At 38.9% G+C, this 72,089-nt stretch overlaps 1 protein-coding gene across 1 annotated transcript; it reads right to left on the minus strand.

Annotated features, from left to right (window-relative positions):
* Window positions 1-3,995: 3,995 nt before the first annotated feature.
* LOC131230411 (syntaxin-71) lies at window positions 3,996-33,195 on the minus strand. The gene is made up of 9 exons (XM_058226322.1): window positions 32,947-33,195; window positions 31,588-31,713; window positions 23,684-23,849; window positions 23,486-23,574; window positions 20,100-20,168; window positions 19,986-20,030; window positions 19,770-19,832; window positions 19,575-19,651; window positions 3,996-4,232 (listed from the first exon to the last, which is right to left on the minus strand). The coding sequence occupies exons 1-9, from the start codon at window positions 33,100-33,102 to the stop codon at window positions 4,217-4,219; spliced, it is 807 nt and encodes a 268-aa protein (XP_058082305.1). The 5' UTR covers window positions 33,103-33,195; the 3' UTR covers window positions 3,996-4,216.
* Window positions 33,196-72,089: the final 38,894 nt, after the last annotated feature.

Raw genomic sequence — 72,089 nt, forward strand, 5'->3', positions numbered from 1 at the left:
ACTTCTCTGGGCTTGGCAATGGCGAAAAAGAAGGACGAAGTGTACATGAGAAGTTATGATATGATGCAGAGATTAGAGAAGAGGTCAAGAAGCTACATGGTTGAAGATTGAAGACAAGGTGGAAATTGTTGTCAGAAAAGATGTCTTCACATCTTTTGAGTGGCTCGACCGGTCGAGGGCCTGGCTCAACGGGTCGAGGCTAACTTGACTCGAAGTCCAGCAAGCATATTTTTTTAAGTGTCCGCACTGCTCGACTAGTCGAGGGTCAGGCTCGACTGGTCGAGGGTGCCCTTCGACCAGTCGAAGCCCTGTCTCAACTAGTCGAGGGTTACGTAGATTATGCGCAGATTTTACGCGGACTGCATAAATTTGAAGCGGTTTCAAAGAAGTGCGTAAGTGGAGTTTCATAAACTATAAATAGGAGTCTCTAGGGTTATTATAGGGCATTCTAAAGCTTTCTAAAAGTTTTCTAAGGGTTCCTAAAAGGATTTTTAGAGTTTCTAAATGGTGTAGCAAGGGTGAGATTCGAGGTTGTTCGAATCGGATAAGTCTTTTCTCTTTGTAATTTCTATTTTCATAGTGGAATTCTGTCGCTTTGGGCCGTGGTTTTTTCCTGCAAGGGTTTTCCACGTTAAATCTGTGTGTTCTCTTATGTATGCTCGGTGCTCTTGGATTGCCATCCTAGATCTATATCTGTGTGATTTTGCAACACAAAGACCCAATACATATATATTCATCTATGATATGACTCTTATCCATTTGATACGAGTAACTCATATGCCACATTCACAAAGAGAGCCAAGTTCATGGTGCCTAGCATGTGGAATCCAATCCGTTCATAATTTCCACCAAATCATCTTAGCACTTGAGACAAAAATCAGTTCGATTGAAAACTAATGCGGGCCCACCACAGGGAAAAATGGGAATGAGATAATTACAATTGAGACGTTCTTAGAGCGGATGAATTTTTGTATAATGGTGATTTTTGTTTTGTTTTTTTTTTTCCCTTCATTCCAGTGGGATTTACCTCATGAACAGACTAGATAGCATATGAACATAATGCTAAGCCCAGGAAAGTTTAAATACTAGGTGACTCCAATCCTCCTGTTTCCCATGTTGTGGCCCACTCGAGCTTAATATATGACTGATTTTGGGCTTAAGTGCTAACAGGAGTCCTCAAAAATGACGAATGAAATGGATGTTACACCCAGATGGGCCCACAGACCATATAGTCGTTGGGCTCTCAAACGGTAGCTACTTTATACATCCAGACATATTACGATATGATGAGTGGGGCTTTTGTCAATCTGGGTTCTTTTGAAGAGATTTGCTTGAATACATCCTCATGTGGAGGCCTGACTATTCGCTGACATGGCCTTAGGACTTCATATGGATGAGAGGTCGAACCCGTCCACTGTTGCACTCACTACCCTGTTGAACTGAGGCCCAAAAAATAGAGCAATTCAAAACTCAGGTGGGGTATACCATGGGGAGTAATTGAGATGGGAAGTGTAACCATTAAAGTCATGCAATTCGTGTATGGGATGGGATCCACCATGGTGTGTTTATGCCATCCAATCCACTCACCTCACGTGACACACCACCATAAATAGATTCCCCAACAATTAATACATTCTAAGACTCATGTGGACCACATCATGTGAATTAAGTTTTTAGGCATGATTTCACACCATTCATGTTCAATATCAGCCTAGTTGTATCTCCAATATCGGCGTAATTAGGATAATCACTTTTAACATTGGCCTAAACAGACCGTCGATCTTCATCGTCGGTCCATTTTGACCGATCATCTTCAATGTTGGTGGACTGAATACTGTTGATCTTTGACATCTACCTAATATAATCATTGGTCATCTATATTGGCCTAATAGAATCTTCTATCTTCAATATAAGTCTAATTCAATGGACTTAGACAAACTTCAATGCAGTTAAATGGACTACGACAATCATTGAAACACTGGGGGATACTACCTGTTGGACTGATAGATTGTAGAAGCTTTAGATATGGCCGTCCATGGAGTGGCCCATTGGATAAACAGTCATGATCTCATAGATCAATGGTTCTACGAGAGTGCTAAAGAAACATTGTATGCAAACTTACACATTTTCTCAACAATATGTCTGGCAATTGTGTGAAGTATCCTAGCCATGCAAATGGTGGGCAGACTTCTAACAAAGCTTGTTTTAGCCGCTCAATTCTTTTATACATGTGAAGCCCACTGGATGAACGCACCTGCCTGATTTTTGAGGCAAGTACCTAATTGATGGCCCAGACATCTGATGCGTGGCTTGATGGGATTTGACATGGGAACCAGACCCTGCATGGATTCCATCTCAAATAAACCAAAGCAAGTCATGGACAACCAACACCAATGTGTTGATTTTTCAACTGATACAGACCTGCTAGCCAATTCATGGTTTTTGGATTGGGTGGCTCATTCCGACTCATTTGGGTCACAGATGTCTGGATGACTCGTGGCCTAGAACTGGATCGGTTATGACCTGAGTCCGAGTCAGATTTGGATGACTCTTACCTGCAAATCGTCAAAGCATGAGCCTAGATGCTGAATGGTCAGGCCAGCCACACAGCCAAACCCCTGGACGTTGAGGCAGACTGAGGCCTGTGCCTGAAGAATTATATTTCAGAAAAGCTCATTCAATCCAGGCCAAATAATCATCAGGCAAGGTTAACGAGCACGCAACGCCCAAATTCGAATAAGTGGAAGTTGGTATTAAGCAAATCAGGGATTTTAAGAATGTCTTCAGACGCAAATCAATAAATATAATCATTCACCTGTCATTGTGCAATGATCTGAGCCTTTCATTCATCAGGGACAACCACAAATAGGTCAATCCTAACCCTAGAAAAGGCTGGGGGTTCTTTTCCTTCTTTCCTATTTTTATTTTTGAGTGATTTTTGTATGAAACCTTTAACATTGGTACGTTGTCCAATCATTCTGAATTTTTAACCTACAGTCCATGAATGGTTCAGATCATCATACACGTGGGCCAATACGTGTGGCATAAAACCTGGGAGAGGTGGATTGGCTCTTCTCCTCAAACAAATATACATCAACTACCAGTACTAAACAGCCATAATTTTCAGTACGTAACCACTGAAGAAAGAGACCGTCCCATGGACAAACATGCTGCAGATGAGAACTTTTGTACAACTAGTTGCGCGTGGGGGGCCTACCCTGGCCTTTTGTCTATGGCATTTCAGCCATCATTGTGAAAAAACAGAAGTTAGCATGATTTTGAGGCATACTGCTTTCATCACCGGATGGTCCCACTGGATGTGGAAAGTTTGGATGCCATACAAACACCATGTTGGGTCCCAGGCAAACTAGTTGCAGGCATGTGAGATGTTCTCCAAAAGGAGTAACTACAGATGAATATGCAATAGGTCCTCAGAATCCTCTTGGGCCGAGGTTTGCTGCAACACATCCTGATGTATTGCAATATGATATGTCAGGACTAAGCTTTTGAATCTGAGTCATCTTCCAATGATCCAAACCATCTATGCAACGAGTCTCACTTTGTATGGTGGAAATCCAACGAATAAAAGCTCTCATTTGGATTATTTCAACCATTTGATAATTTGGCTATTTTGCTTTGAACATGAAAGGTTCCATTTAACTTCGATACGATCGAAGGGTTTAAATATACAATCCGTTTTTGTTTTTTTTACTTCCTTTTTTTGGGGCTCTTCCCATCCAGGGGAGCCTGTTGAATAAACAGTCTGGGTCATTGAAAAAAAAAACAGCTACTACCGACATATCTTATTGCAATATGTAGGGATGTATTCCAGCAAACCTCATTGTAGAACTGCACCACAAAACTCGTGGAACACTACGATCAGTCAGCGAGTGTTTCTGTGTCTGATCAAGCACTCACACCCCACAATCCATAGGTGGGATAAAATGATAGAGGGACCAATACATGGAATGGAGGCCAGCCAAACAGGTGAAATAAAAACCAATGCACTCATGATCCTGCGTTACACCGAAATTCTGAAAGACAAGTAGTGTTACGGAGGGTATGAAAACAGAAACTGAAGTTCAGGAAAAAAGATAAACGAAGAAAATCATTAAGGATACAGCCAACTATACATAACAAGTCCCGAAGCCATAGAACAAAATAACACGGGCAACATTAGCACCAAACAAACTGTTCATGTAATCCTCCAAGCATTTCACTTCTTCAAGACACTGCAGAAAGAAAAGAAAATAAAACAAGAAGCATGGCTCTCAGAACCAAGTCCATTTTCAAGGGTGATGCAACAGCATAAAACAGATTCACATCTGCAGGTAACAAAAGCGATTTCTAGGCTCCACTTGAAATAGAGAGCAAAGTGCCATTGATCTCTATTTAAAGGAAGGCACCTTTACAGCATACTACTAAAAACTCGAAAGTCAGCAGGGTCAACTCAACCTGATGAGATCTCAAGCCAATTCATCAGGAAACTCAATCCTGAGATGCAGTCCCAATTCAGGAACACTCGTTCAGTCAACCCAAATATTCAACACATCTCAGGAGTGTCGGTTGGTGTGAAGGCTCTTGATTCAAGAAAAGGAAGAGGGGCAAGTGGGAGTTGAACCCAGAACTAACAAGAGAAGGAAGAGACACCAGTGCGCCGCAGATCAAGTTGCTGCTTATTTTAGTATTTATGTTACTTATAGCATGTAAGAAGTTCCAATAATTATCACGAACTCGTCCAGTTTTAGTATTATGATTATTAATGAGTCGATTCGGGTTGAGTCTTTGAGTCAACCTGGCCCGGCTGAACATTGAGTCGAGTCGTTATTTTCAGAGTTTTCAACTATGCTTTACAGTGAAACTTGGGTTTTGTTTGGAACCCAATTGAGCAGAATGCTCGCCTAAACTGCATGTTGACGCAAAAAATAATAATAATAATTACTGGGCAATAAACAAGGACGGGCTGAAAAGAAAATGATGGTTTCGCTTTGATGAGGAGCTCTTTTAAATACAAACACAGCTGAGCATACTCTACTATGTCATGTCAAACATGCCACAGTCAGCTCAGCAGATTTTGATTTTACTATCAGTCCCACCAGACAAGCTGAAGAAATGATGCTCTGGAGGCTACTTCGATATTCATGGAAATTGTAGTGCTCACAATGATGCATTCAATATGAGAGATTCATGGAAATTGGCATGCCCCATTTGACATTACTATATTTTGTTGCAGTTGTGTGCCTAAGTTACTCCGAATTTTATTTTCTTTTTTGAAAGATGATAATTTCATTAAGAGGCCAAAGCCAAAATATACAAAAGAATGAAAGCAAAAAACAAAACAAAACCAAAAACCCAAAAAACTAACAGCCTACTTCCACACCAAAGGGAAATGGAAAGAGCTATCCGAAGCCAACACCCAATCCGAAACCAAAGATTTTGCCCTCCTAAAGACAATATTCGTTGTGGCACTTTTGTTCTTGAATGCCCGACTGTTTCTTTCTAACCATAAAGACCACAGAACCGCTAGACAGCTCAGCCTCCAGATTCTTTTCTCCGCTTTCCCCATTCCCCCTCCATGCCATGATAGAAGAAAAGCATTGGTAGACCCCAGAATCACCCAAAGAATTCGGAAAAGCTGGAAAAGAGAGACCCACACCTCCCTAGCAAAAGAGCAATGAAGGAAAATGTGGTTCACTGATTCCGCATCTTGCAAAGATAGAAGGCAGACATTCATAAGAACCATATTCCTCTTTCTCAGATTGTCGATAGTTAGCACCGTGTTTCTACCAACAAGCCAAATGAAAAACGCAACCTTCAACAGAGCGCCATATTGCCAAACGAAAGTTGTTGTAACTGTTGAAGCTGACCCTGCGATTTCCCCCTCTTCACATAAAAACAGATACAGAGATTTTACTGAGAATTTGCCCACTTTATCCCTTAACCATTTTAAAGAATCCATGCTTGAAGCAAATGGAAGAACCTTTACCAATCACTGTAAAAGCAAAATAAAATCTTGAGATTCTTCATCGTCCAAAGTCCTTCCATAAAGGGGAGCCCAAATAACATCATCACTCCTCCAAGAGAAACATCTATTAACCTTCATATTTGCTTTCGGGGCTAAAACCACTAACCTTGGAAAGGAAATCCTCAAGCTGTCGATGCCTAACCACTCATCCTCCCATAACCAAATATTTTCCCCATTCCCCAACTCGAAACCTATCCCTTCCCAAACCTTGTGTTTCAAGGGCACCACCGACTTCCATAGATGCAAGGCACAATACAATGAATAAGACTCAGTCCACCATCCCAAATCATCTAGCCCATACTTCTTTTCTAAACAAACCCTCCATCTCGCTCCCCCCTCAACCCAGAATCTCCACACCCATTTCTGTAGCAATGCTAAGTTCATTTCCTCTAACCTCCTCAAACCTGCTCCCCCCTAGCTCCCACGGTTTACACACTTCTTCCCACTTCATCAAATGAAACTTGTAATTCTCTTCTGAGCCTTTCCACAAAAAATCCCTCCATCGCCATTCCAAGGAATTAAAGCCAACTTTGGACACTTGAAGAGTGACATGAAATAAACTGGAGGATTGGACATAGACGCTTGAATCAGAATCAGTCTTCCACCTCTTGATCACTTGATGACTTTGTCCCACATGTGTCTAGCCGGTTTGCCGATACATAACGGAAGGTGATACGAAGTCCGGAAAGACCCCTCCTTACAACCGAAAAAGGCTGCAAAAGAATGAATTTCGCCTGAAGAAAGCCCCGCTCCTTGAATCTCGCTTTTGAAAATATTAACCTTCAAACTGGAAACTGCCTCGAAACTGACAATAATCGACCGAAGATTTTGTACTTTGAAAACATCTACCTTACAAAACAAAAGAGTATCATCCACATACTGAAGGTGCGAAATCTGAAAATTTGATTTGTCCACTCGAAAGCCTTCTTCTAGGCCTAGCTCTTCACCTCTCTTTAGCATTTTTCTAACAACCTCCTTAATTGAAACAAAAAGTTTAGGAGATAAGGGATCTCATTGGTGAAGACCTCTAGATGCTGAGAAGTAACCATTAGGCGAACCATTAACCAAAATCGAAAATTTAGCCAACCTAATGCACATTTGGATCCAAGCTCACCATTTAACCCCACGGCCTAGTCTCCCCAACATATATCGAGGAAAGACTAATCGACGTGGTCATAAGCTTTTTGGATATCAAGTTTACAAACTATTCCTTGATCCCCGCTTTTGAAACAAGAATATATACATCGTTAGCTAGCAAAGAACCGTCTACTATCTATCTTCCATCCACAAAAGCTCCTTGGGACGCTGAAACTACCTCCCCCAATACCAACCGAAATCTAGAAGCCAACAACTTTGCCAATATCTTATATGGACCGCCAAGCAAACTGATAGGTTGAAAATCTTTTAGGCTTTCTGCACCTTCCTTTTTGGGAATCAAAGCTATAAATATGCCCCTAATTCTATTGCAATAAAACCTTTATCAAAAAACTCATTCATTAAACGAAGCACATCTCCCCCAACCAACCCCCAAATTTGTTGAAAGAACGCCAATGGAAAACCATCTGGGCCCATGGCTTTATCGTTGCCCAACTCTGTCACGGTCTTCTTTACTTTCTTCCTCTGTACAAGGAACCTCCAGAGAATTTGCCTTATCAGTCGAGATATGATAAAAAACTAAATCATCAAGCGGAGGATGATGCCAAGCATCTTTAGACAGAAGCTCCTTGTAAAAGTCCACTATAGCACCACAAATTTTATCCTTCCCCTCTAACCTCACTCTATCTTCCGCTATGAACTTGATCTTGTTTGTGCGTGCTCTAGCACTAGCAATAGCATGGAAAAACTATGTATTTTTATCCCCTCCTTTAAGCCATAGGGCCCTCGAATTGTGCCTCCATTTTATCTCTTATTCCTGGAGCCCCGCACTATATTCTACAACCACGATGACGTTTCCCCTCGAATTGTGCCTCCATTTTATCTCTTATTCCTGGAGCCCCGCACTATATTCTACAACCACGATGACGTTTCCTCTTCCCGCCCCTACAAAGCCACTTTTTTCCATTCACATATCTTTTTCTTCAACAATTTAAAATTATGGAAAAGGGAGAAGCCTCTCTCTGAATTTTGAACCAATATAGAAAATGAATATACAATCGGTCTTCTTTCCCTTAACAACCACAGCACCCATTACTTCAGATTTTGAAGAACTAAGAACCAACCTCGTATAAACACCCGCCAAGCTTAATACTCATGATCTACCTGACTGACATGAGATCCTTTTTATCTCAAACATATTATCCACACTAGGCGGGGTAAGCCATGTGCAACGCATGGAGAGAGGGAGGAAGAGAGAAAGGAGAGACCTAGGAAGCGAAAGGGCGTGGCTACACTACACATTAAACAGTTGGCAACCCATCACCACTTTTTCCAGTTTTGTGGCCCATTCAAGTTTTATATATGCCTCCTTTTCCGGCTGACATCCTAACATGAGGTGACATAATAATTATATGAAGTGAATTTCATAAAGTTATCATTGTGGGCCCCACAAAGCCCTAGTTGAATGACTCCCTAGTGATACCATCAGGACGCTGCACACAAAAAAGAGGAGAGCCAGCTACAGCATTAGCTTCTTGCTGTTGAAGGCTTTTGCAGGTGAAATCTGAACCATTCAACCGACAACAGCCACAGTTTTTATTTTCCAAATACCCCTTACCTTCATTTGAAATGTCTTCCCATGTCCTTTCAAAATCCGAAGTCTCCCCCTATGAAAACTAACTGTGGGGGCAAAGATGTCCAAAACCTGCTTGCGTTATATATAGCATAGATAGATTATTTACCACACTTAGCAGCTAAACGATCTCTGACAAGCAAAGTAGCATCTTCTGTAGAAAATGGTGCAGCATTGTCTTGGAATCGGAACCCAATGTTGCAGTCAGGGGGCATTAACCTCTAAACAAGCATGACAGATAAACATATTCTCAATCAGCTAATTCCTTATTGACCAAATTATTTGAAGCCTGTCATGGTCCAAAATTACAATTTTATAAAAGAAATGACTCCCAGAACCACCTAAAACACTATAAGTGGTCAAAACTGGGAGTTTTCTACTCAAATAACACCTCATGAATGTGACTAGGGAATAGCCTCCAACTATAACACACTAGCTCCCAAAGATTGACTAATGTTAAGCAAAGTAGGACCAAAGAGGATGGAATTTTTCAACTCATAAAGGTGAACTTGAATGGTGCACTTCTTTTTTTCTTTTCTTTTCTTTTCTTTTCTTTTCTTTTCCTTTTTTGAAAGATGTGAACTTGAATGGTAGCCCACAACTCATAAAACATGAAAATTTTGAGAGTTCAAGGATGAGATTTTTGAAATGGCTGATATGGTCTTCATCAATCTCAGGCTTTAAATGTATTGGGTTGAGCTCATCAGGAAGCTCAAATCTAGCTAGGGCTGAGGAACAATGGCATTCGTAAACATAAATTCTCGTTTCAAGCTAGAAATGTATGTGGTCTCTTTTCCCTCATTTAAGCCGTTATGAATCTGTAAATGGATATGGATGGCCCAGCTAGGCTCACTTAGACTTGTTTCTATATTCTTTTGTTTATCATGGTTTAGGAAATGATGGGGATTTTTTGCTTTGTTTATTAAAGGGCACTTTTGTCATTATTAGAAAATTCGTTATATAAAGAGAGAGTGGAGTAATTATCATAGAGAGAGAGGGTAGGGGCATCAACCCTAATTTTGGGTCCCCTCTCTTCTCCCATCCTTCTCTTCTTTTCTCTCTTTTTTCTATACTTTTACACGATATCAGAGGATACTTGATTCTTATTTAACCTTCTATCCCTCCCATTCTTTACTTTTTTCCCTCTTGTACTGAAAATCTTTTAAGAAACCTAGGATTTCTTTTCTTCTTTTTCTTTTCTTGTGTTGGGCCTTTTATGATGGTCCATGCCTGAGTAGGTGAAAAAAGCCCACGGGATCTCACCTCCCATGTGGTTATTAGAAGCGTGTGAGCCAGTTGCCCTTGCTAGATGCCATGTTCGTGATCACCTTCATCTGTATCTGATTGAAAAGTGTGGACTTGTGGACTGATTTATCTCTCCAAGTATGGTGTGCACATTGTGTGAAGCGTACAAGTGGAATGTTCGTCAATATTGCTAGGTCAGCCTGTATTTGTGCAATAATAGTGGTTATTCTCTTTTTCACTTGTTATGATGGAGATGAAAAGTGATCCAAAATCTAAATTCATAAATCCATCTGATTTTTTAGGGGTCCAGATCAATATATGCCATAACAGTAATGGTCGCCATAACGGCCACCACTGTTACCGTTATGTTACAAGCCATTATGGTCTTTTTCTTTCTTTTTCTTAAATTAAAAAAAAAAAATCAAAAAATAAATAAATAAAAGAAACTGTTTCAAACTGTTATGGACCATTATGGGCCCGTTACAGGCCATTTTTCTGTAACGGCCGTTTCGGCCCCGTAATGTGCATCAGTTACAACTACTAACATTATGTAACCATTTTGGCATACCATGGTCCAGGTAACCCATATTAAATTAAATGTGATAAACTATCTCTAGTGGTCTAAATCCATCCAGGTGTTTCTAGCAGCTAAGGGAAAATTCTATACTTGAGCATGGAGAAACATAACAAGAGTTCTAGTACTTATAATCAATGGACCCAAGAGAATGCCCAAATTATGACATGGTTATGGAATAGTATGGAACCATCCATAAGCACGAATGTAATGTTTCTGGACATGGCAAAGGAAGTGTGGGATGCATTGCGAGAGATGTATTCATCCAATAAAAACAGCTCCTATACGTAACAATTATAAAAAGAAATATTTAATCTTCCACAAGGCGATAATTTTTTAGGTGAATACTACTCCAAAATGTAGGAGTCGTCGAATGTGTATCAGCCTCTTACTACTAATTTGGAGAAGCCGCATCAGCAACATGAAGAGTTTTGTATACCCAAGTTCTTATCAAAGTCTAAACATGAGTATGAATTGGTTCGTGCACAAATTTTGAATGGCAAGCATGTGCCATCTCTGGACAAGATATATGCTCGCCTCCAGTATGTATCTCTAGACTCTATGAGTGAAGACAATGATAGTTCGGCTTTAGCATCTTGTACTGGTCGAGGGCAAGATGGTGGCCATGGTAGCAAAGATAATCAAGGTGGTGTGGAAAGATTGGAGGTCATGATTGAGGTTATAAACCTAGAAAGTGCATAAATTGTGGGCTATCCAATCACTCTGTTGAAAAAATGTTGGAATCTCCATGGAGGGTAATCAGGCATCTTACATTGAAGAGAGTAGTGAGCCTCATCCAGCTAGTTTTATGTCGACAGCTCCACAGCTACATATGACTGGCAGAACAGTTACACTAACTCGAGAGTACTTCGAGTTGCTGAAAAATCTGCAGGATCCGCATGCTCCTACCACTTTTACAGTTGCTACCACCCCTATAGCTACATTTGTGACCTCAGGTATGACCTATTTAGGATCCAAGTCCCCTGCTCTATGGGTCGTTTCTGGAGCATCTAACCATATAGCAAGTGAGTCTAGTGTGTTTTTCTCCATTGATATATCATTAATCGGTTCAACTGTCACTCTGGCAGATGGTACCTAATCCAAAGTATGTAGAATGGGTATTGTTCATACAAGTCCTTCCCTTCTATAACTGGTTCAACTGTCACTCTAGCAGATGGTACCTAATCCAAAGTATGTGGAATGGATATTGTTCATACAAGTCCTTCCCTTCTATTATATTTTGTCCTTGTTTATTTCAAAATTTCCTTCAAGTCCTTTGTTTGTCAGCAAACTTACCAAATCTATTAACTACTTTGTCACTTTCTATCCTTCCAATTGTGTTTTCCAGGATCTAAAGACAAAAAAGAATATTGGTGTTGGACATGAACATGACGGATCGTACAATCTTAATCATGAAGTTGTTGAGGCAGCAATACAGAAAAGCGCATTCCCTTATTAGTAACATTGTCGTCTCGTTTATCCATCCTTGAAGATTCTTAAGGGTGGCATTCCTTCTTTGTCATTTGTATCATGTCTAGAGTGTGATGTGTGTGACTTGAGCAAACATCATCGTACTACTTCTCTACCACATGTGGAAAAGCATAGTTTAGTTCATTCAAATGTTTAGGGACCAGTTAAAATATCCAGTAAATTATATAAGTATTTTGTTACACTTGTTGATGATTTCTCAAGAATGATGTGAATTTATTTAATGAAAGACATCCAAATTATTCTATATTTTTAAGACTTTTTACTTGGAAGTACAGAATTAATTTAATTCAAACGTGTTTGTGCTTTTTTTCTAATAATGTCAAGGAATATGTGCCACAAGCTTTTAGTTAGTATTTTTCTGAAACAGGTATCCTACATTAAACATCAAGTGCACAAACCTCACAACAAAACGGCGTTGCGAAATGGAAAAATCATCACGTACTTGAGGTAACTCTTACTCTATTAATTCACATGAATGTTCTTAAAAGTTTTTAGAGTGATGGGTCAACAGAATGCCATCATCAATTTTAATGAGTCAACCACCTCATCGAATGTTACTTCTAGATACTCCATCGTTTTCTTTGCCTCCCAAAGTCTTTTGATGTGTATGTTTATTCATCAGTTGGAGTTTATTCATGATAAAGTAAATCCTCGAGCAGTTAAATGTACTTTTCTTTGATATTCCTGGACATAAAGTGGTTCTCATTTTTATAATCTTACAATATATATGTGCAGATGTTACTTTTTTCAAGTCTGCTCCATTTTTCTCTAAGGCAGTAAATTTCATGATGTAGAAATTGTGCATGTACGTATTGCGGTTGGAGACATCATCCAACCTCCTCCCTCTATTGACTCTTCCATTCGCATTGCGTCTCAGCTGAAGGTTTACTCACAATAAAAACGAGAAATAGTGTAGCCGGTCATGACGTGCCATCCACCATATCTTCTTCCAAGCCTTATGATCATGTGAGTTCTCCATATAGATTTGATATTCCTATTGCCTTGAGAAACGTTCAACAAGCATGTACCAATCATCTTATCTCTAAACATGTTTCTTTTAATTACTTATCTCCAAATTTCCATAAGTTTGCCATATCATTGTCTTCTCATTCTATTCCCAAGTCATATCAAGAGCTATTGTTACGTAAGGCGTGGAAGAAGGCAATGAAAGAGGAAAGGGCCAAGTCATATCAAGAGGCATTGTTACGTAAGGGGTGGAAGAAGGCAATGGAAGAGGAAATGACTGCCCCTTATCATAATAACACTTGCGAAGTAAATAATTACCTACCAGTAAACATGTTGTTGGTTGTAGATGACTCTACACAATTAAGCTTCATCCTGACAACATGGTTGAACACATAAAGGATCACTTAGTTGGTAGGGGATATAATCAGACCCTTGGTGATGCTTACACTGAAACCTTCTCTCTTCTAGCTAAGTTGAACTCCATTCATGTTATATTGTCGTGGTAGTTAATCATGGCTGGCCCCTCTTTCAACTTGATGTCAGAATGCATTCATTCATGGTGATCTCACATAGGAAGTTTATATAGAGCAACCGCCTAGATTTGTTGCTCAAGCTCAAGGGGAGTCTAACAAAGTACGTGAACTGTGTAAGGCAATTCATGGGTTAAAGCTATCTCCACATGCATGGTTTTACAAATTCAACAAAGTCGTGTTGAACTATGGCTTTGTTCGAAGCCATGCTGGTCATTTTGTTGGTACGAAAAGGTATCTCAAGCCTTATTGTGCTAGTAGCATATGTGAATGATATTATTGGTACAAGAAGTGACAATAGGGGGATTGAGGAGCTAGAGTACCTTGAACAACATTTCCTTACGAAAGATCTAGGTCGTCTTCGATACTTTCTTGGTATGAAAGTAGCCAAATGCAAAGATGGGATTAATCAATCTCAATAGAAATATGTTCTGGATTTGCTTTTGGAGACCGATCTTCTTTATAATAAGTCGATACACCAATGGATCCTAATCACAAACTAGTAAGTCATCAAGGAGACGGAGTGGACGACCAAGGGATAGAGGTGTACACGAGTCGAGTTAGCTTGTTAGCTCGCTTAGATCAACTCGGAAAAGCTCGACTTGACTCAGATCGAAACTGTGTTCGAGCTAAGTCGAGCCAGTTTTATTGAGCTCGAAACTTTTTGAGTCGAGTCCGAGCTGGACCTAACTGGACTCGGTTCTGCTTGAATCGATTTTTGAGTAAGTATATATAAAAAATCGGATGCCCAAAATAGGTATTTTAAAATTTATTTTTAAAAATATAAAAAAAAAAACAACCAGCACCCTCTCATCTCGGTCATTCGCCCAACCCTAAAAACCCTAACCCCAGCTCAAACTCGACTCTCTTCAGCACCCGAACGGCAACCGACGACCAGTACCACTCTCCTCTCCTCTATTTCTCGTCATTCTCCAGCGCCCGACAATGATGTTGCTCACCAAGTGTTTGATGAAATGACTCAACGAAATATGGTTGGTGGCAAGGAAGGTATGTATATGAAATAAATACCCTTTTTTCTTGATTTTTATGTTGCTTAGAAGGTGTTTGATGAAATACTTGTAAAACAACTGATGTTGTTGTTGTTTTACATACAGTGAGATTTTGAAGGTGCAGTCCATGTGTTTGTGAAAATGCTGCACAGGCGAACTTGGCTCGATCTTAGCTTGAACTCGACTCGAACTGGCCCGAGCTGCTGACCGAACCGAGCCGAGCTGGCTAGTCAGGCTTGAGGACCAAGCCGAGCCGAGTTTGAGCCGGGGTCAGCAAGTGGCTGAGCTGAGTCAAGCGGTGCCCAATTCAACTCGTGTACACCTCTACCTAGGGAGGTATAGAAAATTGGTTGGAAAACTTATCTACTTAACTATCACTCAATCAGACATCTTATGTTGCGAGCGTGGTAAGTCAATTTATGAGCTCTCCGACAATACCTCACATGGATGTAGTTATTCAGATTTTCTGATACCTTAAAGGAGCACCAAGTCAGAGAATTTTGTATAAATAGAACAATTATCTTAAGGTCATAGGATGTAGATTGGGCATGTTCTTTAGCACAAAGACAATCTGCTTCTAGGTATTACACGTGTGGGAGGAAATCTAGTCATATTGAAGGGTGAGAAGTAGAGTGCGGCAGCCCAATCAATAGCGCATACCACCTGTGTGTTAATGTGGATCAAGAAACTACTGTAGGAAATGGAGTTTACAGTGATTCTACCTATGTAGTTATTTTGTGATAATCAGGCTGCATCCCACAACTAGAATAATCTAGCATATCATGAAAGAAGTAAACACATCGAAGTCGATTACCACTTCATAAATGGTCTCCAATGGTGAAATCTCTACACAATATGTCTGATCCAGGGATTAACTTGCTAATGTGTTCACCGAGGCTCTGTCACAAACATGTTACACGCATATACTCCGTGCTTAGCATCAACTACATCTATTGTCTAGCTTGAGGGGGAGTGTTAACGGATGGATGTGGTTTGTACCACTATATGACCCACCTAGGCTCACTTAGACTTGTTTCCATGTTTGCTCTTTTGTTTATAGTGGTTTAGGACATGATGGAGATTTTTTTTATTTTGTTATTAAGGGCACTTTTATCATTATTAGAGAATTCATTATATAAAGAAGGAGAGTGGGGGTGTCAACCCTGATTTTGGGTCCCCTCTCTTCTCCCAACCTTCTCCTCTTCTCTCTTTCTCTATTCTTATAAAGAATCTAAAGATATCTTGTAACATGGTATTCAACAAAATAGTTCAAAGAATGTGTTTGGAAATGAGGTTTATATTGTTTACCCATGAAGGTTATAAATTGGATGTAATTACACTTCTGGGCAAGATTGGGTGAAATCTATTGAACATGTGAAGGGGGGGTAAGGAAAGTGTTTGCCTAGCCATATGTAGGTTTCTTAGTGCAAATGCCTTCCATTCAATCCTGTTGAAAGTTCCTTTTTCCTCCGATAATTGAAACAATGTCATGGACCAAACAATTGCAAGAGGTTATTCTAGGAACAACCAAATTAGCTCTTCTCATGCATATAGAGATGCTCGCACATAGTAGCAACGTGTAGAGAATTCTAGAGACACTAGAATCAACTAGGGAGACTAGTGTAGAATCATCTAGAAAAGTTCTAGAGAGTTTTTAACCATTGGAAGAATGTCGAATGGCTTCCTGCTAACCACTAATACAAGTAGCTAGAAACTTCCAAGGACTGTAAGGTGGGCCCCTGAAGCGGACACCAGGCCATTCAAAGTATATCAACGTAGGAGGCGTGCGTTACCCGTGTCAATGTGGTTAGATGACAGGTGCGGGTCGGGTCTCTAGAGGTTGAAGACCTTACACATGTGTAAGTTGCTTAAAGGAGACATTTGGACCGTTGGATCGCGGGGATGGTGTGATCGAACGGTTGGATCGTCACGGCCCACCTTCATTACGCCACCTTCACGGCGCTATCATCGGGGCCCATCGGGCATCTTTAATTTAAATTTAGTTTATGAACATTTGATTTATTTAAGTTTTGAGACAGTTTGCGCACAATATTTGTGCGAATTTCTTTTCTTTTCTTTTTAAGACTTTTTTTAGTAGGGGTATTTTGATAATTTCATGTAATTATGAATTTATAAGGGTTGCCCTAAACCTAAAATATGTTATGTTATATTTATGAAAAAAAAAAAAAAGCCTTTTTGCTTCTAACGATTTCGGCTTCGACTTCCAATAATTGGAAGAGGGCGTGAGGCCTAGGGAAGTAATTTCTCATCCTCTACTTCTTTCTCCTTCTTTCTTTTCTCAAGGTACTTTTTTCTTTAATCTCATTCTCTTCCTTTTCTCCTAAAATCTTTAGATCTAGAAGCCGATCTTATTTCTTTTTTTATCTAAATCATTAGATCTTAAAGATTTTCATCCCCACATTAACCTAATTTGACATTCTTCAAAACCCATCACCCAAAGCCTAAATTTGAAGACACACCAATTCTTTTTTCTGAATTTTTCAGATTTCCCAATCCAGAAAATTCCTATTTTCTAAATTAGAAAATCCGCTTAGATCGTTAGACAGACCTATTGCAAGACGAAAGTTCTAACTTTCGCCGGATCCAACTAAATTCAGATTTTAAGATTCAATACTTCATGTTTGTGATGGATGGCCATAATCAATGTTATATTAACCTTATTTCTTTCTTGTGTTTATGATGTATAATGCTGATATTTCATTTGTTTTTAAAGATTGCATAAATCTACCCCTTTCAAATACCATGCTCATTTAAGGTTGGATTAGGCCGGCCTACATCAGCCCCTCATTTGGGAGACACCATAGAAAGTGTGAGCTTTGGAGGTTTTGAGTAATAGAAGCCTTCTTAACTTCCATTCTCTACCGCATGCCTTGTCTTCTAAGTAGCTTGGCTACACTTGGGTGGTGGTAAACTGACTCTTTCAAGAAAGTGGTGTGTACGAGTGTCGCATAGTCTATGCTTGGGAAGCATTCAAAGTTCAAACTGTGATAAATGGTATCAAAGCATTTTTAAGAAGGGGTTCTTGATGCTTGTGGGGTAAGAAAAACACCATGCCTTCAAAGGTGATTAACAAAGAGCAAGAATGTAAGAAAAAGGGTGGTTTATGCACGGTCTAGGAGGGAGAAATCCCGCGATGTGGTAGAAGCAATGGAGGGGCAACTCATACAGTTGGAGATTACCATGGCTCATCGAAGGTTGAATTGGGTTGATGAGCAACAAAGTAGGGACCCTCAATGGCTGACTTGAGGAACTCAAGGGGGAGATTATGGGTTTCCTAAACAAGCTAGCTAAATCTTCTTATGGGCAAAGGTGCTGGAAACCCTCACCATGTTGCAGGATCAAGTTGAAGAAATGAGGGGTGATTGAGACTTAAGAAAAAGTGGCATGGCCACAGTTGTATGGCCATAGAGGAACCATCCCAAGGTACAGATGTCGAAGCCTAGGACCTTCAACGGATCAAGAGAAAATAGGGAGCTGGACAATTTCTTTGTGGTAGCTAGAGCAAGCTTTAAGGTCGTCTCAATGGAGGACAAAAAGCGAACGTGCAGACTGCGGTGATATACTTCACTGACACAACAACTCCATAGTGGTGGAGGCATTATGAATACATGGAGTGAGGTACATGTACCAGCAACACTTGAGAGTACTTCAAGAGAGAGATCAAGCAAGTCTATCCCAAGAATGCCGAATACTTGGCATGACAGAACTTGACATAATTGAAACATATGAGTTCCATTCACGGTAGGTCAAGGAGTTCTCGACACTTGTGCTAGAGACCCTAATATGCCTAAGAAATTATTATTCGACATCATGGACAGGCTAGACCATTAGGTGCAGGTGGAAGTGGAACTGCAATGACAGGGTGTGCAAGATCCACTTTGAACATGGCAGATGCAGAACAACTATTGAGTTCATATTTGGTGATTTTCCAATCCAAGATTCCATGAGGATGGTCAAGGAAAATGTGGTGGAGAATGGGAGGAAGCCTCCAACCACAAGGAGGGGGCTTATAAGGATAGGAAGTAATGCAGGGGCATTTTGACACCGGGCTCGAGTGGGGTAGCCTATGGGATGCAGGGGTACACTCGGGGTGGGCGGCTCATGAGAGGTGGGTGGCTCCTGTGAGGCAGGCCCCACCTAGTGAGGCGGGTGGCTCATGTGAAGCGGAGCCCATGTGAAGTGGGGCCCACGAGGGGGGTTTGGCCAACATCCTAACCCATGGGATGTGGGGCCTAGGCTATGAGATAAAGGGATTGATTCACCATGCTCTATCAGTTTGAGCTTTTAGAGCAAGTGACTAATTGTCCTGCATCAAAGTGGTATCAAAGCGAGAGGTCTCGTGTTCGAGACTCCTCCCCAGGGGTGATTAATGCAGGGACATTTTCACACCAGGCCCGAGTGAGGTGACCTGTGGGATGCAGGAGCACACTTGAGGTGGGCGGCTCGTGTGACGCGGGTGGCTCGTGTGAAGTGGAGCCCACGAGGGGGTTCAATCAAGGTCTTAACCCATGGGATGTGAGGCTTGGGCTATGAGATAAAGGGATTGATTCGCCATGCTCTATCAGTTCAAGCTTTTAGAGCAAGTGGTTAATTGTGCATCAAGAAGGTTAGTAAAAGAAATAAAGGATATGTCCAAGCCACGAGAGATCAAAAGCTTCACTCACATTGGTGTGATCCACATGTGTGAAGTTTTACATTTTTATTTTTATTTTTATTTTTTTTGTAAGTGATAGGAACAATGGGAATTCTAAACCAAGTTCTTTGCTAGAAAGAAAGCAACCCAAGAAACTGCAGATGGGTCCACCTGAGAGAGGATCCCACTGGAAACTATTGAGGTCTTTTGGTCAATACCAAAAGCACCCTCGCAAAGGTGGCCCAATCCGTTTGCACTTCGATTTCTTTTTTCCCAAGATGCAAAGGGGGTTTAGCAGTCATCTTCTGTAATGCTTGATTTGGAAGCTAATAAGGGAGATGTGAAACTCACTTGTACAAGTAGGCAGCGATTCCCAGAATAACACATAGCAGAATGATATCAATACAGAAATTGCGGCTGGACCTCAGCTGAAGCAAAAGCAAACACAGACCTTTGTCAAATTTTGACCAGGAAAAAAAGAAACTGCAGCTCTTCTCAACTGAAACATGAATGGACCTAAAGATAAATTCAGGCTATATTGGTTACCTGGTTAACTGTCTCCTTAAGCCTCACGTTAGTATTTTTAAGGTCAGAAGTCGCCCTGTCCACCTGTAATGACATCATAGGAGTATAATTAATAAATGTATTTTTACCCTTTCTACAAGTTAGGCTCCCATAAGGAACAAAGACTGAAACAAACAAATTATTTAAAATTAAAATAAAATAAATAATTTTAAAAAAAAATTGAGAACTAAATCTCACCTTCGTGTCGATTTCATCCATCAAAGGAACTTGCCTGTCCATTTCCTACACAAAATTCAAGAATGATCAATACCTGTGTTTCACATCACATTTACAACATGCAAAATCACCAACCTCATTCATGTCATGCGCCATATTTTTCAGTGTATCCAATCCCTCTGCTATTACATCCAGACCTTGATCCTGCACAACAATCAAATCAGATATTATGAGTCCTACGCATATGGCACCTACTGTAGAAGGATTGTCCAAAACTGTGCATCATTGCATTTGTTAAAACCGATGTTGATTCTGCCCCTTTAGTAACATTTTTTCCTCAGTCCAGATTGGAATTATATAGATCATTTCTTCCTGAAGTTCAGAGGGATGCAAACAAGGTTGCACTTGCGAAAATGGGAGCAACCAGAGGGTCACTCATTGCTGGCTCCTTCCTGTCTCTGCGTTAATGTTTCTGTTTTGTGTTCCTTTTCTAATTCTTCACTCCTGAGTGCCTATCCCTTAACGTTTCTGTTTTTTTTTTTTCCTTTTTTTTTTTTGTGTGTGGGCTAGAAAATCCAATACACCGTGGGAGAAAGGGGAAGGTGCACCGTCACCCCCCACAGAATGTTGAACATATCCCAAACACCTCCCACCCAATCCACCATGGATTCCAATGACCGAGAATTGGGAACCTTAGCCGAAGGATTTTCACGCCTTACTATGAACTCAACTTTGTCCTCACCAACAAGAATCGAACTGGACTCTGGGACCGACAATGAGTTCTTCTGACGCACGCAACTTCTCACCAAGCAAAGATCAACCAATTTTTCAATATCTTCGTCAATGACGATAACTTCGCCGAGGTGGGATCCTAACGCCACCAGCACCTCCTCACTCCAAATCTCTGGTGGGAGGTCTAAGAGATGAAACTAGACATCCAATCTCCCAAACAACGACCATTCAGCCCACCTAGAAAAAGAAAAAACTGGACCATTCCGATAAAGCTAACCGGCAAAAAAAGATTTTATCAATGTTCTCCGATGGTGGGAAGGAAACTAAGAAAACAGAATCTTGAGTTGATGCAAGAGAAAATCCTCCTTCAAGCTACAATATTCAACAAACCAAGGTACTAACTCAAAGGCTGACGACCTAGTTCTCAACCGGACAACTAGACTCCATTTTAGGCCAAACCAAGCCTTCTCAATAATGTCAAGGTGGACGGAGACCTCTAAATCAGACACTGAGACTGAGTTTAATTCCAACCTATGGAAGATCACATTAGGGTTGGAGGAGCAAGCACTGGAATAAGGACCCTAGGACTCGACTCCTTGGAAGTCTCCCCCAAAAGTGCCCCCTTGAAAGACGTTGGACCCCCCTCCTGAACCACTACATCCATCGCCACCTTCATCAGGGTGGGTAAAAGGGTAGTGTTGGTCGGAACCCCAAAACCTCTATTACCCTTAACATCTCTACTCCCCTCCCCTCCCCTCCCGTTTCAACTTACCTAGCTTATAATGGGCTTCCTACACTTGAATCTCCCTCCCATTGAAGCTTTTCCCTTCCATACCTTTAATGGCCCTCTCTAGATCCTAGACACACTCCATTCTAGCAAAAGCAAAACCTCGTACAGAGGCCGAACCCTTAACCATAGGAATAATAACCTCTCGAACCTTCCCAAAATGCCCGAAAACCCTAAAGAAGTTAATATCCATCCATTCCTCTAAGAATCGGTCGACGAATAGAGTTAGGAGCTTGCTAAGGGGCTCCCATGTCTTGCTTTTTATGATTTCTAAAAGAAAACCCCTTTTTTCTACCTTTACCAGCTAGAATCCAGACATCTTTCTCCTCCTCCCGGTTGGGCACTATCAAAACCCGGACGATCGGCCAAGATTCCTTTGCCTTTGGAGAGAGGTTTTCTATACCTTCCCTCCTTGCTCCAGGAAGGTATATCGAACCTCCTTTCTATCACTTCTCTTATTAGGATGAAAGGATAGGAGGCCTCCATTGATGTCGTTGGAGAAATGAGGTCTCCTTCGAAGAGCAAATCTTCCATGGCTTCTGCAAGAGGGATCTCTCCGGCTATGATATCTGAAACCTCCCTGCCCCCGAATTCGAGAATTGTTTCTTGAAGGATCTTTGAAATCTTCTCGAAAATGGAACTGTGATCTCTCATCCCCCTAGGTTCGAATCAGAACGTATTCCATCTTTGCTTCCCAAATATCGCAAATGCAACTGCGATCTCTCGTCCCTGGAAACTCATGATCTCATTGAGATTTATTTTATCTCATGTTTCTCACCTGCCTTCATTCTCCAACGTCTTTCATGGTCTCCACAATTACAGCTTTCTTCAAGATTGTTTCAGAACAATCAAAATAGAAGGCTTATGACTAAAAATCTTTTCAAAAAAAATAATAATAGAACTATACAGTTTCATATAGCTAACAATAAAATTCATCGGTTAGTAATATCTGCAACGTAGTCAGATCATAGTTACCTGAAACACTTAGTCTATTCTTGATCTGTGATTTAGATATAGTGATCAAAATCGCAGTTTGAATCGTCAAAATTAGGTGGCGACAATCTAACTACACAGATCATGTTCAATCCTTAGTGTGCCGTGCATTCAGTGTTAAACAGAGAGTGGTATCATGCGAGTTGGTGGACATTGCTCCTGTGGCAATGCATATGGCAGCACGAGAATGGTGGTGACTCTTCAACATACACATGGCTTAGTTTTGCAGCAGTACAAATTGCGGACCCAAATGTCGATGGAGCAATGACCCAAAAACTACAGACAAGATAATAGTTGCCATCTGAATTTTCCATTGGAATTTCGACCTCTCACTTATTTACTTTTAACCATCCATTTGAAAGTCATCAACTGGATGGTTAGAATGGGTTGATCAGCCTGATTTTAGAGACATGCTCCATCCACAACGGGCCCCACAATTTGGATGGTTTATCCTTACATGAGAACCACATGAGGAACATGAATCACCATCATTTACAAAATGGTGGTGAACCATCACCAGAGTCTAGCTTATGGCAGCCCTTCAAAAAAAAAAAAAAAAGTCTTGCCTATGACATTGACAGCAGCCAAGGAGCATGCATTTAAAAATTAAAAAGAAAATTTTATTTTATTTTTTTAAAGTATACTCTAACCTATGACTGTCAATCACTGCTCCAAAGGGACTGCCAGTGAAATTACTATCAATTTATCGGGTACTATCTTCAGCACATAGAACAAAGACATAAAGGATCTAAAACCCATTTCAAAGGCAATTTCCCATTAATGATTTTGAACAAAAGATAATGTACATAACCCACCATAAAAGTGAGACCTATGAACCCATTTTTACAAGGATTTTTCTCTAAAAAATATCTAATATTTTCATGGGCAAAAGGGGAGATAAAAACTCAGAAGACATGAAAAGACGGGTCATAGTGTACCACCAGTCATAGGCAATCACCACCCACAAAAGTCGACATAAACAAGAAAGGAATCATGGTCCGCTACTTGCCTGTTTTATTTTTCTCATTTCATACTCCTGCCTAAATTGACTTGATTCTTCGCTTTGCTGAAAGAATTCATCATCGAATCTTCCATCGGCTGTAATTTGTGAGAAAATTTTAGCACAGAGGCATATTATTAAAAGAGGATGAAAATCCCTAAGCAAGAACATAGATTCAGTGGGAATGCAATTAGTCAGATAGACCACCTGAAGTCATGTCGAATTTGATTTGCGGGCCAGAGGCAGAAGCTGTCCAACCTCCACCTTGCTTGGATGCAGTTGCAGTCCCATCTGGTATTGCCTGAATCCTCTCTGGCAGTGCAAGAACCAAATCATTACGGGTAGCGAGTTCTTCTTTTGAAAGCCCTTTGACCTGTCATTAGTTTCAACCGTTATGACATGCAGACTGTGAACTTGCAGCTTGCATTAATAGCTTTCACAGCTTGCCTTGAGGATAAGTCCATGCTCATGACAAACCATATGCAATTGGAAACACAAAGAAAGATGTGGCATGATGCATTACTGTTACTATGTTAGTGGGAAAATGTGATACTATCCATCAAGGGAAGAATTTCACATTGATGTCCAATACTAATTATTTAGCTTCAGATCGTTTGCAGTGATGCAATCTATTAGGCCCCACGCTTTTTGAAATCAGTGAAGTGGGGCTCCCTCATTTATCTGATCAGTGAAACAGATATGGTCCACAACAACAGTTGCTAGGCACTTAAGTAACCTATTTAAAGAAAGATTAGTTAATAAACTCTCGCTTGTCACTTATTTTTCAGGGTATCTTTGGGTACTCAAACAACGTCAAAAAATGAATCAAAATGGTCCTGTTTGAAAGCCCTATAGAGCTAGCTTTCAAACAAGCCGAAGATGCCACAACTGATTTACGGAAGGGTTCCATAACTATGATGGCATTTAGAGATATTTTAGTTTATTGCAAGAGATGGGTAGGATTAGACTAAATGGATGGCTAGGATTATATAATCACTCTTTATATACATGTAAATATATTTTTTGAATAAGATATGGCCAAATGGTGAATGGAGAATGAAACAGTTTCTTTGATTTTCTTTTTCCCTTAATCCTGCAATGGGATTTATTTTGGGGTGAGGGGGTCCTATTATCCGTGGTTCAATTCAATCATAAGTACCAAATTTGATGTGACTTCAACCTGAAACTTTTTTGTTATTAACTTTTTGTTATTAACAACAAAAATTCCATTAAAAGAAACCTACAAGGAAAAGCAAAACAAAGGAAACTAGATCCACAAGGCAATGGATACAAAAGTTGTTAAATCGCATATGCGATCATGTGCGATTGCTATGCGCATATGCTACCGCATATTTGTTTTTTTTTTTTTTTTTGAAAAATTTATAAAAATAAAAAACATAGGAGAAAAAATGTGAAAAAACTATAAGAAATTAGGGGGAACTTTCTTGAGTAAATAGATATTTAATTTTACATATTTAAAATACATTTGAGAGAAATAAAATCAATTAAACAATGAATTGAGTATACATCAAGTCATTAACATTCAAGAATTAGGATTATTGTGTAAGTGAGGGAAATGTAGATTGTTTGTAGAATGAGAGTGCTTGAATCTTGAAAGTTGAATCTTCCTCGAGAGTGCTTGAAGCTTGAATCTTGATCTTCCAAGTTCCAAGAGAGGTAAACTTATCTTCTTAAATGAATAAATGATCTTCTTGCTTTAATCTTGCTTTAAGAGAAAAAAAAATTAAAAAAAATTAAAAATTAAAAAAAAAGAGAGAGAGAGAGAGTAAGAGAGTTTTGGAATGAGAATGTTGCAAATGGAGGAGGTTTGGATGTCTTTTTATTGGCAAAATGTCTTCTTCTTTTTTTTGCAAAAAGTAAATAAATAATAAAATAAAATAATTTGTGGATGCCAATATGCGATCACATATGTTGTATGCGATCACATACAGCGCATATGCGATCGCATATTCTCGCATTTTTGGCATATGCGATCGCATATGCCATCATGGCATATGCAAAATGCATGGGAGAATTCGCATATGTGAATATGCCGTCACATTTAAAAATACCCTATACAAAGAGAGGATCTATGAACTCCATCCAAAGCCAAGGAATCTGCAATACAATTCGATTCACAATTAATTTTGCTCTAAAACAATCTCTCCCTTTAACGAGAAAGCAATCTCGACTCACTAAAAATGAAAACAAGATCCATCAAGGCACTGGATATGAGTCTCCTCTATAAAGAGAGGGTCTATGGACTCCCATCTTAGCCAAGGAATCAGCAATACAATTCAATTCACAATTAATTAGCTTGAAATAATCTGCCTCAAACGAGAAAGCAATCTCAGCTCATTAAGAATGAAAGTGAGCTTCCACAAGGGAAAGCAAGCTCCAGAAGCCCAATCAACAGCATGATGCAAGTCTCCCTCAACAATAAGCACCCACCCAACCAATTAGCAGAAATCTCCACTCCATTTTAGTAGCCAACAGCTCTGCCCAATTTGATGACCCCACTTACACGGGACTGGAAAAAGTGAATTTCAGGGAACCATGTTTGTCCTTGAGAACACCCTATATCGCAGACAGTGGAGAATACCAACCAAGATATCAATACTTCTACCAACAAGGAGATGGAAGGTACCTCAAACTTCAAACCAGTGATTTCAACATCATAGTGTCGGCCCATACTATCGGTATCGCACAGTACTGATACGAAACTAAGCTGTAGTTGGAAAACTTCTCAGTATTGACCAATATATCGTGATATATCGCAATGTATAGACTATATCGATGCATTGCAATATTTTGAAAATATAGCTGTTATAAGTTCCTCAATATCATTGATATGTATCGTCGATATCACACTTGCATCAGTCCCCCTTCCCAAAAATTTGGAAATTCGTCAAAAATCCTGAAAAAAATATGGTTCTCTGAAATTTTTCAATGGAATTACATTGCTAGGAAGATTTAAACTAATCATTTTCATTTCTTGGGAGAGAAAGGGGATTTGCATACGGAAATCGAGATCAGAGTGTGTGGTACTAGAAACCCAATTGATGAGCTTTTGCTGATTTAAATTGTTCTCTTATTTAAATTGCTTGGAATCTATGGAATGAAGTTAGTAATTCATGATTTTCTGCGTTTTGCATGCTCAATCATGGATTCAAACTAGTGATTTCAATATCATAGTATCGGCCAATACTATGGGTAGCACGCAATACCTATACGAAACTAAGTTGTAGTTGGAAACTTCCCAAAATCGGTCTATATATCGACGATGTATCGATACATTGCAATATTTTGAAAATATCACTGTTATAAGACCCCAATATTGTTGATACGTATCGTACATAATGACGATAACGCACTTGCATCAGTCCTACCTAAAAATTTGGAAATTCACCAAAAATCCATTATTAAAATAAAATAAAATAAAAAAAACTGATTTTCTCTGAATTTTTTTGTTGGAATTACATTGCTAAGGGGATATAAACTAATCTCTTTCATTTCTTTGGAGAGAAAAGGAGATTTGGGTGCAAAATCAAGATCCGAGAGCATGTACCAGAAACCCAATCAGGTGAGCTTTTGCTAATTAAAATTGCTTGGAATCTCTGGAATTTTTTTTAGAGACGACAACAATTTTATTGAGAAGCAACAAAAGCGGACAAAAAATACATTCCCCAACAACAAAAATCAGAAAAGAAAACCACCCATGGCGGCCTTGACATGAGCCACCCAACTAGACACAAAACTTTTAACTTTACAAATGACCTCCTTTATACCCTTGCCCTCGTTTCTAAAGCATCACACATTATGGGCTCCCCACAAAGCCAAAAAGATAGCCAATCAACCACAAAGCCCAACGACTCCACCGTGCCATGCCCAAATGAACTAACTTATAGCCTTCCCAGATTTACGACTCCTCCATGATTTTACATGCTTAATCATGGATTTTGACCTCCGATTTTCGAAGTTGGAGAAAATGGAGAAATTTGGGAAAAATCCAAATTTTCCCTAATTTCACCCATTTCAATTGTAATTAGAGCGTGGAAAATTCATGTGGGAGTGATTGGAAGCTGATCTACGGATTGACTGAACTTTTTGGAATTTTTGGGAAAAAAATATATTTTATTAAAATATTGAAAAATGAATTAAAAATTTGCCCATAAGTAATTTATGCCTTACCTTTATGTATTTAAAGGTAAGGCAGAAATTACTTACGGGCAAACTTTTATTAACATCAGCTGCATTCATTTTTTATTTTCAAAAATATTTTTTAAAATATTATAAAAAATAATTTAAATATATGCATAGTATATTGTAGGACTAATTTGGCTTTTGAATGTATTGGTTGTGCTTTCATGTCTTCAATGATTCATAAATTATATGAACTGATTTTGAATGTAGTTGCATCACTTTTGTCAGATAGCTCATAGTTTAGTACCTTACACAAAAGAAACTTATTATGTGTACTTGTTTTTTGTGATCTTTTGAGTTCTATGTAATGATATCTTTTTTAACATCCTAAAGTTTCATTGAAAAATTCAACCAATTTCTCAATGTTTCTCAAAAACAACGATACATTACGGGATACATGTCCCACACGATGTTGATGGGCTTCGTACCCCAAGGGTGCAATACATGTGTCAAAACTGAAATTTTAATCACTGGTTCTGTACTTTAAGCACTGGTTCAAACCCGTAATGTCAGTTAGGTGTTAAAGGATATTTCTTTGGTTCATCTGTCTTGCATCAGGCTACTTGTGTAATGCTAACATTCAAATTCGACAACACAAATAATTTCCTAAACAAAGAATGTATCTGCCGGCAATCATGTATTGACATTCAAACCAATGGTAACTGTCAGTAAACAGATTACATTTAGCACCTCTCTTTTTCCATTTTCTATCAGAAGATTTCTTTCATGAGAAACAGAAAGCCGGAGGCCAAGGTTTTTAAATAACGGTATCAATCATTGTATCAGCTAAGCCTAAAAAGGATAAGATACAGAGGATATTGAACCGTAACAGGCAATAAGGGCCCATATAGGCTGAAATTTTTCTTTGGCTAAAAAATCAAGAAAATAGGGGGATAAGATACAGAGGATATTGAACCGTAACAGGCAATAAGGGCCCATATAGGCTGAAATTTTTCTTTGGCTAAAAATTTGGGGAAAAAATCAAGAAAATAGGGGAAAATGTAAAATACAAGAATATATCTTTTTAATGTTTTTACATGTATTTAATGTTGTATCATACCATTCTTTGATAAGAAAGTTGTCGGTTGTCTTGACCTGTTGAAAGTCAACCAAAAAAGCCTATATTGAACACAAATCAAGCATGGTTTGATAGATTAGGATAAGATTAGGGCCTATTATGTTAAAATACAACAAAAAAGGTGAAAATGTTTTTTTAAATAAAAAATTTTGATAGTTTTCCGTTCTAATTTTTCCCAAAATGGTTCACTTTGCTTCAATTCATCGGATATCACTCAAATCTTGTATTTTGATCCCTAAAATATGCCTGTATAAAATGAGTTTTTACGCTTCCTCCATGGTTGAAATGAAGTAGGTGAAATTTTTAGACGGAAGTTCAAAAAAAATAATTTAATTAGGCCCTTTATGGCACATCCGCCCGTATCGGCCATATTAACCTTTTCTTCAAGAGATCCCCTGGTGTATCTTGTTCGTAGAAGAAATAGTTCTGATTGACAAAATGAAAGGAAGCGTAAACACAGCCACATTTATAGAGGCTTGCTTAAGAATCAAAGGATTTAAAATTAGTTTGACTAAAACAAAGTATATAGAGTGCAATTTTAGTAACAATAGGACTAAAAATGAGGAATTTATTAAGAATGTTGACCAAGAAGTTTCCCAAAACAACCACTTTCAATACCTTAGGTCAATAATTCATGAGATTGGAGAGATTGAAAAGGATGTTGCCCATAGGATAAGGCTTAGATGATGATGACCAGTTGACCCCCATATCATGTAAATGGATGGGAGATATGGTTGCAAACTTAAAATAAGGACTTAACCAATTTTCAAAACCATGTTACAATAAGGACATATCCTAACAGCAAAAGAATGAAGTCTGAAAAGGAGCATAGGCAATTCCCCCCCCCCCCCCCAAAAAAAAAAAAAAAAACACACAATATAACACAAATCCTTTGACCAACATGCCACTCTCAAATGAGGCTACAGGCCATAGATACTTTCGTACGATTAGGATATTTAAACTAAAAGAAGCTTTGAGAAAGATGAAACGGAAAAAGCCTTAGACTAAACGGTATACAAGTAAAGGTTTGGAAGTGCAACAAAGATATTGGTTTATTTTTATTAACAGAGTTGTTGAGCAAGATTGTAACATCGAAAAAAATGTCAAATGAATGGAGGAAAAGTATTTTGGGACCAATTTATAAGAATAGAGGAGATATACAGAGTTGCGCTAACTATTGTGGGATTAAACTATGCGTAATGCTTTTGGAGAAAATGATGGAGCAAAAAAAAAGGCATTAGACAAATGTATTAGTAACTCAGTTTGGACTCATGCCAAGAAGGTCAACCGTCAAGACTATTTTCCTACTTCAACAGCTAATGGAGAATATAGTGAAATGAGGAAGTATCTCAATATGGCCTTCATTTATTTAAAGAAAGCATAAGATATAATCCCTAGAGAGTTATTCTAGTGCGTGTTGAGAAAAAAAATGAGTCGAGAGGATATGTTGATATGAATAAGGATATATACGAAGAAGCGGTAACAAATGTGAAGACCACTAGTGGAAAGACAAGTGAGTCTCCAATTATTGTAGGCTTACACTAGAGGTTGATGCTGAGCCCAAATAATTATGCATTTGTTAGGGACGAATTAACAAGGCATTTAGAAGAAAAGGCCGTGTGGCACATGTTGTTTACAGATGACATAGTTTTGATTGACGGGACGAGGGAAGGGTAAATGCAAAGCTAAAACTATGGAGGAATGCTTTAGAATGTAAAAGTTCTAATATGGTTGAACTAAAACAAAGTATTTGGAATGCAATATTAGTAATGATAGGAGTGAAAACAAGGAATTATGTAAGATTGCCTACCAAGAAGTACCCTAAAATTAACAGTTTCAATGTCTTGGGTCGATAATTTAGGAAAGTGAAGAGATGGAGAAGGATGTTGCTCATAGAATTAGAATTGGTGAAGTAAAGATGTGCCTCTAGAGTTTTATGTGATGTCCACATGCAAATGGAACTAAAGGGGATATTTTATAAGATAGCTATAAGACCAGCCATGCTTTATGGAATAGAATGTTGGGTAGTCAAGGAACAACGTGTACATAGGATGATTGTAGCAGGAGGGATTTTGAGATGGGCGAGTGACAAGAGAATACGGATATAATTAGAAATAAATGCATCCAAGGAACTTAGGAATAGCATCAATAGGTAATAAGAGCAGGAAAGTAGACTTCTATGGTTTAGCCATGTGCAACAATGACGAAGAACTACACGTCGAGTGAGTTGGTTCAGGTTGAAGGCACTAACACGGCAAGGGGAAGGCCGAAAAGGAACGGGGTGGAGGTAGTGGGGATTGATGACCTATCGCTTAACAGAGGATATGGTCCTTCATAGTGTGGTTTAGTGGAATGGGACTCGCGCAGGCCAATTCGTTGGGATAAGGCTTAGATGATGATGACAATAATATTTTATAATGAAAATAACTAAAAATATGTTCATGACTCACATGGTCGACATATCAAGTCTTGGGTCTGCCAAACCCTGATGACTAAGTCCTAATCTGCAAGCCATGGAGGGTAGCTCTATGGTGCACTACAGTTATATTTGTAGAAAAAATGGTAGTTGGTCTCTTTCAGTGTGTCCTCATACGGCCAACAAAATTTAGTATCTAAAGGGGAGAGAGGGGGAGGTCATCCTTTTTTTATGGAATGATAGAATAGGGAAAAAAGAAATCCTCATATGCTTGAGGTTGCAAGAGCACTCCTTTTAGATAAACAAGCGCTTAAGATTTTTTTGGGTGATGCTTCTCTTAGTGTTTCTTTTCTCACTGCTTATTATTTATGATTGATGAATCAGGGAAAAAAAAAATGAAAGAAAAGAACCAACCTTCTTAAGGGCTAGTCTCTGCAACTTTGGGACTTCCTCAAGCAATCGAGCCTTGGTCCTTCGGATCTCAGCATTCATTGCCACAGCCGCAGCCCTGTTCTTCTCCGTGGAAGCAACCTCCGCTTTCTACATGTGGGCACGCACGCACATATAAATAGATATCATACAAAAGGCAGCAAAAAACCTATACAAGAACCTCCTGATGCATTAGAATCTGATTAGTGTCCCAAAGCACCCAGTCCTTGAAAGCGGACCCTCATGGATCCTGAACGTTGATCTTATGCAAGCCAGTACAAATATGGAATGACCAGAAACTCCTGCAGATTGAAATTTTGGAATATCCTAGCCATCCAATCTTCAACCTTTTTATCTTAGGATCACACTAGCATGACATGAGTAGGGGGGGTGGGAGTGACTCGCGCTAACCGCCCACCACATGGAGGTAGCTTCCATTAGGCGTGCCGCCTCATGTTCACCCTAGAACCCAAAATTAGGCTGACCCAAAACACAGGTGGGTCATACCACAAGGAAACAATGTAAAAACTTCTAAATGCCACATGGTGTGGCCCGCCTGAGTTTTGTGTTTTGTAATGGCCTGGTTTCTGGGGCATCCCTTCATCCTAGTGGGACCGTTGAATGGATTGGATGGCATATAAACACCACAGTGGGCCCCGCTTTTAACAGTGAGTGTCCCCATCCCAACTGCTCCCAATGGAGTGGCCCATCTGAGTTTTCAATCAGCCTGATTTTTGGGTCAGGGATAACAACGTGGACAGCGTCCACATAAAGCTATTTCGCCCACATTAGCACAAGTCATTCCCCTGCCCTATATACCTACATGAATCATGCTAGCATTTTCGTTTCTCTGTACTTTGGCCGCATTCCTCTCTTAATTAAACTGCCTATTTCTACGCAACTGATGAAAGGGATAGCAACATCAAATCTGGGATGTTTTCGACGGTAACCTCAGTCTGGATCAACATTGTACGGAACGATGCTTCACAATACGACCTCAGGCTCAGATGCGTCTGGATGACAAGGTCTGAAGGGACATTCCAAGGGAAAAGCCCATCTGCGACATGGCCCATCAAAACAACGGTCTGGATCATTAAATCCACGTCCACGGTGCATCATGACACAATTCACGACTCTGACGCATCAGGTCGTTGCAAATTCCTCACGCGGATGAATCTTAGGGTTTGTGGAGACATGAGATTTAACAACAAAAAAAAAAAAACCTCCATAGGACGTAGGGCCAATCAGATCAACGGTCTCAATCAGAAAACCGTGGGAGGTGGGCCCTAGAATCCCTATAATCCGTGAAAACCCTAGAATTGGGAAAGAGAAATAGAAAAGAACCTGGAGAGTAGCATCGATGTCAGATTCGACGACGGAGTAGAGGCGAGCGAAATCATCGTCGCCGGAGATGTTCTGATCTCTCAGCTTGTCTACATCGTATTTATCGTATTTCTTGCATATCGAATCGACGCGCGTGAGGATGTCGATCACGCTCATTTTCTCCGATTTCAAAGAGAGAGAGATAGACCTGAGCAGAGAGACAGATGGAAATGATCGAATTCTCAGAGAGAGAGAGAGCTGCGAATCTTGCGACAGCCTGTTTAAAGGAGGTTTGCAAGAAGATGGACAGGAATTCTGTACACCACCGGTTCTACGCGCGCGTAAACCACCTAGGCCTGTGGGGCCCACCATGTTGTATATGAAAAATCCTCTCCGTTCATCAGGTTCCATATTTTATTCTATTACCTTCAGGAAAAAATAATCTATATTTACATCTCTGATGGGCCACACCACTGGGGAAAGTGGGGAGGGGATGCCAAGCGTAGGTTTGCGGGTGGGACCCCCATGGTGTGTATCTTTCGTCAAACCGCTTAATCAGGTGTAAATCTTGGGGATGTAGTGAAAACAGAAGAGACTGTCCTGATATAGTTTTCATGTGGGCCACACCTTGTAAACTTACGTTTTAAGTGAAGTTTTACATTGTTCCCATTGTTGTGGCTCATCATAGCCTTTTATTGGTTAGATGTTTTTGATGTGCCTTTAAAACAGTAGTTATCACCTGATGGACCGAGTAGATTTATATATTAAGCATGGTGGGCCTATCAGCACTCGAGTGTTTTACGCAGCTCATAAAACATGTGTTGTGCAGTACCCCCGTCAACGGTTCGGGTTATTTGTACATGTGGCCCCATATATTTCCAACCATGGTTGAAGGAGGCAGCACCGGATATGAATAAGGAATTCCAGCTCTTAATTTTTTTTTTCGCTTTATCGATGAATGACATGTTTATATGTTCCGTTTGTGTTTCGGCCGGCAGGCTCTCGTTTGGAAAAGGAAAAAGTCTTTTAAAGATGTAATGTAAGCAAGATTAAAATTCGGCAAACCTATTTTAAATTGAATAGTCATAAACTAATGAAATGGTATTTTCAATTCTATGTTTAATGATGTTTGTGGCTTACAAATAAACTAATTTAAACTTGAATCAATGATATGAAATTAAAATCTCTTACTCATATATGAATTAGATTTGCCTCAAGAAAAGCTAGTAGACCCCACATTAGATATGGATGAATTCATAAAACGGGGCCCGTAGCGCATGAGGCCATTTGGTTGTTTCATTCATTCTTTTCTTTTCTTTTTTCTTTTTTTTTTTTTTCTTTTATGGGAACGAATGAGGATGTGAAAGGGAGTGGTGTGCCTTTTGGTTCCCTTTCTTCTTCTTTATTTCTTCATTTATTGATTTTCTTTATAATTATTTTTTCAAAAAAAAAATTTGTTTGGTACGAATGATGAGAGTTTGTAAAATAGAAAATGGTGTAGAAGAATACTCAAATTGATGAATTTTTATAATGAAATAATATTGTAATTAATGAATTTTGTAACTAAAGAGTGTTGTGATGGATAAATGTGATGAATGTTGGACTCAATGACTCCTGTAATTAATGAAATTTTGTAATGGAAGTATTTTATAATAAATGAATATTGTATAGTGAATCATCAAAATTTACTATGAATCGCCCATATTCATTGTGTATTGTTTCCATTTTTATTGTATATCGTGATATTCAGTGTAAATCATCAATATTCACTATGTATGACTACCTTAAAATTTTTTGACCCACTTGAGACCTTAACTAGACAAATTAATAATTAAAATTTTTTATTTATTAATAAAATCAAGCACTTAGCCTGGTTAGTATGTGCACTTTCAGTAAAGTAATAGGTTAGGAGATCAACTCCTAATATTGCATGAATTTTGTTTTGCTAAAATTCATTAAAATTTTGGTAAAATTTTTTACAATCAAGGCTAAATTCATGCATAAAACTCTAAATCCAAAAGGATAGTCGTAGGAAGGAGAGAAGCCCTGCGAACGAGAAGCCTCCACCAGTAAGTTTCCAATAAGATTCATTGTTTTGCTTACAGAATTTTATTTAACATTTTTATATATGAACAATGAATAAAACTTATCAATCATATGATCATTATTTCGATTTGTATGAGAGTTTTGATGATAGAGACAAGTTTTTAAATGATTTTTGCAACCAAGATAATCCACGAAGAGAAATCCAATTTCATCGGTCTAAGGCAATATAAATATGCATATCTTAATGGCAAATCGTGTTATAACCTCAAATCTTAAATTGATCCAACAATAGATGTCCCAGAGTGATTTGCGAATTGTATAGTTAACAGCAGATTTGTCGAAAATAATTTTAAACTACCAATTTTTGATTCCAGATAATTTAGAACAAAACAATCCTTAAGTTATTCCAATTTTGACAATGAGAAAAACTATTATATTAGTTGGACCTGATTTTGGAATCCATGGTTTTCATAAAAAGGCAAGGAATAAGTTAAAAATAAAAATAAAAATAATAATAACAATAATAATAATAAAACACTAAATTTTATTGAAAAAAAATGGATCACATAATATACTAAAATTGTTCGACTTCAATCAATTGATCGAAGGGTTTAATCGATCGAGGGAAATAATTTTTGTCCAAGAATTTTAAGCAATAAATCATAACTCATATCGATCGATCGATGATAGTCTTGAGTGATCTCGATTAATCGAAGTCTATTATTTTGGTCCAACAAGTAAATTGATTTAATATAATCAAGTTCGATCGATCGATCGATGATGGCCAAAAGTGTTCAGAGACTTTAATAATTGAATTCGAATATTTTTTAATCCATGATCAAGCCATCGAAAGATCGATCAAGGGCTCTCAAGTTGTTTCGATCAATCGACTGCATTGATCGACAATCCTTGTTGTTTTTCAAATTTAAATTTAAGAATTTATGTTGGGTCATTTTACTTTGATCAAAGGTGGACCACACTTATTGGAATCATATAATTGAATTGTGGTGTGCTAAATTAACTTAATAAGGATTTAGAGTATAGTTTTCAATGCGTTCAATTATTCAAAGGATTCAACCCTACCACAAATAGGTGAGTGAATCACAACATATTTCATATATGTATAATTAAAATGGATGAATTGATGGTTATGATTGTTTGGATTGATATGGTTGTCATATTATATTGCTTATACTAGTATGATCATTGTCATATGATTTATATGCAAACATGAAAATTATCAATGTTTTTGATTTCATTTTTTTTATCTCGGAGAGATGTATCCATGAACTATACATGATGATGCATAAACATTGAGCATGCACTACATGCATTCATTATGAATATATACACATATTGTGCCTAGGTTTTTAGGGGATCTCTCTATATGGTTACGCCTAGTAGATTCGTTATCAGATGCTCATGATGGTGGGAGTCTACTTATAGAGTTGATATATGTTTACCCATGCCTACCTAAGTGGATATCTAACGAGTACAAATTACTCATGCCTACTTAAGTGGATATCTGATAAGTACAAGTTACTCATGCCTACCTATGGTGGATGTATAAAGGGTACAACTTTTTTCTCAACAGATATCTAACCTAACCAAGTGGACGATCATCCCACTTAACATGTACCTCATGACATTTTCGACATTCATGCTCATACTGCATACATATTATTTCAATTATATTGTGCTACGTATGAACCATAATGAGTTCACTCACTAGCCTAGTCAGCTAACATTGTGGATTAATAATCGTATAGAGACGAACGATAAATGACGATCTAATAAGGTGCCAACAAATGAGGTCGAGTTGGTGGATGAAAATCAAGACAAATGTTCATATTTGGCGGAAGATGAGTTCGCTGCATTAGACATGCATTAAACGGCTGAACTGATTATGTGATTGATTATAAGAGCTTTAGTTTCCATTAATATTAACTATTGCTGCTTTGACTTGAATTATGTTTGAAGCCATAACATTGTTATAAGAAAGTTTATTATTTTAGTTGAATAAAGTCACAAATGGATGGACTTACACTGATTTTGATCATTTATTTTTTGAATTATAATGTCATGGTTGAGTGTTAATTAGTGAAATGAAAATAGTTGGGTGTACTAATGTTAATGTGATGATGATCTATAATACATGTAATTGTGCCTGTTATTAACTGGGTGCACACTCTGTATCCGAAGTACGGAGCATGACACTATGGACCGCTGATATTCACTACAAACTACATATATTTAGAGCAAACCATCGATATTCGTCATGGATTGTTGATATTTCTACTGTGATTACAGATATTCATTGTGAGGTACTGATCCGACAAAAATGTCACAACTCACCCGTTACATATCTGATTTGGGTGATCTTATGCTCGTCGAAAGGTAATTTGATGAATTTTTAAATAGATTTAGAATCATCTCATTTGGATACCATTTGATTTTTCGAAAGTGGGCCCAAAAATTATCAAAATCATTGTGAATTACTGATATTCACTTTACGGTACTAGTCCAATGAAAATGTCTATAACTCCCTCGTTATATGTTCGATTTAGGTGATCTTATATACGTTGGAAATATGATTTGATAAAACTTCAAATGATTTTAGAATCATCTAATTTATACACTATTTGATTACCCGAAGGGAGCCCAAAGTTCATAAAGATCAATGTGGATCATTAATATTATTATGCAGTATCGCTTTGACTAAAACGGCCATAAATCCCTCATCACATGTCCGATTTTGGCGATATTGTGCTCTTTGATAAAATTACAAATGACTTTAGAATATTCTTATTTGGACACTATTTGATTACCTAAAAGTGAGTCCAAAGTTCATTAAGATCACAGTGGGTCATCAATCTGACGAAAATAAATATAACTCCCTCATTACATGCTCGATTTGGGTGATCATGTACTCATTAGAAAGATAATTTGATGCAATTTCAAATATCTTGGGAATCATTTCATTTGGATACCATCTCATTGCTCAAAAGTGGGCCCGAAGTTTATTATTAATTGTGGATCTATGATATTCACCGAGGCCCATTATTGGGCTCACTTTTGGGCAATCAAATGGTATGCAAATGATATTATTTCAAAGTCATTTGAAATCTTATCAAATTACTTTTTCTTAATGAGCACAAAATCACCTAAATTAGAAATGCAACGAGTGAGTTATAGTCGTTTTTGTCAAATCGATGGCCCACAGTGATCTTGATGAACTTTGGAATCACTTTTAGGTAATCAAATGGTGTCCAAATGAGAATATTCTAAAGTCATCTGAAATTTTATCAAACTAAGTTATTAAAGAGTACAATATCACTCAAATCAGATATGTGTGAGGGAGTTATGGCCGTTTTAGTCAGACCAATAACGCATAGTGAATATCAATGACCCATAATGATCTTGACGAACTTTGGGCCCCTTTTGGATAATTAAATAGTGTCTAAATGAGATGATTCTGAAACCATTTGAGCCTTAGAATCTCTAATGGCGAGTGCTATCAGCAATCCACTTCTATATTCTTTGGTTACATCCTATCCATAGTAAAGCCTAGCATATTAATGTTTTAGGTCTCGAAAAAATATCTAGTTCTAATAGTTAAGTCCAAACTTTTTCATCTTATAAGGAGACGTGGCTTGCCTATAACTCGACTTGTGACTCAATGCTCTATGGGCCTATCATAATGTTTGTATTACATGCATTATGTCTATTTATTTTGTCAGCTAAGTTTAAGGCTTGATCCCGAATACAATACAAACCTTAAACTCAAGTAGGCCACATCACAAGAAATAGTAGACATTAAATGCTTGGCTAAATCTCTTCCCAAGGCCATCCAAGTTTTGAATTAAGCTAATGCCTATAGTCTTAATCTCTTCTCAGGCCCTAAGAATTTCAATTCAAGCTTATATTTGTGTTTTTTCCTTTTTTAATTTTTTTCAAACACATCACATGGGTACTCAAAGCCATGAGTAGTTGAGTATTGACATGCACTCCATCTACCACTTAGCTATGAAAATGAGAGAGGGAATCGCCTGCATATTAGATATAGGATATCCTAAAATGTTTAAACAATTAAGGCGTGTTTGGACAGGCGTCTTATGTTGGAGTAGGGTGGAGTAGGTGGGATAGGGTTCTCGAATCCCATCCCGTCCGTATGAAGGTCTGTTTGGGCGATGACAGATTGAAAACGGATGACAGATTTCGCTGGATTTGGGAGACTTTTTGCTGGATTGCGAAATCCCACGGAGGTGAAATTGCTGGATTTATATCCCTTCTCAATCCCATCCCATGCCCGTCCGCAGTCCATCATACGGATTGCGGGATGGATTTTTATAGGGTGGTGATTTGGCGGGAGATATGGTAGAGAGAGGGGTTTTTTTTTTGTGCAAAATCGGGTTATAAGAACCACCATCAGGTTGCAATGGTCGTTTTCATCAACCGGGTTCTGCCATCGCGAGCTGACGGTGTGGTCAGGCTGAGTTAGGTCTTCTTCCTTGCCCATTGAGCATGAAACACCCTTCTGTATTGTCCATAGGTCATATATACTATTTTTTTAATTCATATTGCTCTTACTTTTCTTACAAAAATCTGATGTATTTCATTGCATCGTTCCATTGTCTTTAAGTCTGTTAACTCGGATGGTGGTGATGTCGTAGGAGTATGGCCGTGTGGGTTTTCTTATATATCGATTCTCAGGTTTAGGCCTTTTGGATTTTAATTATAAAAGTCTTTGCAATAACATGATCCAGGGGGGTTTGACTTCTCTGAATATATTTGAGGAATTTGATTATTTGGGATTTCTTCAGTTTCGTAGATCTCATATGTTATATAATCTACTAATTTATGGACTATTTGCTATAGATTGTTCTTCTGAGAATCTCTATTTACTTAATTAAAGTGTTACATTGGTAGATTTCAGATGGATTTATTGTTGTTGGTTTTCCTTGGAATCGAGTTATGAATTTTTATTTTTTTTAAAGTACATAGATTAATCACTGTTTGATCAATGCTATCTTCATTTGTTGATCTCCATCCATGCGTATTTTCTTTTAATTCAAATGAGATGAAATCTTTTTTCGTGAAATGTATGCCCATAAATTTTCCTGTTTTTCACATTCAGTTTAGGTTGTGGATTTTCTCAAAATATCTTTGTATATTTTGTCATCTGTTATCAAGTATCCTATTTTTCACACTTGTCTTCTTTTTTTTTTTGCTTTACTGTTTCTCAAAATGTGGGCATATGGATTCTTACTTTGATATTGTGTGGAATTTCATTTAATATCGAGTTTGACTCGTCTGAATATCTTTGAATATTTTGTCATATGGGTTTTCTTTGAATTGCATAAAGTGGAAATTTATCTTATACTCAACTAATTTCTCTGAAATTGATGTGGATTGTTCTTCATGTATAGCTGTTAATTTCCTTAGAGAGTTACTTTGATTGAATCTCACGTTTCGAATAAGTTAGACTTCAAGTTTAGTTTGTTCTTCCTCTTACCAGTGATCTCAGATGGATTTATAGGAAGAATTGTTTTCTTTTTTGTCAACATATATGAAAATTGTTGTCTTCCGTGGTTTTGATGGTATCCTTTGGATTCAATCCAGATATATGCAGTTGGATTCATTCTTTAAGCAAGGAATATATTTTTTTTATTCAACCTAAAGTCAGATTCTTTTCGTGGAATTCTGTTGGTTACTCTCAGCATGGTCTTATTGACTTGAAGTTCACTAGTTTCATCTTTAGGATTTGTTACACATCTTTGGTATGGTTAATCTCATCTATTGTGCTTTACTGTTTCTCAGAATGTGAGCAGATGGATTCTTGGTTTAATATTCTGTGTAATTTCATTTACTATCAAGTTCAACTCATCTGAATATGCTCATAAATTTTGTCATATAGATGTTCTTAAATATGTATAAAGGTTTTATAGATCGAGTTCTACTAATTTCTTTGAACTTGATGTGGAATGTTCTTCGTGAATTTATAATTACTTTCAATGAGATGTTACTTTGATTGAATATCATATATGCTGGTACAGTAGGAGTTGAAGTTCAGTCTGTTCTTCTTCTTATCAGCATTCTCAGATGGATTTACTAACGCTGGTTTCTAAGTAGTCCAGTTATGAAATTTCATTTAAACTACCAAAGTGACTCTTTGGTTACCAGAGCTATGTTCTTGTTTGCACTTTCCCAACCTTAAAACCTTATGACATGGCATGATGTATATAAATTCATCTACTTGCATCTGTCAAGTGGTGTGTTTGTGAAAAGATTATTTCATATCATGTTCTTCACATTCAATTTACTATGGAAGAAGTTTCCTAGTTTATATATTGTAACATCTCGGAAAAATCCGTACAAGGACCCGAGTACCACCTCAGGCAGAAATCACCCAGGACCAAAACCTTTAGAAATTAGGTTAATATTAGCAGGTGTTAAACTAGAGTACTTGTGAAATTAGCACTGATCACTTTAAATATGATCTGCAAGATCCAAACTGTGTAGTATCATTGACGCTACATTACCCTGAAATCTAGAATCCATCTCAAAACCAAGTTGCTCTCGAGAGCATCTTAAAACTTCGTATCGGACCTGGACCGCAAGTTGAAAGTCCGATGACCGTGAAACTATACAGCTATGACCGCATTACTGGACTTGAGAATCCCTTCGGAAATCAAGTCTTAATTGTGTCTAAAAATGCACAACTTGAGCCCGGAGCAAGGTGTGTGAGAAACGTGAATATTTTTAGAAATGAAATCTAAATTTAAGTAATCTGAGTCATGTCGTTTGCGTGCCACATATAAGGATTCAGGCCGTCAGAATCTGACCCAAATACACCATCGGATCAGGAGAAATGTCTCACACATGTCGGTGTACTTGTGGCCTTGATCGAGTGACCGTGACCGTTGAACTGAAACCGGTCCGCCATGGTCGATCTGCAAACCCGATTAAAACAAAAACTCAGCCTGACCTACATCCAACGTCAAAGAGTTTAAGTCCGATCGCACGTGGAAAAGGGGCCACTAGAAGTGCTCCGTTGGGCTGAAACAGACGCCCTTTGGATATAACCTAAGTATACCTTGGCTCTGGGGCCATTTCCATTAATCCTGGGCCTATATAAGGACCTTAAACCCCCTCTCTCTCACCTTATACGAATTTGAGAAACCCCAAGGGAGAGAGGAGAGAAAAGAGAAGGGGAAAGAGAGAAAGTGAGAGTGAGAGTTGGAGATTTTTCCTAGGATTCGATCCCGCTATTCCACGTACTCAACCACCATTCTTATACCGCTACACAGGCGATTCCGACTCTGTACTTAGGTAACAAAACCTAACCCTAACTTGTCTTAGGGTTTTTAACTAGCGTAATAGATGAATTAACTAACCTATTCCCTGTTATATGTTATTGTAGTGCCGTAGACAAGACTTAGCCTGTAAAACTGAGTTCGCTACGAGTCTACCGGCGAAAGGTGCGGACTATAATTGTTTAGGTTATGGTTTTCAAGGCTTTCAATGTCAGTTAATGATTTATGACTGACTTGAATTACTATCACATGCTTAGACACGTTGTTCCCGCACTTTATACATATATATGAACTATGTTGAATATAGTGTATTCTTGTGTTTGTTGAAATGTTTGTATGAGTATGGAATTTGGATATGGATTTGCCATGATTAACTGTTGTAGACATATGGTTGAGGTATACATGACAATTCTTTAGTGAAAGGATTTACCCTAATTCGTGCTATCACCAACATATGTCATGTATGTTGAAATATGTAGTCTAAGTTTTTATAGAAATGTCTGAATGAAAAAAGTGTGTAATAAATTGTACTTTATATGGGCGTTGAGAAGAGATTCTCAACTACCTTAACAATGTGTTTGATTTCCTCCATGTAACTTATATTCTTTGTCTGTTTTACTGAGGGACTGCATATGTGTGAATTTATGTTTAAGTTAAAATCCATCAAATGCTCACATGCTTGTATGATTGGAATTATTGATCCATTACTGTTCTGATTAGCTTGTATGATTATCTGTTATAATTGAATGTGCTTGGGACTATGGAATAGTCTACACAATCGGTAACAGACATTGAATAGGTGGCTGAGGTAGATTTTGCCACATAGGACATGATCGATAAATCCGAGCCGTACTTGGGATGTTGGCAGTGGTTAGGCCACATGGAGTGTTTATGCACTTCATGTTGATCAACTTAATGTGCGCTCGTACTAGTCGAGCTCGTCAAGTAACCCGATTGACCCGATGTATGTTCACCATGTATGGACGCTACTGCTTAAATCTAAGGTACCAAACTCACCAGTGAAAATCCCTTTAACCTTGGTACCTCGATCCGCTAAGACTCATGAGCCGGACATGGTGGTACCGTGGTCGAGCTGTCGGCCTACGCTGGGGTGACGAGCCTCCTCATAGTGTCCAACGAGCAACACAGCCTCGTGAGCCAAATACGGTGGTATGGGACACTGTATTCGAGCTGTCGGCCTATACTGATAAGTTGACGAGCCCTTCGTGGTGACCTCGAGTGTACGCTAAGACTGCGTAGAGGCAACGAGTCCTTACGTAGTAACAAGAGTACAAACTAGGCCTGCACTGATAAAGTGACGAGCCCTTTGTAGTGACCTAGAACCGTAACATCGTACGAGATTTACTAGGACTGACGACCCTAGAATGGATCATCGTTTGAGAATTGATATAAGGGAGGTACCTTAGCTTCCTAATCCTGCTGTATGAAAAGGACTAATAAGAACTTGGTAATCATACTCATGCATCGCATTGCATGTGCCGTTTGGCGATGTGTAGAGAGCACGAGGAAGTGACTGACATGCGCGACCGTTGGATGAAGATCGCTGAAGGAGTGTAGGCGAGGGCATACATCATTTATATATACCATTTCTGCATTAATTAGAGTATTTAAGGATGTTCGATTGTATTGCTTTATCATTACTGCTTGATTGAATTGAAAAATGTTAACATTTGCTTTATTGTTCCACTGAGTTGATCACTCACTCCCACGTTACGGGACGATGTTTTAAACACCAACCAGACTTTGTTTTAGTTGCAGATGGAGACCCGACTGGCGAGGCAGAGCCGGATTTTGAAGACGAGGAAGATGCTTTCTCGTATATACAGTATTCAGGCGGGTTCATATAGACCATTCTGATTGACGGAGCTTCGGGGTTGCACTTGTAGAAGACTCTCACATTTTTGACATTTTGTAACTTAAAATAGTATTTGTAATATTTCACATGGGAGGTGTTTATACTATGGGGATGTACCATGACTTATATGTTTTTATATCCATCTATCATAGTCTTCCACTTGTGTAATTTATCTGTCTCTGGAGTATGATATGTTGTTTTGGTATGATCCCACTCATGTTTAATGCACTAATATGGACAACATTAATCATCATTTTCTATGTTGCATACGTGATGCGTTGGAACTCAGGAGTTGGACTTCTGCTCAACCCTCGATTTTCAGGGCGTTACATATATAGAAGAAGAATTGTTTTTTATTTGGTAAGTATATATGAAAATTGTTGTGTTTTGTGGTTTGAAGAGTATTATTTAGATTCAATCCAGATATGTGCAGTTGGATTCATTCTTAATACATCAATATAACTTATTTTTAACACATAAAGTTAGGTTCTATTTTGTGGATTTCTCTTGGTTACTCACAACAATGTTTCATTGACTTGATGTTCATTGATCTCATCTTCGGAATTTGTTATAAATCTCTGGTATGGTCACTCTCATCTATTTCGCCTTGACTGTTTCTCAGATAGTGGGCAGATGGATTCTGTTTTTTTATATATTGCGCATAAAGGTTATATGGATCAGGTTCTACTAATTTCTCAGAAATTGATGTTCATTGTTCTTCATGATTTTTTGTGGGCTGAGGATTTGTAAGATCCAATTTCTAGCCTAGTTATCCTACACATGTCTTTGCTCTTTTCTTAGTACTCAACTGTTACAGGAGAGATTAACAGTTACCCGATGATGATGTAGGTCCATATTTGATGCATGCCATCATCCATATCTACACATCTGGTTGTGTCAGATCAACTCTTAGAATGGAGCTTTTTGCCTGCCTTCCTTAAAGTGGAGCTTTTTTAATGGGAAAAGATCAAGACTGTCTAAAAGGCTTTAAATCTACAGAGACTTGTTTCTTGGATATTTTGTTGTCTTGGGGTCCTACCTAGCATATCTGTTAACAGGTTCAGAAGACATGGGATCATCCTTCACTGTTTCTCAATTTTGTGTGCTAAATTTGATTTTTTTTTTTTATGGTTTTGATTAGTTCGATTGGAAATATAATACAGCCAAACCAGTAAGTTTTGTGTGCTACATCTGAATTTTTATGGCTCTTTGATTGGTTCGATTGGAATAATAATACAGGCACATCCATGAAAATGTCATATGTTTTCCTGTTTGTTATGATGTTCTTGTATCACTTTTGATAGCCTGAAAATTGTTATATGGATCAGGTTCTATTAATTTCTCTGAAATTGATGTTAAGTAGTCTGTTTGTATAGTTTTTTTTTTTTTTTTTTAGGATTTAGAAATCAGAAGTACATTTTTTGAGAATGTTCATGATAGATTAACTTCAATGGAACTATAATCACAGGTTGCTGCTTTGGCTATTTGCAAATTTCCTCAGTGCAATAGTTCTTGGACGAATGATTAGATTCGACGATGAGTATTAAAATAGAGATGTTATATAGTGTTTACTCCAAAGAAATAACTCTCTTTTTCCTAATTGAACCGCAGAGGTACAAGTGGGGCCCACTTTTGAGTAAGCTTAAGCTATTGATTTGATGGGATGATCATGGGATGGTTCTCACCCTAATATCTTTCCTATGAGATGATCCCAGCCATCCATGAAATTGGACGCTTTCTACCAATTTTTCACATTAACATGACCCTAATCAAATGAGATCATCAAATGGGATATATTTTCATTCTTTATATAGAAGATGAATTATCATGTTGTATCCTATATTATCATGTCTTTTTCTATATATATATTTACATGCTCCTATCACTTTCGTGAAATAGGACATGGAATAATAATGTAGTATAAACCAATAGATTTAAGATATATATTTAAAAGACATCCAAACCTAATAGTATTGGTTATCAGTTGGCGATAGAAAATGAAGAAGAGGAAGAGATGGAGAGGGCCATTGCTGTTCAAGCGATGATGACTTGTATAGCGGCTGTCGGGAAATATTGTCGTGTATACATGTTCAAACAAGTGGCTTGTCATGGAGATGATGATCGAGCCAGGTTCATCAACTCTATCATTCAGGCCAGTAACCGGGATTGTGTCATGCAACTTAGTATAAATCGAGATACATTCTTTGAACTATGTACACAGCTACGCGAGAAGACACAATTGCATGACACTCGTACCGTGAGTCTTAAAGAACAATTAGTTATTTTCCTACACACACTGGGGCACAATGTTCGGAATCATGTCATTGGTCACAGATTCATTCGATCGGGTGAAACCGTGAGTCGCCACTTTCACCATGTATTATATGCACTTGTATCAATGTACCCCGATTTTGTTAAACAGGCCGAACCAGCGACTTCCTCTGAGATTTAGACAAACGTAAATTGGGCTGCTTACTTTTAGGTATTATTTCCATTAGGTCGGATTTCTTTATATGTATTTTTCACTTCCTTGCATTAACGCCTTTAGCCAAAATGACATTTGATCCAATGACTTTAGGATTGTGTCGGTGCAATTGATGGTACACACATTCCAGCTCACATGCCCGTAGTCGACCATGTGAGCTTCCACAATCGAAAAATGGTCCTCTCCCAAAATGTACTTGTGGCGTGTTCATTTGATATGAATTTTATATACGTATTGGCCGGTTGGGAGAGTTCTGCTTCGGATGTGAGGGTGCTACACAATGTATTGAATCAATCAGATGATCCCTTACTTGTCCTGCATGGTATTGGTTATCCGTTAAGGGCCTGTTTGGCCACTTGCATTAGGTGGGATTAAAGTGGATGAATTTGAAAAAGTAGCAATTAATGCATATGTAAGGTATTGTCTATGGATTTGGTATATCCCATGCTTTTTAATGCCATGTTTGGAAGATATGGAATTGCCTTTTATCTCGTGAGATTGGAGTAAAGTCATGTTTGGAAAAGATATCATGGGATTACAAAAGTCATTTTGTAAATACCCTAGGGATTAAAGATAAGTGGGACCCACCATGATGAATACATGAAATCCACCACGTCCATTAGTTTTGCAATATCATTTTAGGTGATGGGCCAACAAATGATCTAAATCCAAAACTCATGTGAGCCTTATTTCAGATAAACGTTTCTAGGTAAATTCTTACCATTGAAACCTTCCTGGGTCCACCGTGTTTTTCATATACCATCTATACCATTCAAAGTAAATTATAAGTGCATATTAGCGAAAACTTATAAGTTATCATGTGTCAAATCTTCCGTGGCCCCACATATGTCTCAACAGTGTACATTCTCACATCTATCGTATGGCCCATATGAGAATTGCTTACACGCAATTTCTAGTTCTATTTCCTAAAATATTGTTGAAAAACTTATGAAAGTGGTAGATTTCCCATAAACATCACAGTGGGCCCCATCTAACTCACCTTCACACGATGTTCCCGCGAAAGACTGATATAGGAAATCCGCATTCAGATGTCTTGGAATATACATACATACAGATGTAGATTGATCTTGGTGCGGCCCTTTGTGATTTAAGTAGAAAATATCCACGTCGTTCATCCATTTCCCCTCTGTTTATTCTACAGTGTAATCCCAAAAAAATGAGGCAGGTCACAGATCTACTGGACCACACCAAACAATGCAGCGGTTCAGTCCCGGTTGTGGTCCATTCCATTCCCTACTCGACTTTATTTTTCGGTAGATGCCTTGAAATGACCCGAACATCATTTTGGACGGCATGGATTCCACCATTATCATCATGGTAAGACCCACAAAACTGGCCCTTTTCACTCACCAATGTAGGATGCAAACCACCATGCCTTTGGGTGAATAATTGTGGGATTCTCCCCATCCATGGAGCATTGCCAAATCCACACCCTCGTCCCGCGGTTTCGGCAGGAGACCCAAAGACGTCAGTTCACGGTTTGAAAAGTCTCCTCTAAATATACTGGCAATGGATTAAATGGGACGACTAATGCAATCCCATCTAATCCTACCTAATGCATGTGGCCAAACAGGCCCTAAAAGATTACCAATCTATTTCACAGTTTTAAATTCTTTGATTGTTCACTCAATGGGACATTGATTCAAATGTGTAGGAAAATATTATGTTGTCGACGCTGGATACGCTCATTCACCCAGTTTTATGGCTCCATACCGAGGCGTTCGATACCATTTACAGGAGTATCGAATCGGGAGAGCGCCAACTAACATGAAAGAGCTATTTAATTACCGATATACACAATTGTGTAATGCAATCGAGCATTGTTTTAGTGTTATGAAAGGCAGATTTCCCATCTTGAACAGTGCTATACAGTATGAATTCCACACACAAGTTAAAATTGTGATAACTTACTGTGTCTTACACAATTTCATACGTACCAGACATGAGTCTCATTAAGATCGAGAATACGCTGGTATATTTGTTACCGATGGGGAGAGTAACCCAACGCCTCACGAGGTATCAGCGAATGACGAGAGATAATGATTACTGCAAGTAACTCAGCGTGAGAAGGATGCTTGGATTCATGTGTGTGATGATGTTGCAACCAGAATGTGGGGAGATACGCATCAAAATAGTAGGAGTAGATAGTCGAACTTTATGTGTTTAATTTCCATGACTTAGTTGCTAATATTTAGTTTCACAAAACTTTATGTATCTGACAATGGAATTTTGGTCTTCCAAAATCAGAACAAACGGATTCATCATATGGAATGACCAGTGAATGTTTTGCTAATCCTTCTTTTATAATAATTGCCATTCTCACGATTATGGTTGACATTTGCAAAACATCATTTGTACTTGATATTCAGGTGGTATTACAGACTCCTTGTGTAATGATACATCGACACCAATACAATCACCGGTCAAAACATCAGTGGTGCCCACTCGATGTTCTCCACGCGTGAAGACGGTGAAATCCCTAGCCGAGCTCCAAAAATCAAATATACTACTGCTATGGATCAGGTTCTACTCGACACATTTCTCGACCAAGTTGTATTGGGACGTAAAGCCGATAGTGGTTTCAAACGGGAGGCATACCAAATTGCTACTGAGGAAGTGACAAAGCATACTGATATAGTTGTCAGGTGGTAGAATGTGTCAAACCGACTGAGGTATTATAAGAGAGAGTATAATGCAGTGAAGGATATGCTGGTGGCTAGTGGGTTTGGATCGGACAATGAGTGGTGGTGGTCACGGCTCCTGATGAAGTTTGGGAGGAATATCTTAAGGTAAGATTTACAAAAGTTGAAATATTGTTCTTCACATCGGTATCTACTACTTATTGACTTTACAATTGTCTTCTACGGCTGTAGTCTCACCTGGTGTCGAAAGACTCCGCGGGAAATGCATCAATAAAATGGATGACCTTGCAGTTATCGTCGGATCTGATCAGGCCACGGGACGTTATGTGCAAGGCAGTATGAGTATAGTCGCATCAGTATCATCATCTCGTCTTTAACGAGATCTTAATGAGGCATGGAGAGAGCTCGATTATGATATCGACGATACGATTGACCTCTCAGAGGATTATGTAACAGACTCCGCAGGGACCATTCCATTTTCGCCTGATAGTCCTTCGATGAGACAACGCGGCTCCTGTAGTACTCACACTTGAACTGCTAATTCCGATGGTAGTCGAGGTGGGAGCACAACAAGAAAACGATTGCGCCCTTCTCATCCCTGTGATGTACTCGAGACCTCTCTCCAGACCGTTGCAGAGGCTATGCGTGATTTTGGCCTCGACAAAGATGTGAACGCACTACCAAAGTACTTGATGTACTAGAAGAGGTGGAAGGCCTAACCAACTCAAAGTTTATCGAAGTTGGTCAGCTCTTGAGTAGGGACGAAAAGCTAGCATTGTTCTTTGTCAGTCTTTGACTTGAGCGCCGCGTGGAGTGGTTGAAGAAAACACTCTGTGATAACTTTGGTGATGGAGGTGTTGGATCCGTCTGATAGGGTGTGGTCCCTGATTATGTTTTCCTGTTTCCTAATTGGGCATGCAATAACTTCTTTGGACATAATTTCATGTTTTTGGATTCTGTTTTATTTTTGGGATTGATATATGCTGGTATATGCATAGTGTATACCAATATGACTTATGCGATGATGACATTTTTTAACGTATATTTAACATACTTCGTATATATAATCACATGCTTATATTATCCACATTAAGACAGATAAAACCACACACCTCACTTGGAGGAAGGGTACGTACTTACAACCTTTTTTCTTCTCATTTAGTAAGGTTATTTGTACTTTTTTCGGTAGGACAATAATGCATGTACACTTCGTTAGCCATCCTATTCGAAAACACGAATCTTGTGCCAATTCCCTCCATGTCATTGCAGATGGGAAAGGAGAAGTACTACGTTGTCTTGGTGGGACGTCGGCTAGGTATATATATGACATGAGACAATGCTAGATTGAAGGTGGAGGGATTTAGCAGAGCGAGACACCGAGCCTTCAAGAACTGGAATGAAGCTGTTGCATGTTGGGACGGTCATTTCAGTAAGAGCAGTGCACTGTCGAGACCTCACACAGAATCTCATGCGGTTCTCATGGCCGCATATTCTGATGAGGTGGACATCCACCATTCTTTGACTTTGTCTATCTGACAAACGACGCTGATGACCCAGGCCATGGTTTCTAGGGCCACATCGACTGATGATCTTGCCCCATCAGATAGAGAGAGATTATGTGCACTTTTGGTTGCTGTCGTAGTTCTTTTTCTTGCCTTGATTGTTATTTTTAAATTCTAGCCCAACATTGGTACTATAACTTTGGGATTATAACTTGTTTTTTTAATAGGATTCTCTTATATGACTTATGCTCACAGCGGCCACATGAGTCTTTAAAAACTTTCCTTTACATTATATTTTGTGCATATTATCTCGATATGTCTGTATCACAACATTGTCATATGGTGTGGTCCATAGGATACGTGGACATGTCCCACGTGAGACTGATATCTGATTGAATAAACCAGATTTTAGGGCGTGGCCCGTTGCTTTTTTGGATGGTAACAAAGCAAAGAACGGTGGCTCATGGAATCGCATATACGATGGTTTGATTATCACCGCACATTCCTTTGATGTGGTCCACTAGAGATAGGGACAATGTTCAATTTCTGGACTATGTACTTACATCCGTCTAGTGGCACAATGAACGGAGTGGATGAGGCAAATACATCACAGTGGGCCCTACAGAGGCCTGCCCACACGTGCTGTGGGCCTGTCCAGTGACGGTTATAACCGAATATGCCCACCCTTGGCGGCCTTTGGATTCAATCCATGATATTGCATGCAATCCCATGCCCGTCTAAACACGCCCACTCGTTGCAATCCCAAGTTCAGTCCACCCAACCAAACATGCCACATATTGGGCCATGGGATATACCAATCCCATGGGATTGGCACCAATCCACTGACGCAGCCATTATTACCTTGAAACTGATGCCATCCACCCTAATACCATCCAATCCCTTCCAATCCGCCTGTCCAAACATGCCCTTATCATTGTTATCTCTACTCTTTTACGTGGTGTGGCCCACTTGAGTTTAGAATGTGACTCATGTTTAGGCGGATGCCATCAAATGAGATTGTTAAATGGATAGACCAAGTGGATATAACACATGCATTATGGCGGCCACACAGCTTGGAGTTATCGACAAGTCGTGTCCCGCGCACACACATGTGCCAATGTGACACGTGAGTTTGAGACCCGAACTTTCCATTTGTTTGGTATAGTGATTCCTGATAGGGGTGCACACGGGTTGGTTCGGTCCAGTTCTAGGGTGAAACCGGAACCGAACCGTTCCTAACGGTTCTAGGATATTTGGAACCGGAACCGGACCGTTAGCACCCTAGAACCGAATCGAAACCAAACCGTGAAAACCGGTTCGGTTCCGGATTGGTTCCACGGTTCTGGGCTTTTTATAATCCAGCCCAATTACAAGTTTTATTTTATTATCTAGCCTATGTCCATTCATGTTGTGATCCATTTGATGAATGGTTTAGATATTGTATAAGGTGTGCAAAAATACATTTATAGAAACAATCAAATGGTGCATTATAAACCATAAATCATGAGTCAAATATGGAAACAATCAAAGGGTTCCTAGTTCGGTTCCAAGTTCAATTCCACGGTTCGGTTCTACGGATCGGTTCACGGTTCGGTTTGGTTCTACATACCCCTAAACTGAGAACTGAACCAATGTAATCGGTTCTTTGATTTTTGGAACTAACCAGAACCGGTGCACTCTAGAACCGGACCAAATCGGACCGTTTGGTCGGTTTCGGTCTGGTTCCAGGGTTCTACCGATTCAATGTGCACCATAATTACTGATTAACTCTCTTGATTCAATATATAAGCTCCATATTAATAGTTAAATCAGCCTTTTTAGCTCTCTATTTGTTTGTTACGCAGCCCACGTAAAGGGTGAAATAGCCTTAATTTAGTAGAGGAGATTTAACAAGATGTAACTCACCAACGGAAAGTTCTGATCACACACAAGTTCTCACGTGCGGCTGTGGACTCTCAGGGCTCATGCACACGTGCGAGCTTTGCAAACCTCCCGAGGAAAATACAGAAATTAGATGTGGCACATGCGGACACGGATTTCTTGGGAAGCCCTTTGAAGGAAGTTCCTCAAAGGTAGGTGGGGCCCACCTTGATATTTTTTAGAAATCCACACCGTCCATACTTTTTATGATATTATTTTATTACATATGACCAAAAATGAGATGGAAAAACGACTCAAATGGGCCATAAGAGAGGAAACAGTGTGGATTGAACTATCAAGTTTGGAACATTTGCATGGCCACAAAAGTTTTCTATTAGGCCATGTGTTTTTGTGTGTGTGTGTGTGTGTGTGTGTGAGTTTTCAGTTTATCCCAGTGATAATGACCTTATAAACGGTTTGGATGGTATATAAGAATCATGGTGGAGCCCGGGAATGCTTCAATGTTAGGCATTTCTTTCCCCACTTTTCCCTCTCATGTGGCCCACTTGAGTCTTGTATCCTGCTCGTTTTTGGTCGCATGCCATAAAATAATCTATAAAACTGGATGGACGGAGTGGTTTATGACAAACATCACGATGAGGCTTCCCAGACATTCTTACAAGGTACCTTTGGTGCATGCGCTGCAAACTCATCATGCGATCCAATCACGCGCGTTCAATCTAGACAGTTAGCATTCTTTTAGTCGTCCCTTTATGCACATGATGAGTGGACCAGGATTTTGGACAGAGGAGTGTCAACCGTTGGAGTAGTGAATGTCCATGATCATGCACTCATGTGCTTGTAAGTGCCTTTTTCTTTTATTTATTTCCGTTTTATGTCTTGGGCTTGAAGTTGTAACCTTCCTTCGTTCCTTGCGGTCCATCACCTAGAGTCAATGTTACCACAACATGGTACCCCTCTAGAAACCATCCATGGGGTGGAACCCTCATTATGGGTCCCACCTCAATGTATGTGTTGTATATTTACACCGTCCGTCCCTTTTTTTTCCAACTCATTTTATAGCATGAGACCCAAAAATGAAGCAGATACACATTGCAGTGGGCCTTAGGAAGTTTTTAATGGTGGACGTTCAATGACCACTGTTTCCTATGGCGTAGTCCACCTGAGATTTGGGCTCATGCTGTAAAAATGAGTTGGCAAAAGGACTGGACGGCATAGATATACAACTGATACATGTAGGTGGCCCCTATGGTTTGAGTACCACCCACATTGCTGGCTCCCAGGTCTCAGCCAAGTCGCGCACCATGTTGAGTTTGACCATCAGTGAACCATTGGTTTGAACGGTGTGACCCACTTAATGAGCAAAATGTGTTTTTTCACCTACCATTTTAACGGTCTTGGTGTCTACACAAATGGGAACCAAATTACACCCAGATCCATAGCTCAACTGATAGACTGAGTGGAGATATCTCGTTTCAACACTTGAGGTCTTGGTATCGGTCCCTAGCGAGGGTGGCTAACATGGAGTGTGTGTACTAACATGGGTGTGTACTAACAAGCTAACTCAAAAAGAAAAAAAAGAAAAAAAAGGGAACTAGATTGGCTGGTGTACCACACACTATCGATCTGGCTGGTGTGTTAACATCACCAAGTTCTGTGGGTCCCATTACAAGGTATGTGTTATATCCAAACCATCTGTTCATTTGGCGAGCTCGTTGTCAAGCTTAAACCGAAAAATAAGACAGATCTAAAGATTAAGTGGACTACACTGAGAAAGCAGTGGGGGATTGAATGTCTACCATTAGGGGTGTACACGAACCGAGCTAGCTTGGTTAGCTTGCTCGACTCGACTCGAAAAAACTCAATTCAACTCAGTTCGAAGCTGAGTTTGAGCCGAGTCAAGCTGATTTTTTGAGCTCAAAAGTGAGTTCGAGCCAGCCCCAGCTCGACTTGACTCGGATTGAATCCAGCTTGAATTGAACTTGGATCGAACCAGTTCGATGACTTGGTTACTTTGATATTGATGTTGCTCACTAAGTGTTTGATGAAATGATTCACCGAAGTGTGGCGGGTGGTGTGGCTGGTGGCAAGGAAGGTATGTACATGAAATAAATACCCTTTTTTCTTGGTTTTTATGTTGATTAGAAGGTGTTTGATAAAATACCTTGAAAACCATTGCTGTTATTTCCCACACATTAGGATTTTGAAGGTGCAGTCCAGGTGTTTGTGGAAATGCTGCATAAGTGAACTCAGCTCGAACTCGGCTCGATCTGCTGATCGAACCAAGCTGAGCTGGCTAGTCAAGCTCGAGGACTGAGTCGAGCAGAGTTCGAGCTGAGGTTGTAACACCTCGGATTTTCTATACTCGGGTGTTACTATAGAGATCTAAATAACTTTATACATGTGTGTAACAACTCACGCTTTGACCCAAGTTCTTAAATAGAAATTTAAAATAACTAAACTTCTTATACGTCATTACAATTAGATCAGCCACCTAATTGCATAAATTAACGATCGAACTTTAGTTAAACAGCTCTTTAAGAAATCTGATGGCTCAGATCTTTTTAAAGGATTGGGTGGGACCCACTTTAGAACCACACTAACATTAAAAAGACCTGCCTAAGATGGCCAACCCTTTTGATCATGCAAATTCCTAACCTAGAGTGATCAGCGGTCATCCCGAGAACGAATGGATGGTGTTGATCAACTTAGATTGCGGCGTGGAACCTGCATCTAACCAGTGCATGTGCATAGATGGTGTGCACATGACGCGCACGAGACCACATTGGGTCAAAGGAGCTTTGACCTGATGAAAATAAAAAATCCCAGATTTTCAAACGAATTCCCGCCCGACGCTGTTTCAAACAGAACCATCCGTTTGGCAATGCAGCGGACGTTTTTCTGAATACGAAAACTAGATCCAGACCGTCCATCTGATAGATAAGGTCTAGTCGACCCTAACCACGCTTAAACCCGCGATTAAAAACCACCCATGCAGCCCCATTAACGATCGATTAAGCAATGCAAGAGGAAGACGCTGACGGGGAGAGTATATCCGCTTCCACCGCTCCTCTGGCAGATCCAACTGTTGGGAGTCATCGGATGGGTGCCACGTACGTAGAAAAATCCTAGTCAGCCCTACTGCTCTTCGAAAATGTACCAAACCCATTGGAAAGCAGAAGGAATCCTTTCTACTCTTAGCAACTACCAATCTCAACCATCACTCGCCCTTTGGAAGCTTCTACTGAGAAGATCCAGGACGTTGAGATTAGGTTGCGCAAAAATCTCGTAAGGAAATCGATATTTTGGCAAGATACAGCACCAACACGAGCCACCGCTTCTCCCAAATTAGAGTTATAATCAACGACCCTTTTGCACCGTTGGGTGGGCCACATAGACCCTCTTGACACTATCTGGACCATCTGAACGACCCAGATCATTAGGATACCCGTCCAATACAAAATCACCATGATCTGCCAATTATCTTCTCCAAACCAGCTGTGGGACCCACTTTCTGTAACTGCAATCGTAACACAAATCTGAGACATCAATCTCATGGCCCACCCTCTCTAATGTCTATCAGAGTTTAACTCTGAGGACCATGCTCAAGATCCAACAAATGGGGAGACCCTGATGGCAAGCCGTTCTCGACTAATACACGTTATATCTGCACTAATCTTCGTGATTAGTTGTAGAACTATCCAGAAATGGGAAGGCTATAAATAGCCACGTGTTAGGGCAGATCCCAAGGAAAGAAAGGGAGAGAATAGAAAAGGAGAGAATAAAAAGAGATAAGGAGAGAGAGAGAGAGAGGGGTCGTTGGTGCGTGTTGCAGTCTCTGTAGCAACTCGTCTCGGCCCTTCTAACATGCGAGTTAGCATCGGCCTAACTCGCTCTTTTACTGAAAGAGAGGAAGAAGATAATAAGAGAGAAAGAACAAGGGAGAAAAGGAGAAGAAATGCGGCTAGTATGAGTTTCAACCGTCCGTCCATAGCTGACCCATCTCACTGAGGGCGTTGCTCGAATCCTCAACCCAACACGCCAGGCCCTGTTTCACCCATCTCAAATCACCAGCCCTACTCAGGTAACCGCATCTATTCTCCCTCTGTTTCTTTCGAATTTCAGCTACTCGGCCGTTTGGGTTCACAGTCTCATCAACTTGGTCACGAGATGAGTGACTCAACTCGACATTTCGAAGTGTGGGCCCTGATCTGAAACCGTGGCCATGATCGGTCTGTCTCGAGTCAGGATCAACGTCTCGAATCAATCGCAAATCCCTTCTCGGCACTACGTCCTACTAAACAAAAGGGTCTCGACCGAGTCTTGTCGCTGCTGAGTTAGCGACTCAGTTTCCTTTTTGACTTAAAAGCCCTAACTCGAATGAGCCTGGGTAGCAGTTCACCCCAGCTAAGCTTGAGCCCAGCCAAGGGTGTTCTAAATTTACCCATTTGGGGGCTGAAACGATCATTTTACCCTACTGAGTCAACTCAATACTCATTGTCAAGCTGACTCAGTCAGTTTTCGGCTGAGTCAAGCTGATTCTAAGCAGTTATGCATGACTTTGGGAAGCATTGGTTTCAATGGATCTTTATCTGACCCAGTAGTTATTAGAACTCTTGAAACTAACTCAACTAATTGTTAGTTGAGAACCCCGACCGAGTTGACTCGATCGTGACTGACTGGTGCCTTGTAACAAATCCTCTAGGTACAACCAGCAACTGATTTTCCTTAGAAGGCACTTCTTCCTTCAATCTATTCGATTAAGAACTCATAAGCTCACTTGGGAGAAAATTCAAAACAAGAGAGACATCCATTTGAGGTGAGGGATATCCCACATGGCTTCATCATTTTATTGAATTCTAAAATAGCTTAAGTTTAAAAGTACGAAGACTGTATAATTGTGCAAATGTTAATGTTCCTTACTTAAATCTGGAATTGATGTCGATACTCATGTAGGATTGTCTTGAATCTTATTGCTTTATTCCATCTTATAAGAATTGTATTATGCTCATTATGCCTCATTTGAAATTGCTTATGTACATGTGTACTTCTATTGGTTGCATTAAGAGGTTAGATATATTGCTTCTATTCTAATGGTGAGTTTCTCCATTAACCCCTTGTATATGTTAGATTAGTTATAAATTGAACCTAATATAGTATTAGAATGTTACAAATGGTAACTTATAGTACTTTAGATTTCTATTTGGAATTGATGAATGCGGGATATTATGTTAACTTCTACTACTCTAGCCCTACAATTCATAATTATGTAATTTGGATTAGTTTTGCATTCTCTATGCTATCCTAGCAATTGCCTAATTTTGGATATAGCTTTATTGTAGTAGAAAAGAATCATATGATGCTTCCATTCCTTTATCTCACAAGTTGAACAACGAATGCTAGGAGTGGAACATCACCTTTCTTAGGAAGTAGAATAAATCTGTCACTAATTTAGTATGCTTGAAATGTCATGTTTATGAGCCCTCATTTGGACCTAGAAAATTGTAAATGAATCTATGATTGAAATCATGCTTGGATGTTTAATATCTTGTGATCTTTGACAACGTCTATGAAAGCAACCTTATTAATCATTTTGAGTGTACATGAGTATCATGGTGCATGACATCCATGCATGACACATGAGCTTTTCCAAGTGCTCAATGTAAGCCACACTCTGTTTAATTTGTTGTAAGTCCTGTTACTTCAGTTAAACTCCTAGAGCATGTGCATTTGTGCCACTTTGGGCGTTCTTTCTTTACATGAGGCTTTTCCGGGATTAGACTCTCCTCGGGCATACCCGTGTATTTTTCCAGGAGATATCCTTGGGCGCCCTCACCTGCATGGTTTTTTCCAAGTGGCTAGTTCTCCTTGGGTGTATCTTTGAATATTTTTCCGGATGACTAGTTCTCCTTGGGCGACCCTTTATTGTGACAGCTGGATGTGCATCCCCAGACTGTGTCTTGAACATACATTCATACACTCATACATTCATTTATAATTTCATGATTAGTCTCCTTATAATTTGAATATGTTGATTTAAACTATTTTGGAATGATATGATATGTACGAATCCGTGCGGGAAATTCCCACTTAGTTTTCACTCACCCAATCGTGCGATTACACCAAATAGATGCAGGCATGAGGACAAGTGGAGACCTCTATAATGGGTTTCCAAGGATGGCTGAGGTGGAGTTTAGGCAAGGAAGAACTCTATGTGAATGCAGTTGAGCCGTTGGAGCTCATTGATATTTTAGGATTTACATATTTTCATGTTTCAGACTTTGCGTTATATTTGAATTGTAATAGAAATTTTCCTGCTGTGGGATTTCATTTTGCTTCTATTTACTTGTATTGAACTGCCTTGTTAGTACCCTCAATATTCTTGGTTGATGCAATAGTTATCATTAATTACTTAGATGCATGTCAGTCCATCTTATAACGTAATACTCGGGTTCTCAATGAGGAACAATCATTCTTGGGTTTTGAGAACCAGGGTGTTACAGGTCAGCTAGTGGCCGAGTCGAGTTGAGCTGAGGCCAGCTCGACTCGATTTGACTCAATGTACACCCGTATCTAGCATTGAAACTATTTTGGGGTCACATAAGTTTTGGATCAATATATATGATATTTGTTTTTCCTCTTCACCTAAGTATGTGTGACCTTATGAATAGATTTGATGGAAAATAAACATTATGGTGGGCCCTAGAAATGTTTTAACAATGAGAATCATTGTTCCGCTGCTATTTTTGGTGTGGCCCACTTGAGCTTTAGATATGACTCATTTTGGGGATCATGTTCTAAAATAATCTCGCCAAATGCATGAATAGTATGGATATAATATATACATCATTGTGGGGCCATATAACTTTTAATATCCTTTGAACCATTCCTATAACTTGAACTTGAAGAGCGAGAGTAGGGTTGTATACGAGCAGAGTTAGCTCGGTAGCTCGCTTGACTCGACTCGATTTGAAACTGAGTTCGAGTCGAGTTGAGCTGATTTTTTGAGCTTGAAAAAATTTTGAACCGAGTTCGAGCTTGCCCAAGCTCGACTCGACTCAGATCGAACCCAACTTGAATTTAACTTGGATCGATTTAGTTCGGTGACTCGGTTACTTTGATATTGTTGTTGCCACCAAGTGTTCAATGAAATGATTCAATGAAGTGTGGCTGATGGCAAGGAAGGTATGTATATGAAACAAATACCCTTTTTCTTGATTTTTATGTTGCTTACAAGGTGTTTGATAAAATACCTGTAAAACCATTGTTGCTGTTTATATCCAGTGAGATTTTGAAGGTGCAGACCATGTGTTTGTGAAAATGCTGCACATGTAATCTCGGCTCGAACTAGCCCGAGTTGCTGACCGAATCGAGCTGAGCTAGCTAGTCAAGCTCGAGGATAAAGCCGAGCCGAGTTGAGCTATGCCAAGCTTGACTCGGTTCAACTCGTGTACACCTCTAAGCGAGAGTGCTTGTCTTTGCAGGACACATACCCACACCAACCAGTTCAGTAGTGTGTGGTACACCGGCCAATCCGCTTCCACATAAATAACATGTTGGTGGGAAAGATGGTATGGTAGTGGAAATTGTGGTGCATAGTTGTGTCCAATCAATACTTGATAGGGTGGAATTTAAATATTCATACTAAATCACACATTTATGTGTGTAATGTCCCGAATTTTCACTATTTTAATTTTTTTCTTAATTCTTGAAATTTTTCGCTATAATCAGCTTATGTTGTTACTTACTGATCCTTAATGATCGATATGAGCTTATATGTAGGTGGTATTAGTAGAGAACCACACAAATCAGATTAATCAATCGTAGGTAGCCAACGAATCCACCTGATCACTTAAACATCGAATTTAGCCTTGAGATTTGTCCATATAGGGCCCAAATCTAACCGACCTATAACTGACTAATCAATAAAATCATAACTAGATAAAGACCTATCAAAAGTTGAAAAAACTAGGGGTCAGATCTTAATTAACAAACCAAGTTATTCCTTTAGCCTAAAAACTAATGGTTTAGGATGATTACAATCGAATCGTCATTTCTGCTAATTGCGAATAGGTCATACTATGAATTTATCTAATCTAAACCTTAATAATTAGATACAAGAAATCTTGTTATTTAATTCATTACATAAATGCTTTGATTTTTTGAACAACCTCTAGACCACTCATTAGTAAGCCACTAAAGCCGAGACTATAGAAAGATGTTCGTCTTAGCAGACTTGTCGTCCATCGTGAGACATTGAGGCAAAATCGCATCTCGAATCACTCAACTTGAACTCATAAAGGTAGTGCATGAGATGTTTAAATATTACTGAAATTAATTAAGAACTTAAGTTATTGTTTGTATCCGGTCCTTACTAAAGTTGTGGCTTTCGAACTGTTAGATCACGACCAAATTTATGGCAACAATCTAAGTTAATACCCTGTACATATCCATATAATCGCGGCCTCCATTGACCATCGGTGACCATCAAACCGATTTCTGATCATACCTATTAAACGGTACATTCAAATGGCAGACTGATCATATCCATACAGATTATCATTAGGGTCAACTATCATATGGTGTATATTGACCCCTACTCCCATAGTGGACTTTAAATGTTAGAAACACTCTCTCATAGGGTTAGTATAATGAAAAGTTAGCCCTCAGGGCCATTTGTACCATTTTTTTGGTGCTATAAATAAGGCATTTGGGGGGGCAACCCTTACTCCCATTCGATTTTTACCCTATAGAAAGAGAGAATGAAAGAATAAGATAAAGGAAAAGAGAAAGAGCAATTGAGGGGGGGATTGATGTCTCCTTCATTGAATCCTCCGATTAAAGCTCTAGCTTCGACCATTCTCTTCCGCCGAATCCACCCCACTCGCAATTGAGAGGTAGGAAACAAACCCTACTTTTCAACCTAGATTTTTCTAAGATGGGTTGTATAAATCTCACTTAATTCTTTTGAACTTGGTTTATGAATAATTTTTTTCCCAAAACCCTAATCCTAGGAGCTCAAAAATTGAATTTTTTTTTTTAAGGTGCAGGCCATTATTCCTAGGTTGTCATTTATCGACCCTTAAGGGTCTCAGTTTATGATTTGTTATTGTATATGACATAATGTATGCTAACATGTCCATATTTTGATTTTAATTATAACATGTGTTATTACTTGTTTATTGATACTTACATATTTGATGAAATGTCCAAGTGATGCGTTGTATTATTGATGCTTACATGTTCGATGAAATGCATACTCGATTGTGTTGTTAATTTTAGACTTAATATGAAATATTGTTATGATTGCTTGATGAATTGTTGGCCCTTAATGATGTTTAGAATTGGTTACGATGTTAGGTTAGTTGGTGAATGCCCTGAACCAAGGGGTGACCCAAGTTAGGTCGGGCACCCTAGGCTTGTTCAATCGACCTGTATTGAACAAGGAGGATTGACAATAGTTGGACTATATTAGATGCTTGCACCTAATGCCAGTGGCACCGGAGTTCTCCTAAGTCAATCAAATTAGTCTAATAACCAACCGATAATGTATATTCACAATGTATTATGCGATTAAAATGAATATAGGATATCACGTTCCTATTAGATAAGTTCATTCTTAATCGTTAGTACGCTATGATCCCACAAAGACTCATGAAGCAGGCATGGTAGTATGTAACATTGTGTCCGAGCTGTCAGCTTATGCTGGGGTGACGAGTCTCCCCTTAGTGACCAGTGAGCACTGATAAAAGTGATAGATTGTTGTTCGAATGGCTTCATCAAATATTTAGCTGATAATTCTATGCCAGAGTACCGTTCGAACGACCTGAGCGTGAATGGAACTGGGTGACAAGCCCTTTTCTTTGTGGTGATTTAGTTGTATATGACAGGCCCGCACATCTGAACTGAGTGATTATACTCAATGTTTGGGTGACAACCTATACCGGGTTGATCCTCATATTTTTTGGTATCATAACATACCTTTAGAATTGTTGATTTGTGAGGTATAATGGGTGATGCCTAAATTTGGATCAAGGTATACCAGTGAAGAGCTGTTACGTGCCATAACGAGTCACTTAATTCAGATAAGGATTCATGATATAACATTGGTATCCTCGATTTGTCAATCTACTATATGAATTGAAATTAATAACCACTCGACTAATCATACACATCAATCACATTGTACTAGAATATGATATTACAATTTAGCATTAGAGTCGCATGATGAGGGAGTGTTGGCATTTGTGAAATAGGTGTTGAAATCACTTGTGAGGGAATGCTAGATGTGAGGCATATGCATCATTTCATAATTTCATTCGTGCATTTAACAAGCGTATTTAGGAATTTCTCAATTTCTTATTTATCATTGCTCATGCTAATTGAGTCGATAATATATGTAACTTATAACTAATGGAGCCACTAGTTAGTTACTCACTCTCACCTGGGACAATGTTTTAAAATACCAACCAATCGCTATTGTTGATGTATGTATCACCAATATCCCAGATGGGCGGGCTTAGATCAACTTACACCACTATCGTTATCTTTTGAAGCATTTGGTGAAAATAAAATACTTTACACTGTATTCATTTTGGGTGTATATATTATGACTTGTGTAGTTCCCATTTGGGCAGACATCACTTTTGGAATTGTACGTTTTGAATATTAGCCATATATTTCTGAGTTTAATTACATTTGCTTAACTTTTGATGCCGCTGATTTAAAGTTACTCTGATTTTGATCATATGTGAATGTTAATCGGACTGCGTAGGCATGTGGGAATTTGCCCATGTGCATTTTCGTTAGGTTCACACTCGAGAACTTGGGATTAGAGTATCCATACTTGGATGCCAATTTTCGGGGCATGACAATGTGCCAGCTAAGGCATCTCAATCCAACCCAGTTAGATAGAAACATGCTCCATACATTATAAATATTAAAAATATGATATTTAGTGGTGACCATGAAACCCGGGTTAAATTGAAAGATCATGATTTGTTAAATTATTTTTTAAATTTTATGTCTAGTTTTTGTTTTAAAATTTTATTTTAATCTTATAGTGAAGTGCAGTTGTTTATCTCAAGATTTAAGCATTCATATGTATATATCAGGCGTGCTAGAGCATAATGCAGCTCAATTCAAACTGAACACCTTTGACTCTAAGCAACAAGATCGATCATCTACGATCAATAACTCAACAATTTGGTTGTGTATTCAACCATTTGTAATAGAGGCGTGATGATTTGTAAAGGAGAGGATTTGTTCTTCTAACGAATTCTTTTTGCTTTTTAGTTGAAAGGATTTTCTCTCATTATGATAGTATGGATTGACCGATCAAAAATAACATGAGGTTAAAAAGAAAGAATTTGTATTTATAAAAAATTACTTTTGTAAAAGAGAAAATCATCAATCATACAGTGACTATGGCATATATGGTGATGTCTTAAAGCTATGGTATTCCTTACTCCAATAATTTGGGTGTAGATGAAGGGAATTACACTAAAAAGAAAAAGTCTTCCTTCATCGAATGATGTGGGTGTATACGAAGGGAATTACACTACTACTAACCCAAAGTCGGTCCAACATAGTATTGTAGATGAACTAGATTATACTAAGAGCTAAGCCAGGCTAATATAAAAACTAATTCATGATAAGTAGTGTTGTGTTGTAGAGTTGTGTTGGATTGATGAGGGCCCCAAGCTCTTCAATCTTCCTCCTATTTATAAAAAAATTTAGGCGGTAGCTAGAGAGAGATCTCCATAGTCTATCCTCACATATATTGATGTAACTAATTCATGATAAGTAGTGTTATGTTGTAGAGTTATGTTGGATTGACGAGGGCCCCAAGCTCTTCAATCTTCCTCCTATTTATAAAAAAATTTAGGCGGTAGCTAGAGAGAGATCTCCATAGTCTATCCTCACATATATTGATGTAGAAATAACCACCTAGATCCATAAACGGTTGTGGCTTATTATGCAATGTTATATGTTGGTCATTTGTCGTGGGCTCGACATTAGTTATGTGCACGTCTTGCGATTACCATGTGAATGAGAGTTATTCTTATAATGCCACGTGTAAATGATAATTATTTCCTTCTACTTGAACATGCATTACGTGTTATGAAAATTGGCTAACTTGGCATTGATTTATGTAGCTTCCTAGCTCCTTAAGCGGTTTCGGCCACAAAGGTTTCTTATGCGATACTATAGCGCATCGGCTAAATCTTTCACTAATCATGATCATATTTCAGTCATTACTCATTATTGGTTATGGGAACTCCAAGGTGAGTATTCAACTCTGCCACGTGAGTAAGATACATGACACACATCCTATAATAGTAGTCAGCTGGACTCACCTTTTTTGGGATACATGACTTTGTCTTTTATCGAGATCTTGATGCCATGTGGCATTTTCTGAGTTGTTTGATTTAACATAGGCAAATCAAGCACAAACAGAAGTATAATTGAAATATGATTTGTATAGGACCATTTGTAATAACTCGTGCATTTTAGTGTGCATTTTTAATAAATAAATTAATTTTCTTTTATTTATTCTACTTAGATATAATGAAACATAGGTCTGCACACATATATGCATACCCACACACACACACACACCATAATCATCATGCGCCCATATAACTTAGTATACTTGATCATTTATTAAATCGATCGTTGAAATAACCCTTTATTACTTGATTAAGCTATCCGAACATTCACTTCTCTTTTAGAACACTCCATCGTAGTAATATAGTCACAAATTCATCTAAACCATAATTGCACTTGTCCATCCAAATGTGCAAGTCATACACCATATTTCTTATTCATTAATAAATATTTTCCATCATTGAATTTTAATTCTAATGACTATATGTCATGCCCTAAAAATCAACACCCGAGTACAGAGACTCTAATCCTAAGTTTCTGGGTGTGAACTCAACAAAAATGCACGTGGGCGAGTTCAAACGTGCTCGCACAGTCCGATTAATGTTCACCCATGATCAATAATCAAAGTAACTTTAAATTATCGGTATCAAAAGTTAAGCAGAGATAACTAAATCCATAAGTAGATGGCTAATATTCAAAATGTATAATTCCAAAAGTGGTATTCTGATGAGTGTTGAATGTTGCATCTCAGACTCCAGTAATTGCCTGATTTTATGTACATGATAAGGTTTAATGCCATATTTTAATCGTGTTTTTATTACAGGATGAAATCAGGAGTGTGTACTGAAAGATGATGTTAAGAACATAGATTTGGCGCTCCAAAATTACCAGAGCACGAGATGGACTCCAGAAAACCAATAGTGAAGATTTTACACGCCTGGGATTGAGGAAAGCAAGGCAAAGGGGCTCGAAAAGGGTCCAGAATGCAAGATCACATGTTTTCCGCTATCCGATCAACTCGAAACTTCATACACGTGATGGGGACCATAAATTAACCGTACATATTAAATTTCAGCCATTGACGATCTCGGGAAGTGGTCTAACGGCCAGATCAGCCCCTTAATTCATTAAGTGGGGCCCGCTGGATATCTGGATATACATCAATTTTGGTCCTGACGGTTTAAAGAAGATGAGCAATAGGATGGACGGATTGGATTCCTCGAAATCATCACAGTGGACCTATATCTATAGCGTGTGTACACAGTGCACATGTGCACTGCCTGAGCACCGAACGGACTAAAGTCGGTCAGCAGCGCTGACCCGACTTTCTTGTTTCAAAAACGGAAGTTTCCGTTTTAGCGCGCGTAACGGACGGAAATCCATTTTTTACGGACAGCTATGGGCCCACCGGTAGCACGTATGGTTAATCTAAACCGTTCATCGTGTAGAAGGGCTAAATATCTACAAAATCATGTTTTTCGTTTATGCCCATACGTGCACACGTGTGAGCTACAAAGGTCACAAGCGGGCTGCCCTATAACGTTCAAAAAGATCTCAGCATGATTCCTTCTCTGGGCCGCGTCCACGCAAATTCAAAACCACCCATATGCGGTCGAAATTCCGTCCTGCATCCAATGGACAGCGTGGATTCCTGTGAAAAGTCCAATAATGGACCCAACCATCATCGCAGCGTCGGTTTGGCGTCCGCGAAACGCACGGACGCTGCCAGTTTTTGCGGAAATTAGTGGGCCCCACTCGTCAACCTTCCGGAAGATCTGATCCGTCCATCGTGTAGAGGGCTTCAAGAGCTTCAAAACCATGTTGATATTCCTCGCCCATGCGTACACACGTGTGCGGTACAGAGGCCAAAAGTAAACTGCCCCGGGACATTCAAAACCGAGTTTTTTTAAGATTTCTTCTGTGGGCCGCGCTAATGGACCTTCGAATCCACCCATTCTTAACTGAAATTTCATTCTAAATCCAATGGACGGGGTGGATTTTCCAGAAAATACCTCTGTGGGGCCCACCGATCACGGCTGCGAAAATTTATACTCCGAGTCCTTCTACGACTCTGTCACCGACCCCAGCCATCCAGCAGCTATAAAAGGGGAGTTTTGGACGTGGGAAAGGCATTCAGAACCAGGGAATTCCAGATTCAGAACCAGGGAATTTCAGATCTAGAGCAAGGGAGAGAAGAAAGAAGAGAGAGAGATCGATTGGTTTGGTGTTTTGTTTTGATGAATTTTGTTTAATCTTTTTGATGGATTTTATGGGTCACTAATCTTTCAGCTAGGGCTGAGATGAAGCCCCTAATTTGATTAGTTCTTGTATTGGTTGAATTCACTTTGAATATTAATTAATTTGTTTCTTTCTCTAAGTAGGCTTGATTGGTTAAATTCTATACTTCTCCATCTATGAACTTGACCAAAGTATATATATGGATGTTGTTTGGATGCTTATTGTCTGATCAAGAACAGGTTTCCTATAGAGGAAGAAACAGGGTGCTTTAATGAACTATACATTCCATGTGCCCGACCAAGGACATGGGATGTGTTATTCATGGCATTGTTTAAAGGAATTAGACATTCTGTATGCCCGATTAAGGATACAGATTGTGCTTTCTCTGTATAAGTGGTATCAATCTAGATCAAGGTGAATCAACAGACAAAACAAGGGTTGGGATAATTAGGGGTGGATTCGAAAGTCCTAGTGCTCTCTCTCTGATTGAATTTTCTTTCCTGTTCTTAATTAATTGTTTTTCATAAAATTGTGCTTAGTAATTCATTCCATTATTTGTTGGATTAGTTAAGGAGAATCATAGATTTGAATTGTGACGACCAGTCCTCGTGGGAACGATCTCGTAATACGTACCGTATCTACATCTGATTCGTATACTTGCGAGTTTTAAAATCATTTAAATCATGTTGGTTTAAATAAAACATCATATTCACCCAAATGGGGACTATATAAGCCACAATATATATTCTATAAAATAATTAACGGAATCCACCCAGCTAAAGACTCTAAAATACAGATCATCAAAATATTAAAAAAGGAGAGAAGTGAAGTACTTTGCTCAAGCCCACCTATTTGACAACTAGAAGTACGGGGGCCATTAACAGGGTTTACTGTGTATCATCTAACGTGTTGGTCTCGATGGTATCTATATTAATATTATATATTATCTGGTTGATGTTTTAAAATACCATCATATGTGAGAGTAAGTAGCTAACTCAGTGGTTCCATTTTCTAAGTTACACATGTTATCAACACAATCCAGTATAGACGATGATAGCATTATAAAACAAACAACTCATAAATTAATTAATTAAATGCATAGATGACATGATGATATGAGCAATGGTTATCCCGCAACACAACCCAATAATGTTTAACATGATGAATGCCCTTGAATATGACAATCGTAAACTTTCCACATCAACACTATTACTAGCGAGGACATCGACATATGCACAATGGTTGACCCACAACACAACCCAACGATGTAATGATATGCATTATTAGCAAAGTAGTTATTATTTTCAGTTTAAACAGTAGGTTGGTGAAGCTAAAATACTATCATTGTATTGCGAGTCTCTACACGGGTCCATGGTTCATTGCGACACTAGGTGGATCCTCACGAGTGTCCCTTGATCCAAGATTGGGTTGATCACTCAATAGTCCATATAACTTAATCATGTTGATAGTAGGGATTGTTGCCTAAGGACATTTATAATTAGGGATGAAAGTCATCACCCAAGCTCCAAATGTGGAGAAGGCACACCGTTCAAACCTTTAATAATATGGTAGGATCGTAACATTCATCGATGCTCGGTGGTCCCTACAGAGAGGTTTGTCCCCCAATATTTTACCAACATGACAAGCTCACCACCCAATATTTTTGCATATGTGGTAGGTGTGCCACCCTAGCCTAGGCCAACAACTCGGACATGGTGTCCCATATCACCATGCTCGGTCCCCGAGTCTTATCGGATCTTAACGCGCTAATGGTTATGAATGTACCTCATTCATTGGTAATAGAGTATCCCATATTCTATATTATGTCATATAATTACCAAATATAAAAGGCGATCGAGCAAGCATTAGACCGATTTGATTGACCAAGGGATACACTGGATAAATTGACATTGGGTGCAAGCATCCCATGTAGTTATGACTACTGTTTATTGTCCATGTTCTGCTTCGATCAACTACATAAGTTGGAGATGGCAACTACGACGACATCCCTTGCTTTAACGATCAACAAGGCTCAATCTCACTCCACAATAATTTAATTTATAAAATGTAATTAAATAATAATATAGCAATGTGCTAACATTAATAAGTATATCAATCTTAAATTCATAAAAACTAATACATTTCAGGGTACGCCAACTAGAATCCGCAAATAACAATCTTCATGCCAAAATATAAGTGCATGAGATATGCCCAAAATAAGGTATACGCTAAACACCAATTGGTGTCAACAATCATCATCTTTAACCATAATAAAACTCCAACGAGATAAATTTTTTTATTGAGCAAGCATTTCATCAAACATATTAATTACCAGCTTCAAATACCATTAGGGATGCAATAATAAAGAAATTTAAACAGCAATAACCTATAATATCCTAACAATAACAAAAAATTATTATCTAACACTATTACAAGTTGATAAAAATGAAATCTAAAAGAATGGTTTGTATCTTAATAGGGTTTCAAGTGACCTAATCGCGCTTAAGGTTATGATTTTTGTGGCAAATCACTAAATCATAAATCAATTAGAAGGAAAACATGTAAGGTTCATATAATCTATCTATATGTAGTTTAATCGGAAGATATGAAACATTTATTAAATATGATCATCGACGGAAAGGTATTTGACGGAGGATTCGATAGCAGCTAGGTATTTGATGGAATGGAATCGGTGAAATGAAGCACCAATCTCCTCCTCACTTGCTCTTAGAGCTAGGCATTTCTGATCCGATCTAGTTGATCCGACCTGATCCAAACCGAACTAAAGGCCTGGATCGGTGTGGTTCTAATTGGATCAATCAGATCCAACCGTTCATTGGATCGAGTTTGGATCGTAGTCAATTCGGACCAATCCGAACTAAATGGATCCGATTCGGACCGATCCGATCCGATCCAGAGTGATTCAATGGTCGAAATCAATAATTCTACTTTTTCCTATGGTATGGTCCACTTGAGCTTTGGATATGCATCAATTTTGGGTTCAACCACTAAAATGATATGGAAAAAATGAATGGACGGCGTGGATAAACCTCATGCATTCACGATGGCCCCACCAGAATTTATTAAGAGACGTGCACAACACGTGAACCATTTGCATGCACAACAAGTCAGTGGCAGGTTGAGTAGCGAGACTAGCTACTGAAAGTGACGTCAACAAGTTCCGTGGGCCCCACCATGACGTATGTTTTGTATCCACACCTTCCATCCATTTAAAGAGATCATTTTAGGGCAATATCCAAAGAACGAGTTAAATCGGAAGCTCCAATGGACCCCAACACAAAAAACAGTGGGACAGTGGCGCCCACCATTGAAAATTTCTAAAGGCCACGAAAGTTTTAGATCAAGCTGATATTTGTGTTTTCCCTTATTTTAAGTCTTTTTTAACTTTTTAATAGGTTGGATTTCAAATAAACATTATGATGGACCTTAGGATAGTTTCAACAGTGGAAATCACTCTCCCCACTGTTTTCTTTAGTGTGGTCCAATACAGATTTTTATTTACCTCATTCTTTGGTTAATACCCTAAAATGATATCTAAAATGGATGAACGGTGTGGATATAACACATACATCATAGTGGGGCCCATAGAACTTGGTGACTCCAGCTCAACCTGTTAGTAATCCGTGTAGCCTGTAATCATTTCCTCATCCATAGGCTAGGCTATAGCTAGTAACCAATTCGTGCCCAGCACGTGACGCTGGCTTCGTGTCGTGTAAAGACAAGCAGAGACAGGCCTCGAGCTCTGAGTTGTACGAGCGGCTCAAATGAGATCAAAGTTACATGGGCCCCATAGTAATGAATTTATTATATCCACAACATCCATCCATATTTTGAGATCATTTCGGAGCATTATATAAAAAAAAAATCATATCCAAAGATCAACTGGACCACACCACAAAGAGCAGCGAGAATAATGATTTTCACCGTTAAAAATTCGTAGGGCCCACCATAACGTTTATTTTCCATCCAATCTGTTATTAAGGTTAAAAATACATGGATGAAGAGGAAAAACAAATTTCATATTAATCTGAAACTTCCATGATCTCCAAAAGGATTTCAATGGTAAACATTCAATCCCCCACTATTTTTTGCAGTATGGGCCAACTGGTCTTTAGATCTGTCTTATTTTTCAGCTGAAGCCTTAAGACGAACTCTACAAATGGATGGACGGTTTGGATATAACACATACCTCATAGTTTGACCCGCAGATCCAACCCGATCTAAATCGTACCCAACCCGATCCGACTCGATTTTCTTGACCGAGTCGAACTCGATTTAGGTCAGACCAACCATGCATCAGATTGGTTCGAGTCAAGTGTCCCAGACTCGGTCTCGGATTGGATCGAGTTCGGGTCAGCTCATGTAAATTTCAGACCGAATCGAGTTGGACTTAATCTGATCTGACTCAGTCTGATGCCCAGCTCTACTTGCTCTCATCATTTTTCTTCTTCTTCTCTCTCTCTTTCTCTCTCTAAAACCTAGCAAATTCAGATTTGGGGGAGGGGAGTCCAAATAAAATGTATTTATAATACAAGAAGTGATGCCTTTGACCCTAAGGGCTAGGTTTTTTATCATATAAACCTATTGGATGTTAATTGTAGCTTCTGGGGCCCATACGGAGATGTATGGGTCAATTTATGCCATGGGATAGTTAATCTTAGTGATGATTTACATAAGACTTCGATCGCTCTGCTGTTTAAGCGTGATGATCGATGATTATGATGAAAAGTTAGTTCGACGGTTATC

Source organism: Magnolia sinica, chromosome 17 (assembly GCF_029962835.1).
Source record: "Magnolia sinica isolate HGM2019 chromosome 17, MsV1, whole genome shotgun sequence".
Classification (NCBI taxonomy): domain Eukaryota; kingdom Viridiplantae; phylum Streptophyta; class Magnoliopsida; order Magnoliales; family Magnoliaceae; genus Magnolia; species Magnolia sinica.

What these genes read in the sequence shown, in the direction of transcription:
- LOC131230411 (XM_058226322.1), bottom strand. Translation starts at nt 33,102, where the DNA reads ATGAGCGTGATCGACATCCTCACGCGCGTCGATTCGATATGCAAGAAA. An exon ending in CAAATTCGACATGACTTCAG is followed by an intron (nt 23,575 to 23,683) that starts GTGGTCTATCTG and finishes CACAAATTACAG; the next exon opens with CCGATGGAAGATTCGATGAT. An exon ending in AAATGAGAAAAATAAAACAG is followed by an intron (nt 20,169 to 23,485) that starts GCAAGTAGCGGA and finishes ATTGTTGTGCAG; the next exon opens with GATCAAGGTCTGGATGTAAT.